Source organism: Oryza sativa, chromosome 3, assembly GCF_034140825.1.
Source record: "Oryza sativa Japonica Group chromosome 3, ASM3414082v1".
Taxonomy (NCBI): domain Eukaryota; kingdom Viridiplantae; phylum Streptophyta; class Magnoliopsida; order Poales; family Poaceae; genus Oryza; species Oryza sativa.
Genome location: NC_089037.1, coordinates 22,736,743 through 22,808,831, shown reverse-complemented (window position 1 = coordinate 22,808,831; position 72,089 = coordinate 22,736,743). Strand labels below are relative to the sequence as shown.

The following is a 72,089-nucleotide window of genomic DNA, read 5'->3' as shown; positions in this document are numbered from 1 at the left end:
ATCTATATCCTCCGACGGAAAAGACTATCTATAACTACCATAAGTTGTGGTGCAGCCAAACCATTTCACTTTCTCCTGATCGATGTACAGTTACGTGTCTGGAATGTAAGGCCTATAGATGGCCATCTGGGCCGCCCGGCACGGCCCGGCCCAGGACCGGCCGTGCCTGGGCCGAGGCTTGTCGGGGCCCGGCCGATGCACCGGGCCGTGCCGTGCCAGCCCACGGGCCGCACACATGGCCCAGGCACGGCTCAACACGACTTGGGCTGTGTCGGGCCGGCCCGAAGGCACGACGGCCCATCGTGCTTTTCCTCAGAATAAGTCTTATTTTCCTCTCTCTTGGGCTGTGTCATATATAGGTAAAAAAAGTCTATTTTACCTCCCTCTACTTGGGGCCCCTAAGGGGCGATCAGTCGCGCCCCTGGCGTGGCGCGCGGTCAGTTTCTGACCCTTTAGTCTCTCCTCTCTACTACATGTATATACGTATGTACTAGTAGCATGCCCGTGCTAACGCTACGGTAACATGTCGTAAAACATATTAAATAGTCAAAATAAGATGTGGTAACAACTAACTATAGAATGAGATAGGTTGGCATAGGAAATATCATTTTTGTTAAAGTAAGGACTTGTGGTAGCAAACCAATTTCACCCAAAAGGAAGCTCAGTCAGTTCTGGTACAACTTTTTTACAGACTTTCTTACACCTTTTATAAAAAAGAACTGATTCATTCAGCACCAAACACAGCCCTTGGATCTGCCATTAGGGAATATCCACACACACACACACACACACATATATATATATATATATATATATATATATATATATATATATATATATATATATATAACCTGAAGAATTATCTTCAGCCGTGGTTAGTGCTGGTTCGTGCCACTATGTGTAGGTAGAAAATAGTACTAACTGGTGGCGCCAATTAAATTTAGGAAGAATTAACTGGATACAATTACAAGAATGTTGATTCCATTATGGAGCAGCATATGCTCTCAGGCGGCATAAATAGTGCACCCGCACCCTACCGTCGAGGAAAAAAACATAATTTTGCAATCAATCGGATTAGAATTAAATTAGGGTTCAACTCAATAAATATGTTCCACGGTGCTTGCACCAACTAAGTGATGCTGACCTGTAGTTAGAAATATAACAAAACATAATAACCCATGATAAAACTGAAAGCATCTTGTTATTAAAATCGATAGTTGAGTTAGTTCTTTGACAGTTTTTGTAGAGTAAATACATCTGAAAATAAAGCTCCAGATTTACCAGGGTGATTCACACGATCTAGCAGCTTTGCTCCAACACAAATTGAACCCATATGCAAATGTCTGAAATAAAGTACAGTTAGCTATTTTATCTCATCGAAGGAAATAAAGTGCGAATGCTTTTTCATCCTAATCCTTTGTAAATATAACTCCATCAAAATGCAGTGTATGCAGAGAAATCCTATCATTTTGAACCATTTGAAATCCTATCATTTTCAACCATTTTCTTTAACATCAAAGTCGATTTTCAGCATCACCCTATCATCAAAGTCCATTTTCCACATCGTCCTCTCATCAAAGTCCATTTTCTTAACGTCGAGCTTCATTTTCAGCCTCCCTCCCCTGTGCCTTCCTCTCATCTTATGCAGAGTATGCTCAACTTCATAGATTTACAGTAAAAGATCCAAATCAAATTTGGCAATAAAATCTTTATTAACTTGTTTGAGGATCTAGGAACAGAGGATACATTGCCTTAACCTGCATACTCAGCTGCTCCTTGATCAACAAATTGCAGCACCAAGGCTGCAGAGTCCCCTAACCTGCGAGATGCTCAATTTTTCAGCCTGCTACGCAGAAGCAAAAAAACAATCTGCAGTCCGCTTATCCACTTGGCAATCTGCCATACTTCCCAGTACTTCTACAGCTAAAAATGTTGCCACAATCAAGCAAATGCTATAAAGGGAGGTCAAATTTGCAAGTAAGATATATTGATTGTATTGTTTCAGTCTACCCGCTTCTCTAAATAACCACTATTTGATGTAAACTTAGGATAGAACTTGGTTTTAAATCCAGCGACTATTCTGCATCAGATTAACCGTACTATATATACTGAAGGTCTGAAACATGCAAAATCATGCCTAAATTTGACCAATTTGTCAACGGATATGCTAGACGGAGGAATTCAGGAATCATAACACCATTTAATAATGGGATACATGTGGACACAAATATGCAGGCCAAAATTAAGGCAGCAAGAAGAGAACATTCTTATCTTTTCAAAATACTGTAAGAGTGTGATTCATTCCTTGCAATAAAGATACTACATTACGCCATTCTGCATCTTAAAAAATGGCATTGAAATGGGACCGTTTTCCATATATTCCAACAGATTGTTGCAGTAGAAAAAATGAAACCCATGCCACAAATAACTCAGGGACATCACATTGGTGCAATCAAAGAATCAATGAAACACTTTTAGCATGTTTAAACTCCACAGCACAAGCCTGATACACAAAAACACAAATTTGTTTGGTCAGCGAGCTAGATATTAATTAGTAACCTGATTGCGACAGCATGGATCACATCGATCCCCTGCACCACTGCAGCCACCCCTAATGATTTCTTATTCTTACAAAGATGGCAAAACAGGAGCTGAAGAAAGCAAATTAAAGAGAAAAATAAGAGATCGGGTAGCTTACTTGGTGCAGCGTAGGCTTGATGTCTTGCCTGGATGCCGGCGACGCCGCCAGATCGGAGCTTCGGAGCTGGTGCTGATGCAGTGAGCTAGTACATGTGGGATTTTGTCCGTGGGTATCTAAACCATACATCAGGGGCAAATGACGGCACCTGGCGAGAGGACGGCCAGCTTCAAGACGGCGGCGGAGGTGGTTTTGGCACCGCGCGAGGCTGTTCCAGGGATCAGGCACGCTGGGCGGAGATGGCCGTCGACGACGGTGCTCGGATTTTCGTTGAGGCTGTTCCCCGAAGACTCCAGGCGACGGCGATCTGGCGGCACGGAGGCGGGCATACAAAGATCGGTGGCGTCGCGAACGAGAGTAAGGGTAGAGCGGCGGGCATCGGTGTCACGGCGGCGGAGAGGCGAGGAGCCGGCGGCGACGAGTTGTGAGCGACGGCGGCGAATCGTGGGCAGCGCTCGCAGAGGAGACCGGCGTGGTGGAGAGGCGAGGGGCGGCGGCGCGGTGTGGGGACGGCGACGGATTGGGGGTTGGCGTGACGCGGGGAGAGAGAGGGAGCGGCGATGGCGGTGCGGTAGATTGGAGAGGGCGGCGGTGATCGCGGGTCTGGTGATGAGGCGACGCGGCGGCGGGGCAAGGAGGCGACGCAGGGAGGAGGGCGAAGGACGCGGCGTGGGGAGGGAGAGGAGATCGATCCGAGAGAAGGGGAGAGGAGCGATGCGCGGTGGGGAGGAGATCGAGGCAGTTGGATATGGCAATCGGATGGTTGAGATTACGTGTGTCTGTCAAATGCGTCTGCTGTGTTAGGAATCAAGACCACCACTACCGATTTTTTAAGTAGTAGAGATATACTTTATATACATACGTATAAACTTTATACATGTATATACATATATACTTATAAAGTTTATACGTATATATATAAAGTATATACATACATATATTTCTAATATGTATTATGTATAAAAATTATATACGCGTATACAGAGTTTGTATACGTCGTATATAAAGTTTGTTTATGTATGTATACAAAATATACCAACTTTATGTACGTATATATACAAAGTTTGTACATCTATATATAAAAAGGTACTCATATACAAAATTTATATACGTGTATACAAAGTTTGTATACGTATGTATTAAAAAACCAAAAAAAGAAAAAGATACGGAAAGAAAAAAAACACGTCATGTATATACATATATACTTTATATACATAAAGTATATACATACGTATATTTCTAATATGTATATATGTATAAAAATTATATACGCATATACAAAGTTTGTATACGTCGTATATACAATTTGTATATGTATGTATACAAAATATACCAACTTTATGTATGTATATATACAAAGTTTGTACATCTATATATAAAAAGGTACTCACATACAAAATTTATATACGTGTATACAAAGTTTGTATACATATGTATTAAAAAACCAAAAAAAGAAAAAGATACGGAAAGAAAAAAAACACGTCGCCTGCGGCCCCATCTCCGCGCGCGGGGGAGTGTAACAGCCCTCTCTCCAGAACCGTGTAGCCCAGACCAATCGACAAGCGGGCCCACTTACACATACCACCCCATTTACACTTTCGTCCTCGTTTCGTGTAAAAGGGTTAACCCGGGAGTGATATGGTTGGAGGGAAGATGCCTTATAAGTCGGTTCCACTCGTGCTAAACTTGCAAGGTGGTACTAAACATGTGCACACAGCTCACATGGGCCACACAGGCCTAATCCTTATTGGGCCGGGATGTCACGGGGAGGGGGCGCGCGACTAATCGTGTATTAGGGATTTCGCCTCTTTTTTGGGTTGTGATATATAAATAGCTAAAATAAGTCTATTTTACGTCCCTATTCTTTGGACCGTGATATTAATATGTCTATTTTTAGTCCCTATACTTTGTGTGTCGGGCCTAGCCTGCCGGCCCATCGTGCCGGGCTGGCCCGATCGTGCCGGGCCATCCCAGTGTGCCGGTGGGGAGGCCCAGGCACAGTCCGGCAGTCGGGCCGGGCTACTTGGGCCAAGACAAAATGACGTACTGTGGGCCAGGCCTTCGGGCCTCGGGCCTTATGGCCATCTACAGTAAGACCTCGTCCTTAAATTTTGTTGATATGAAAATGAGATGTATAGTTATACTACACTGTATTTCATTTTTCAAACTGAGGAGTGAGGACTGATTGACTCCTGCATTGATGAAAATTTTATGGGACAGGCTACAAGGCGAACTAATTTTCAGTAAAATTTTCAGGAATTTTTGGCGTGTCATTTGCAGTGAACATTTATTTAAGTGGCTCATTTTATATTATATACACCCTCCGTTTTAGTCAAACTACTTTAAGTTTTAAGTTTGATCAAGTTTATAGAAAAAGTAGTAATATTTTCAACCCAAGACAAATTTATTATGAAAATATATTCAATTATTGATTTGATGAAGCTAAGTTAGTATTATAAATATTATTATATTTGTCTATAACTTAGTTAAACTTGACTTTGACCAAAGTCAAAACGAGTGTATGGGAACATTTATTGGAAGGGGGGAGGCGGAGGAGAAGAGGGAAAGGCGCAATACAACACATGTGACCTTCTATGACAATTTTCTCGTGACATCGGAGTTGTTCGTCATTATACCATTTCATTTATGACGTTTGGTGGAGGGCGGTGTGGCCTAATGACGAAAATAAGATGTTCGTCACAAAATTAAGGACAAATCATCATTAACTAATCCCACGGCTTATCATGACAATTGTTGTTTTGTCATAAGAGATCAACCCACAAACATCGTAAGTTCATGACAATGTTGGTTCATCATAAGTGTCTTTTTTATTTTTCTTTCAAATCAAGTGTTTCAATTGTATTGAGTTTGTAAGAATTTAAAAATTACTTAGCTTGTTTTAGAATTTAAAATAATGTGCAAATTAATTAAAGTAATGAAGTAAACAAGGGAATAAATATTTCTTAATAAATCATGGTCCAAGTTAGTTTCTTAAATTCTTCATTAACTAACATACTCTATGAAATTTTCGTGGTAACCTTTAAAGCGAAATCGTTAATTTTCTCAGAATTACTCATGTACATACCATCAAGCTCCCTCTTGAGGGTTTGTACTCGAGCCTTCTTGACACGCTCTTCACCCATGTTCATCTGTTTGAGGGCATCCCACACCTCCTTCGCCTTCTCCTTCTCGGATATGGCACAGCTTGGACAATGGTGACGAGAGCCATTTGGTCCATCTTCTCATCGGCCGCGTCGCCTTCCACGGCAGCCCACACATCGCCCTCCACGGCAGCCCACACACCTTGTGCACGCATGAAAATTTTCATTTTCACCGCCCAAACACCATAGTTGTTCCCTCCGAGCATGGGGTAACATAGTGTCACCCCCGCATCCTTCACTTGCTGCACCACTAGCTTGCTGTTGTCGTCGTCACCGGCAATAGCCTTGCTGCCGTCGCCGATCTTCGGCATCTCTCGAACCTAGCTCTGATACCACTGTTGGCACTAGCTCACAAGATCACACACTCACGTAGTTGTTTATACGCTGAAGAAATGGCTAACAGATGAACACAAGAACTTTTACACACAAGCACTGGATGCACACACAAGTAAATTTCTGTGTGGCTGCACACCAGCGGCTAATGCACACACACACCATGACTCTCACTTCACTTGACTTGGCCGCTCCTCCAAGGCAATGTGCACTGTGTAATCACTTGCATGCAGGTCATAGCTATCACCGATCCAACTAACTCACACATACACCTCTCACTTACACACATGACTGAGTACAGCTCTACTACACGCACTCACATGATAGGAACACTTAATCAACAAGATTAAACCTATTAATGGTGGGCGAGGCGGTCACACAGTCTTCATCGTCGCACCTCGCAGCAAGGCCCGTGCCTGTCCTAGCGGAGCCATGGCTCGGCGTCGGGGTAGCGGTGGACGCGCTGGTGCCATGCATGAGGGGGGTCGACGTCGAGGCGGCAGAGCAAGTGGTTGCAGGTGGTGGTCGGCGAGGATGGGTGAGTAGGATAGAGAGCTCGAGCTCACCGACTCCCCTCCCCTCTCCTCGCCTCTATCCTCTCCTTATTCAATCCTTTCAACTCTCGTAGCCTTGGGGGCCTTCTTACCGTCGGTCCTCTCCGATCGCTGCCCAACCCCCTCTAGCTGCCAACCGTGCCATCCCCTCGCCTCACCTCGGCAGCGCGCTCGGCCAGTGGAGAGAGGTGGTGCAATGGAGATGGCCCAGGCGCGCCGCCGCTCCACCCCCGCCTGCTCCGTCTGCCGCCGCTCTCCGCTCAACCCTGCTCTCATAGAAGAGAGAGGGGATAGGATACATATAGAAGAGAGGGGATGAGGTGAGGAAGTGGGGCCCACTAACATGTGGGTATGTTAATGAACAAATTTGGTAATCCAAGGATCGAAGATGGAGAAGAAATCGAGATGGAAATCGTCCCGGAAACAGAGTGAGAATCGGCTGGAGTCCGAATTGGCTATGGCTAAGATCGGCAGAGTTCGAGTCAGACGGGGTTAGCCGATTGAGCCGAATCCGACAATATGACACAGCATACGTTGTCGGTTTAGGTTGATGTGCTTCATGATGATTGCCACGCATGGATAGAGTTCTGAGGAGGCAATTGTATCTATTAATTAGGATATTTTATGTAATTTCCTTAGAGATATGTTTGGGCAAAAGTCTGCCGCAAAGACTTATGGTATCTTAGAGTTTGTTAGAGATAAGAGTCGTGTCCGATATGGACATATCTTGTAATTCTTGAGTATAAATAGACCCGAGCCCCATGTAATCAAACAACACACGTTCAATACAATCTCGGCGCATCGCCACCCTTTTTGCTTTCGTTTTGTTTCGACGAGTTCTTGCTTTCGGGTTGAGCTGCATCGTTTTCGATCTTCAGCAAGAGGTAAAACTTGTTATGGCGGCTTGCGTTCTTGGGATTAGTGCTTCCATCCTTATGATACTCTAATCTTGTTTATGTAATTCGTTGAGTTATCATATATCTTACATAATCTCTGGCAATATCGCTATCTAACCTATAATCGGCTAACATCTGTCAGTGGAGGGCAGCCGATTAGGTTAAATAATGACGTTGGCTTAGATTATATAGGATATCCACCACTCTATGAAACTTCCAATGGCTTGATTGTCTAGATATTGTCCTTCTTTCATACTTATAGCTGTATCAGTTGAGTTTGATCTTATGAGTCATGATTAGAATATCAATCTCTAGCCTGTTTCTTGGTTGCCGATTAGGGTAGTATCGGGGTTTCAGCCGATCTTACCTGATTTAACTATGTTTACCTTATATGCTTCATTGATATGTTAAATCTGCCCTTTATGTTAAGATCTTGTCGCATTTAAGTATATTAGGCTTTTGTTTGATATATTTTACTTGCTTTGATATCTTAGTATAGAGTGGTATCGGAGTATTAGCCGATACATGCTAGATCTATCTGATCGGCTATGCTATGAATATATATAGTCTCATTATTAATATATATTTCGATCTAAGTGATTTATACTGGCTCGGCATGGCGACCGATCTATCCCAATCACTTGATTTAAGTATATATCGATATAAGGATTATATACCGTTAATATCTACAGCCGATCGAGTAGATTTAGTTCTGTCTTATTTATTAATGACTGCCGATCGATGCATATATGACATTGGCTCAAAGGTAAATGATATGTCATCGGCACCTAGCCGATCGGCTATCGTTTATGGATTTAACCGCGGTTTCTTTGTCTTTGTTTCTTGTTGATTGCAGGATCAAATCAACTAGCATGCTAGCTTACCCGAATGCGAGTTTTGGAACTGCACTGGAGTTAAGCAGATCTCCCAGGCCTCGTGTTTTCACATAAACACGTTTTTGGCACGCCCAGTGGGACCGATTAGAAGTCAGAATCACAACAGCATCGCCGTCTTCGACTGGTAAAGATGGCTCTGTTAAAGCTAAGATCCAGAAGCTTGCATAATTCTGGGTCTCATTCTACTAATGATTGCAAGGTCTTCAGGCAACAGATCCAGGCAGCTATTGAGGGAGGCAAAATCAAATTTGATGATTCTAAGAGGCCGATGAAGGTTGATGGCAATCCTTTTCCTGTCAATATGGTGCATACAGCTGGCCGAACAGTCGATGGAGGTCGTGCAAGAGGTTTTCAGGTGAATTCGGCTAAAATTATCAATAAGTATCAGAAGAAGTATGACAAACAGCTGGAGAGGTATTATGAAGAAGATGATGGCGGTTTTGATCCTCATTGGGGCTGTGAGTTCTTTAGATTTTGCTGGAATGAAGGTATGAGGCTGCCATCTATTCAAGACTATCCTGGGTGCAGTAATGTTGCAGAAAATTCAAGTCGATCGTTCAATAGAAGCAATCGGCTATGGCAAGCAAGAGTTCCTGCTCATCAAAGATTGGGCCCGGTGAACCAATATTGTAACCAAGAGGACAATGAAGGCAGGAAGACTCAATGGTGTCCTTCTGGTATTTTTACGAAAAATTAGAAGAGGAGGGTTCAAAGGTTGAGGAACAGGGAGCGCTTTCAAGAAGTTGAGCAAGAAATCAATCATCGGTTAAAGAAGACGAAGCCGAAGCAGGAGTGGCGTGTTAAGAATCAAGCTCCTATAGCCGATGAAGCCACAGTCGATGAAGCAAAGAGATTGGCTAAAGGGAAAAGTGTTGTGACTGCGTCGGTTAACATGGTTTTCACGTTGCCTGCTGAGTTTGGGGTCAAGCAAGCCGATGTCGATGAAGTTGAAGAAGAATCGGCTAAGTTGGTTTTATCACCAGAACAAGCAGTCTTTGAGAAGCCTGAAGGGACAGAGAATCGGCATCTTAAACCATTGTATATAAATGGCTATGTCAATGGGAAGCCGATGTCCAAGATGATGGTCGATGGTGGGGCTGCAGTGAATTTGATGCCTTATGCTACATTTAGGAAGTTGGGCAGAAATGCTGAGGATCTCATCAATACAAACATGGTGCTCAAAGATTTTGGTGGCAATCCATCGGAAACCAAAGGAGTTTTAAATGTGGAGCTGACAGTTGGCAGCAAAACTATCCCTACAACATTCTTTGTCATCGATGGGAAGGGTTCCTACAACTTGTTGCTTGGAAGCGATTGGATTCATGCTAATTGTTGCATTCCTTCAACCATGCATCAATGCTTGATTCAGTGGCAAGGCAGAAGATTGAAATTGTTCCAACTGACAGGTTAGTTAATGTTGCTAGTGCCGATTTAGCTCTTTGGGAGATGGATGGTCTCGATTGCTTATCTGGAAAAGTTTGGGATGGAGATTTTCTAAAAGTGTCCGATTCTGATATACAGCCAATTGAAGACGGAGAGCCCAAGCTATTATTTTGAGGGTGTCGTGGAGGGTTCAAACGTTTACACCAAGGACACAGTAGATGATCTCGATGACAAGCAAGGACAGGGTTTCATGTCGGCCGACGATTTGGAAGAAATTGACATAGGTCCAGGTGATCGACCAAGGCCGACATTTATTAGTAAGAATTTATCTTCAGAATTTAGAACCAAGTTGATAGAGCTGTTAAAGGAATTCATAGATTGCTTTGCTTGGGAGTATTATGAGATGCCAGGACTCAGCCGATCAATTGTTGAACATCGGCTACCTATCAAACCAGGGCTTAGACCACACCAACAACCTCCGAAAAGATGCAAAGTTCATATGCTTGAACCTGTCAAAGCTGAGATTCAACGTCTATATGATGCTGGTTTTATTCGTCCTTGCCGATATGCTGAGTGAGTTTCTAGTATAGTTCCTGTTATCAAGAAGAACGACAAGGTCAGGGTGTGCATTGATTTCAGGGATTTAAACAAAGCTACCCCAAAGGATGAGTATCCAATGCCAGTAGCCGATCAGCTGGTTGATGCTGCTTCAGGGCACAAGATATTGAGTTTTATGGATGGAAATGCGGGATACAATCAGATCTTCATGGCCGAAGAAGATATCCATAAGACAGCTTTTAGGTGTCCTGGTGCAATCGGCTTGTTTGAGTGGGTTGTAATGACTTTCGGCTTGAAAAGCGCCGGAGCTACATATCAGAGAGCTATGAATTATATATATCATGATCTGATCGGTTGGTTAGTTGAGGTCTACATTGATGATGTGGTTGTTAAGTCTAAAGAGATAGAGGACCACATAGTCGATCTGAGGAAGGTTTTTGAGAGAACTAGGAAGTATGGCCTGAAGATGAACCCGACAAAGTGTGCTTTTGGCGTATCGGCTGGCCAGTTCTTAGGATTTCTTGTTCGTGAGAGGGGGATTGAGTTAACTCAAAGGAGTATTAATGCAATCAAGAAAATTCAGCCTCCAGAGAATATGACAGAATTGCAAGAGAGATCGGCAAGATAAATTTTGTTCGAAGGTTTATTTCTAACTTGTCTGGAAGGTTAGAGCCTTTTACACCATTATTAAGATTGAAAGCCGATCAAAAGTTTACTTGGGGGGCAGAGCAACAGAAGGCTTTGGATAGTATTAAGGAATATCTTAGCTCTCCTCCAATTTTGATTCCTCCATCGAAAGGGGTAACTTTTAGATTATATCTGTCAGCCAGTGGGAAGTCAATCGGCTCGGTCCTGATTCAGGAGCTGGAAGGAAAGGAAAGGGTTGTATTTTATCTAAGTCGTCAGCTCTTAGATGCAGAAACTATATATTCCCCTGTGGAGAAGTTGTGCTTGTGTTTATATTTTTCATGTACAAGGTTTAGGCATTATCTATTGTCCAACGAATGCACTGTCATATGCAAAGCCAATGTCGTCAAGTACATGTTATCGGCTCCAATTTTGAAAGGAAGGGTTGGAAAGTGGATATTTTCCTTAACAGAGTTTGATCTTCGGTATGAGTCCCCGAAGGCAGTCAAGGGGCAAGCTATAGTCAATTTCATTGTTGATCATCGTGATAATTCAATCGGCTCGGTTGAGATTGTGCCATGGACTTTATTCTTTGATGGATCAGTATGTACTCATGGTTGTGGTATCGGCTTAGTTAGAATTTCCCCTTGGGGAGCATGTTTTGAGTTTGCTTATACCATTAAACCTTATGCAACCAACAATCAAGCTGAGTATGAGGCAGTTCTCAAAGGATTGCAGTTACTCAAGGAAGTTGAAGCCGATGCTATTGAAATTATGGGGGATTCTTTGCTAGTGATCAGTCAATTGGCAGGGGAGTATGAGTGCAAAAATGATACATTACTGGTTTATAATGAGAAGTGCCAAGAACTGATGGAGTTTCGGCTGGTGACTTTGAAACATGTGTCTCGAGAACAAAATATTGAAGCTAATGATTTGGCCCAAGGGGCACCAGGGTATAAGCCGATGATCAAATACATTAGGGTTGAAGTTGCTGCATTAACAGCCGATCATTGGAGATATGATGTACATCAATATTTACAGAATCCATCTCAATCGGCTTCTCGGAAATTGCGTTACAATACGTTAAAGTATACTTTGTTGGATGATGAGCTTTATTATCGAACGATTGATGGGGTGTTGCTTAAGTGTTTGAGTGCCAATCAAGCTAAGGTTGCAATCGGTGAGGTTCACGAAGGAATTTGTGGTACTCATCAATCGGCTCATAAGATGAAGTGGTTGCTTGGTCGTGCAGGGTATTTTTGGCCGACAATGCTGGAAGATTGTTTCAAGTATTACAAGGGATGTCAAGATTGTCAGAAATTTGGAGCAATACAGAGAGCACCGGCATCGGCTTTGAATCCTATCATTAAACCATGGTCATTTAGAGGATGGGGAATTGATATGATCGATATGATTAATCCACCATCAAGTAAAGGGCATATAATCTATCGATTTGGTATTCCTCAAAACATTACGACCGATCAAGGTTCAACCTTCGTGTCCGATGAGTTTGTTTAGTTTGCCGATAGCATGGGTATCAAATTGTTGAATTCTTCACCATATTATGCGCAAGCTAATGGGCAGGCCGAGGCATCTAACAAGAGTTTGATCAAATTGATTAAGAGGAAGATTTCTGATCATCCTTGGCAGTGGCATACTCGATTGGCCGAAGCATTGTGGTCTTATCGGATGGCTTGTCATGGATCGATCCAAGTCCCTCCTTATAAGCTTGTTTATGGACATGAAGCTGTTTTACCATGGGAGGTTAGAATCGGCTCAAGGAGAACGGAGTTGCAAAATGATTTGACAGCCGATGAGTATTATAATCTCATGGCCGATGAAAGGGAAGACTTGGTTCAGTCTAGATTAAGGGCCCTTGCAAAGGTTACCAATGATAAGGAATGGGTTGCTCGACATTACAACAAGAAAGTGGTGCCCAAGACTTTTTCAGAAGGTGAACTTGTATGGAAGTTGATTTTGCCGATTGGGACTCGGGATACCAAATTCGGCAAGTGGTCACCGAATTGGGAAGGACCGTTTCAGATCTACAAAGTTGTGTCTAAGGGAGCTTACATGTTGCAAGGACTCGATGGAGAAGTCTATGGACGAGCGCTAAATGGCAAGTATTTAAAGAAATATTACCCAAGTGTCTGGGTTAATGCATGATCGGCTAGTGTTGCCGGTACATGATGGCCGATATTGTTATATCGCCCTTAGTTGTTTTAATTGTGATCGGTTGTGATTTGCCGATGTACAATGGCCGATATTGTTATATCGCCCTTAGTTGTTTTAATTGTAATCGGTTGTGGTTTGCCGATGTACAATGGCCGATATTGTTATATCGCCCTTAGTTCAAGTTATAATTTTATCAATGCTTTTGACATTGTAAATTTAGGGGGGCACATATATGAAAAATTTGCAATTTTTTTAGCAAAATATGGAGTTATACTAATCGGCACATCAAGATGGAGTAAACAAAGAGCCAAAGTTTGCAGCTGATTATAAAAATTAGCCAAAGTTTCTTAGCCGATTACAAAAATTCTTAGGGTCTATTACACAAAATGTCATTGAGACAGATAGCGTTGGATAGCCGACACGGCCCGTTGTCTAATTTGATCTACTTCCTCGATAGCTTGGATGTCTTGGGCGTCGGTTCCAGGGATGACCTTGAGAGACTTAGTCATGTCAGCCACGTTCTTGATAGCTGATCTCAATCTGGACTACTGTTCTTCAACGGCACTTTGTTAACGACCAAATTTGGTAATAGTTGCATCAGAAACAAGATTGGATTGAAGCAGAATCAAAGATGAGGATTATCGCAGAAACAGAGTAAGAATCGGCTGAGGTTCGGATCAGCTACGATTAGGATCGGCTAAGTCCGAGTCAGACTGGGTTAAGTGATACAGCCGATTCCGATAATACGACTTGTATCCGATATCGGGTTTGAGTCGACGTACTTCAAGATGATTGCCATATACGGATAGAGTCCTGGGAAGGCAATTGTATCTATTAATTAAGATATTTTATGTAAATTCCTTAGAGATAAATATGGGCAAAAGTCTGCCGCAAAGACTTATGGTATTTTAGAGTTTGTTAGAGATAATAGTCGTGTCCGGTAGGGACATATCTTGTAATTCTCGGGTATAAATAGACCCCGAGCCATATGTAATTTCTAACACACGTTCAATACAATTTCGGCGCATCGCCACCTTTTTGCTTTAGTTTTATTTCGACGAGTTCTTGCTTTCAGGTTGAGCTGCATCGGTTTTGATCTTCAACAAGAGGTAAAACTTGTTATGACGGCTTGTGTTCTCGGGATTAGTGCTTCCATCTTTATGATACTCTAATCTTGTTTATGTAATTCGTCGAGTTATCATATATCTTACATAATCTCTAGCAATATCGCCATCTAACCTGCAATCGGCTAACATCCGTTGATAGAAGGTAGCCAATTAGGTTAAATATCGACATTGGTTTAGATTATATAAGATATCTACCACTCTATGAAACTTCCAGCGGCTTGATTGTCTAGATATTGTTCTTCTTTTCATACTTAATGCTGCACTAGTTGGATTTGATCTATTAAGTCGTGCTTAGAATGTCAATCTCTAGCTTGCCTTTTGGTTGCTGATCAGGGTAGCATCGAAGTTTCAGCCGATCTTATCTGATTTAACTATATTCGCTCTATATGCTTCATTGAGATGTTAAATCCGTCTTTTATGCCAAGATATTGTTGCATCTAAGTATATTAAGCTTTTGTTTGATATATCATACCTGTTTTAATATCCTGATATAGAGTAGTATCGGAGTATTAGCCGATATATGCTAGATCTATCTGATCGGCTATGCTATAAACATATATAGTCCTATTATTAATATATATTTCGATCTAAGTGATTTATACTGTCTCAGCATGGCGACCGATCTATCCCAATCACTTGATTTAAATATATATCGATATAAGAACTATATATTGGTAATATCTACAGCCGATCGAGTAGGTTTAGTTCTTTATTATTTATTTATACCCGCCGATCGATTCACGTATGACATCGGCTCAAAGATAAATGATATGTCATCGGCACATAGCCGATTGGCTATCATTTATAGATTTAACCGCGGTCTCTCTGTCTCTATTTTCTTGTTGATTGCAGGATCAAATCAACTGGCACGCTAACACACCCGAAGGCGAGCTTTCGACCTGCACTGGAGTTAAGCAGATCTCCCAGGCCTCGTGTTTTTCATCAACACACTTGGAAGATTGGCTAGCTTTTGTTTTTCAAAATCCAACTCGGCGTTGCACTCTTCGAGTTGAGCTAGTAAATCAATTTTGCGAGCTTCAAGCCGATCTATATTCGACTGAATCGGTCCAACAGAGAGTTGATCTAATTTAGCCTTCTCTTCATGCACAAGCTGTCGATTGGCTTGGATAGTGGTTTCAATGTCCTTCCGCTCTCGCCGATCGGCTATCCGTTGCTTGGCCTTCTCCAGCTTGAATTGATGTTGCTCAAGGGACACGGATGGAGTAATGGTGTTTGCCAGATCGTCCGGAATTGAGGCTTGGATTTCAGCGAATCGTGCCCGGATCAAACCACAATCAACCACCAGATTATCTAATCAAGACTCTAGCCGAAGGGATATGTCTTCAAGTGTTTTCTTGACAGTGTCATCCAGGGGGCTAGAGCCTTGCTCGTAGTTTCTTCTTCTGTCTCATCAAAGTAATCTTTGATATCAAAAGAAAATAGATCGGCTAAGGCCTACAAATGAGAAATTTGAAGACAGTTAGATGTCAAACAAATATAGCCGATCTAAGACTTGGTGTGTCACGCCCGGAATTTCTATCCAAAACTCCAAACGCCTACATGTGTGTAAACCCTCATCCAGGAATCAGCCGAGACACACAATAACAAATTGATAATAGAGTGCAATTATTACTCTAATTAATAGGCGAATATAAAGTCATTACAGAGGTAGATAGTTCCTCTCAATCAATAAAGATCTAAGCAGCGGAAAATAAAATAAAGAGCGCAGGTGACTCCATCCCATAAGCAGCTTGACCAGGGCTACGCCTAATCCTCCACACCTTCAGCATCACTGTAGAACTCCTCCTCTGATGAATGATTGCAAGGTGAGTATATGACATACTCAACAAGCCATCAGCAAATATGCAAGTGCAGGGGATAACAAAGGATGGCATAATAGTCTCATTTGCATAAATGGCATTCAATAAATACTTCAGAATTTAGAAAAACAGTAAAGTATTTAATTAAACAATATTAATCCAACGCTATACAGCATACCCGTTGCATAGGCCCAACCTTTCTGAACAACCATTCCCGGCTGCACAGTTCTATCTCCAAACCAGGAATATACCATTCCAAACCAGGAGATAAACAAGTTATTATCAATTACAGCATCATTTATTATGGTGAGAGGTGCGAGACTAATCACGAAAGACATTGTTAGACCCGCCCATAACCACGGGCACGGCTATTCGAATAGTTTTACTCTGGCCAGAGGTGTACCACTTTACCCACAAGACACAACCTCAACATCATGTCAACCATGCGTCGCGATACTTAACAAGTACCCGAATAGAGATTGTGACAATACCCTCCGCATAACACAATTCAAAGCAGTGCACCATTTCTGGATCATAATCACCCCCTTATAAAACAAGGCATGGATTCCCCAGCGACCCCCGTGGGCTTATCTCCGCCACTTCTCAGTCTGGTGCCCCACAATGAACCACACTATACAAAAGGTAAAGCCGTTGCCCACGTTGGCTTGTGGTTGGCACGGTTAATGTTTCACAACCAAAAATCGTGAACCGGCCCTTAATTGTCATGAGCACGACCATCAAAACCATGTGCTCACAACCCACCTTTACCATGTTTTAGTTGGCCTCTTAATTAATCATCCTATCATGATTGACCATCGTGAGCTACCATTAATCCATCATTAAGTAATAGTGAATCATTAGCTAATCCAATTATTAACCAGGTGACAAAGTATAGGTAATCAATAACAAAGGGCTATAACAAAGGAAATAGGTCGTTCCCACCCGGTGACATTCAAAAATAAATACAATAGTTGAATAGAAACAATAGCTTTAAACTTGATCAACATGCTCAAAGGGTTGTTTGGGATCTGTGTGACTTGCCTTGCTGGCCTTGGAATTCTTCAGTCTTCTCCTGCAAAACCGGACTCTCCGGGAACGTCGGAATCTAAGCATAAAAGAGCAAAATCACCAAACAGTACATAAACAATCATAAACAGCACATGTGGATATTTTTAACATGTAGATCCCAATTTTAGAAAAATTGAGAGACTTGAACCAACTAAATCTGAGCTAAGATGAATTAGTTATTAATTTTTAAAGATTAAATCGGATTAAATCATTTATATAGATTTTAATTCGATTATGACGCAATAAAGAATTATTTTTGAAAAGGAAAAAGGATTTATTGCGTCAGCGGGGCTCGGGTTCACGGTGGACCGGGTGCACAGAAGCGGTCTACGGAACGAACGGCTGAGATCTAATCTAAACAAAACGAACGGCCAAGATCTAACCGATCTACCACGGGTCTACGGCTGACGTGGTGCTGACGTCGATGATGACGTCATTGCCGACGGCGGCTCGGCACCTCATGCTCGCCGGCGAACGACGGCGCGGCGGCGCAAACGGACAACACCTACGGGTAGAGGGCGACGCGGCGAACTCACCGAGGGCTCTGACGATGACGGACGACAACCGACAGCGACGGCGGCGAGGTCGAGGCGGCGAAGACGTTCGGGTCGACGGCGACGGCGGTGCTCCGGTGACCTTTGGCGGAAACGGAGGACGGGACGAGGACGGCTACGACTTGGCGAACCCGATGGCGACCTTCCCGAGCGACGATGATGACAAGAGCGGCGGTGCCGCACGACTGCACTTGCGGCGACGACGGCGGCGCACGGGCTGACGCGGAAGCGGCGCTACAAACGACGGCGGGCTAGGGCGAAGGTGGCGGCGAACAGAGGACGTCCTGGGGATCCTTTTATAGTGGCTAAGAGGCGGCGGCTAGGCCCACAGCGACCAACAGCAGCAATGGAAGGTTTAGGGTTGGAGGGAAGAAATCAAATCCGAATCGAGCTCGAATCCGACGATTTCGAAACGAAATTAGCTAAAGTTTCTATAGGGGAAAAGATAGAGGAGATCAAAGGGATCATTTCCCCTCTATCAATTTGATCGAATCGGAAAAGATGCGACCGAATCTGGAAGGGGCGGCGGCTTGCGCGCAGCTAGGGCGCGGCTGGCGGCGGGAGGTGGAAGACGACCCTAACAGGTGGGCCCCACCTGTCAGCGGGAGAGAGAGGAGGGAGAGAGGGGCGAACTGGGCCGGCTTGAGCCGGGCGCGCATAGGCCGGTGAGAGAGAGAGAGAGACTTGGGCTGACTTTCGGCCCAAAACCAAAAGAAGGATTTTTAAACCTTTTTCCTTATAAATTATTCATGAAATGCAATTCTATTTATTAAAAATACTTTCTTGGCTCAAATAAATCCCCGAAAAATCTAGGAACTGTAGAATCAAGGGAAGTATTTAATAAAAATTTACCCACTTTTATATTGGAATTTATTACTTAAAATTAGATCTTTTCTTCTAGGCTTTTAAAATCATTTCTAACAATTCCATTTAAACAACAATTTATAAATTTGGGATTTTTAGTGTGTGACAAACCTACCCCCTTAAACAGAATCTCGTCCTTGAGATTCGGAAGAGCTGGCGAAGAGATGCGGATGAGCTGACTTTAATTCATCTTCTCGTTCCCAGGTAGCTTCTTCTTCCGAGTGATTGCTCCATTGGACCTTGCAGAAACGGATAACTCGATTCCTGGTTCTTCTCTCATCTGTCTCCAAGATACGGATTGGTTTCTCAACATAAGTCAGATCCTCCTGGATTTCTATCTGCTCAGGATTAGCTTCTTCAGTGGGTACCCTCAAACACTATTTTAGCTGTGACACATGGAACACATTATGAACACCTGCCAAGGATTGAGGTAACTCCAACTGATAGGCGACCTCACCTCTTCTACTGACAATCTTATATGGTCCCACAAAACGCGGTGCCAATTTCCCTTTGGTGTGAAAACGATAAACTCCCCGAAGAGGCGTGACACGAAGGTACACATGATCTCCTTTCTCAAAACTTAGATCCCTGCGGCGATTGTCAGCATATCTCTTATGACGACACTGGGCTATACGTAATCTTTCTTGAATGATCTTTACCTTCTCTTCTGCTTCCCTCAGAATATCAGTCCCGTAAACCTGACGTTCTCCCGTTTGATCCCACAAAAGTGGAGTGCGGCACTTCCGACCATACAGTGCTTCATAAGGAGCCATTTGAAGACTAGCTTGGTAACTGTTGTTGTACGAGAATTCTGCGTAAGGCAAATTCTTATAACAACTTCCATCGAAGTCTAAAACACAAGCTCTCAACATGTCTTCCAAAATCTGATTTACCCTTTCAGTTTGTCCGTCTGTTTGCGGATGATATGAGGTACTGAAATTCAGCTTAGAAGCCATCTCTTCAAGAAGCTTCTTCCAGAACTTTGAAGTAAACTGGCTCGCTTGATCGGATACTATTTTCTTAGGAACACCATGCAAACACACAATCCTTGCCATATACAATTCTGCCAAACGATTTCCGGAATATGTTGTCCTCACAGGGATGCAATGAGCAACTTTTGTAAGCCTGTCGACTATCACCCAAATAGAATCATGGCCAGATGACATTCTGGGCAGACCAGTGATGAAATCCATCCCAATTTCCTCCCACTTCCATTCTGGTATCTTTAAAGGCTGCAGCAAACCTGCGGGTTTCTGATGTTCTGCCTTGACTCGCTGACATACATCACACACAGCTACATACTCCGCTATCTCACGCTTCCTACTCGCCCACCAAAATTTCTCCATGAGATCTTGGTACATCTTGGTACTACCAGGGTGAATGGAGTATAAAGTGTCATGAGCTTCCTTCAGGACTGTACCCTTCAACTCCTTGTTGTCTGGGACACAAATTCTCTCACCCAACCATACAGTTGTCACGCCTAGAAATTTACTAATAATTTCTGAACTAATTTGTGCATAGAATCCTCGTCCAGGAATCAGCCGAGGTACATAAACTGACAATTTAATATACAAATCCATCATAATAATAACGTTACATACTTACAAACCAAAAGAAAAACAGCAGCGGAATAACGGTCTAGCGATGGCTTCAGCTCCACTCCCACAGGCAGCTCAACTGGGGTATAAGCCAAATGTCTTCTCCTTCGGATCCTTTTTCTTCAACTGAGGTTGATTGATTATTGCAAGGTGAGCATATGACATACTCAACAAGCCACACAGCAAATATGCAAGTGCACAAGGGTACCAAAGGATGGCATAACATAGGCTCATTTGCAAAAGCAGCATTTAGCAAACATTTAAGAGTAGTAAAACAGTAGAGTAATTAATCATCAATTTTAACCAACACTGCACAGCACCCCAATGCTGCACAGGCCCAACTATCCTGAACAACCATACCCGGCTATACAGATCTAACTCCAAACCAGGAGTTAAGCAAATTATTACCAATTATAGCATCAATAATTATTGTGAGAGGTATGAGACTAATCACGAAAAACATTGCTTAACCCGCCCATAACCGCGGGCACGGCTATTCGAATAGTTTTACTCTGGCCAGAGGTGTTCCACTGTACCCACAAGACACAGCTCCACGACATGTTACCATGCGCCTCAATGCCACCACGGTATCTCGGAAAGGAACTGTGACAGTACCCCTCGCACAACACAACTCACCACAGTGCACCATTCCTGGATCATAATCACCCCCTCAAAAAAAACAGAGGCATGGACACCCCAGCGAACCCCACGGACTTCTCGCCACTTCTCAGTCTGGTGCCCTGCAATGAACCATGCTATACAAAAGGTAAAGTCGTTGCCCACGCTGGATTGTGGTTGGCACGGTTAATGTCTCACAACAGTAGCTCATGAACCGGTTCTTAATTGTCAAGAGCATGACCTTCAAAACCATGTGCTCACAACCCACCATTAATCAGGTTTTAATTATCAATTAATTATCATAACACAATTAACCATCGTGAGCTACCATTAAATATAATCATAAATAATAATGTAGTGTGATTCATCCCATTTATGAGCTAATGTTTCTAAGCATGGCTAAGCAATTATATATATATATATAGCATTTAGCTGAACCAAACCAATATATAAGGTTCTAGCTAATCAAAGTATAACCCATAGGAAAATAAAGTCATCTTCGGCCATTAATTAATTGGGAAAGGCTCACCACCCGATGCCATTCGAAAATAATGCATAAGTTGACATAAAACATTAGCTTTAAACGGGTTCAACATGCTTAAAGGGTTGTTTGGGATCTGTGTGACTTGCCTTGCAATAATCGGTCTTCAATTAGTCTTCTTGAACACTTCCGACGCACTCACGAACCTTCGCAACAACGGAAACGACAAGCTAACACACAAAACAAAGAAAAAGACTAATAAAAACCAAATAAACCGTACATAAAAAGAAAACAAACATGTATATCATAATTTTAGATGAATTTAGAGACTTGAACCACTTAATTCCGACTTCATATGGATTAGTTATGAATTTTACAAGATTAATTCCAATTAAAGCCTATTAAAGAAAATACTATTCCAAATTAATTAAACAATTTACAAATAATTTATATCTGAGATAAAAGACTAAAGCATCCTCCGGAAATTATTGGAATGAATTTAGTAGACGACATATAGTAAAAAGAACTAATATGCCATTGCAAAGGGATAACAGGATTTATATTGATTTTGATGGCCAAGATGGCGCTGATGTCAGCGATGACATGGCTGCCACGCGGGATCGACGCCGGTGAGCACGGGAACGGCGGTTACCAGCGAACCACGGTACGATGATGCAAATGGAGGGCACCGGGAGAGAGAGGAGATCAAGGCGACCCTTACCACCACTTACGCGACGACAGACGGCGAGGGAGATGGCCGGCGACGAGCTCCGAAGGGCGGCGACCTTGGGTTGACGATGGCGACGGCTTTCCGGCGACGAGTGGCGGCAACGGACGGGTGGACGGGCTTCAGCTTGGCGCTGCGATGCCGACGACGTCCTTGGGGTGAACGGGTGACGACCGCAATAGCGAGGAGGCTCGGCCGGAGATCAAACAGGGGTGGCGAACTCAGCCTTCACGGTGACAGCGGCTTCCGGCGGGATTAGGCGGAGGGGAACCAGTGGACGGGGTAGAGCTCGACCTTGCGGAGCCGAGGGAGGTGGCGGTGCAGGAGGGCGACGGCCGAGGAGACGGCAAACGGCGGCTGGAGCGACTGCCGGCGACGGAGAGAGAAGACGAGCGTGGGGAGGCGGCTAGGGCTAGGGAAAACTTCGGGAAACAGAGGGAAACCGAAGAGGAGGCCGAGGGGATGCTATTTATAGCAGGAAGAGGGAGAGACCGCCTCGGGAACAGATGGATTTGGTGAAGGAAATTAGGATTTATCTCGAGTTCACCCGAATAAAAACGACCAAAATTCGTGAGATAGTTAACGAATTTGATGGAGGTTTCTTGTGGATAAGATAGAGGAGATAGAGAGGAATCCGTTTTTGCAATCAATTTTGGAAGGGAAGCAACGAAGCGACCGGGTTCGGCGGAGATTGGCGCCGGTATCGGGATGAACACGACCTCTGTCCAGCCGGCTGGAGGTAGGAGAAGCACTGTAGCGAGAGGGAGAAGGATTAGACTTTACGCTGGGCTGAGGAACAGAGAGAAGGGAGGAAGGAATGGGCCGAAAAGGGCCCAAGCTGAGGAGGAGGATTTTTATTACTTTTCCAAATAAATCAATCACCAAAATGATCTTTGAATTGTTAAAAATACTTCCAATGCTCAAATAATTTCAGGAAAAATCCTGAAACTAATTGGACACTCAAAGTACTTAACAAGATTATAATCAGACCATTTAAGGATTAATTTATTATTTAAATAATTGCTGAACTGCTCTTTGTATAATTAAAATTAGGAATTGAGCTCCGAAAAATCCGAGAAAATTCCAGAGAGTATAATTAACCATGGAGAATTAAATAAAAATTAAATCCATCCATGATTTATATTTAGGAAATTTTATTTCCCACATTTAACTTCACTTGTAAATTAGTGAACATTTAATATAAATTCTAATAATAATTTATTAAATAATTTATAAATCCTAAGACGAAAATCAGGATGTGACATAGTTCCTTGCTCATCTTCCAAATAACCGATAGCCTTTCCTCTTCTCATATTCTTCTTGATTTCTTGGATATCAGGATCATTGGTTTGAGCTTCTCTAACCTAATCACTAATCAATGAGTGTGGACTTCGCTTCTAAAGCTGCAACAAAACCTCTACTGACAATTCCCAAATTCAGTCTTTCAAATTCCTTGCATAACTCCCATGGCAACTGTCGTCCTTCCGTAGCATTGCAATTGCCTTTCCTGCTGAGAGCATCTGCTACAACATTAGCCTTTCCCGGGTGATAATGAATTCCCATGTCATAATCCTTAATTAATTCCAACCATATTCGCTGTCTCATATTCAAATCTGGCTGGGTGAAGATATACTTCAAACTCTTGTGATCCGTGTACACCTCCGTATGAGTACCAAAGAGATAGTGACGCCAAATCTTCAAGGCATGAACCACTGCAGCTAACTCAAGATCATGGGTAGGGTAATTCTTCTCATGGGGACATAACTGACGAGATGCGTAGGCAACCACCTTCCCATCTTACATCAGAACACAACCTAACCCAAGCTTAGATGCATCGCAATACACTTGGAAACCCATCTTTGGATCCGGCAAAATCAAAATGGGTGCTGATATTAAGCGATTTTTCAACTCTTGAAAGCTCTGCTCACATTCTTTTGACCACTTGTACTTCACGTCTTTCTGAAGCAGGCGTGTCATGTGCTTAGCAATCTTGGAAAAATTCTCTATGAACCTCCGGTAATAGCCTGCAAGACCCAGGAAACTACGAATCTCTGAAACTGTATTCGGTTGTTTCCAATTAGTTACGGATTCCACATTACTAGGGTCGACGGCAACTCCTCTGGCTGAGATGACGTGCCCAAGAAACTTTACTTCAGACAACCAAAATTCATATTTGCTAAACTTGGCAAAAAGCTGATGTTCTCGTAGCTTCTCTAGTGCAAGACGAAGATGTTCTTCATGCTCTTCTTTGGTTCGGGAGTAGATAAGAATGTCATCAATAAAGACCACCACGAACTTATCCAGGTATTCCATAAACACCTTATTCATCAAGTTCATGAAGAAAGCAGGGGCATTGGTAAGTCTGAAAGACATGACAATACATTCAAATAACCCATACTGAGTGGTAAAAGCCGTCTTAGGTATATCTTCCTCTTTAATCCTCAACTGGTGATATCCTGATCGAAGATCGATCTTGGAGAAAACGGTGGCACCTTTAAGCTGATCAAACAAATCATCAATTCTAGGCATTGGGTACTTATTCTTGATGGTCACATTATTCAGTGCACGATAATCCACACACATCCTCTGGGTATGATCTTTCTTCTCCACAAAAATAACTGGAGCTCCCCATGGAGATGAACTTGGTCTAATGTATCCTTTCTGAAGCAAATCATCTACTTGTCTCTTGACCTCTGCTAATTCATTGGCTGCCATTCTATAAGGTCTCTTATGGATCGGGGTTGTCCCTGGTACCAGATCTATTCTGAATTATATATCTCTCTTAGGCGGCATACCAGGTAAATCATCCGGGAACACATCTGGGTAGTCCCGTACTATGGGAATCTCTTCCAATGTTATTTGGTTCAAACTTGACCTTAAAGGTTCAGTAGGCAATGCATGAACAGTTACAACTTGACCATCATTGCTGGTGAGAGTTACTTTACTATTGTCACAGTCTATCACACCTTTGTATCTAGCTAACCAGTCCATCCCTAGGATGACATCAAGGTCTTTGGATTCTAACAAAATAAAGTTGGCCAGAAATGGAACACCTTGAATCTCTATTCTGACAGAAGGGCTACGTTGTGATGAGAGTCCTTGGTTACTAGGGTACTAACCATCAAAGGACGTCTAAGATCTTCCATCTCCATCCCATGATTTCCCGCAAAACTCATAGACAAAAAAGAATGTGTAGCACCAGAATCGAAAAGCACTGTTGCAGGAACTGAGTTAACAGGAAACATACCCAAAATCACATCTGGAGCACCTTGGGCTTCTGCAGCAGCAACATGATTGACACGAGCCTTTGACGTTGGTGCATTGGAGTTATTCTGCACAGGAACAATCTTCACACGTCGAGGCTTCGGACACTTGTCAGAATAATGACCTGCTTCACCACAGTTGAAGCACACCCCTGGCTTGTTTCCTTGCTCCCTCTTGACAGGCTGGTGCTGGACTGGAGTTGCAACAGGGCGTGGAGCTTGGTTGCGGTTGTTATTGCCAGCATTGTTGTTGAAGAACTGACGCTGTGGACGAACAACAGACGAAGATCCTCCCTGTGACACTGCCTGAGGTCCCATAGTGAGACGCGACCTCTGACTATTCCTCTGCTGAGCTTTGAAGTGAGCAATCCTGCGTTTCTTCTGTTCCATTCGGTTGTACTTATCCTCCTGGCGAATGGCCTTATCCACCAACTTCTGGAAATCAGAATAATCCCTAGTCATCAGAGGGTAAGAAAGCTCATCATTCAGTCCTTCCAAGAACTTCTCTTGACGCTCTTCATCTGTGCACACATCCTCCGGAGCATAACGGGCCAGACGATTGAATTCATGCATGTACTTGGTGACAGAACGGGATCCCTGAGTGAGCGCCCTGAACTCCTTCTTCTTGAGAGACACCACTCTCGATGGTACGTGAGTCTTCCTGAAAGCGGCAGTGAACTCAAGCCAAGTGATTGGTTCAGCAGTAGCCCTGTTGAGACGGAAGTGATCCCACCACTTAGAGGCAGGGCCATGAAGCTGATGTGAAGCAAAGGAGACTTTTTCTTGGTTAGTGCCCTGAAGCAGGTCCAGCTTCTTTTCTATGACGTGCAGCCAATCACCAGCCTCAACCGGATTGGTAGTGCTGGAAAAAGTGGGCGGCCTCACACGAAGAAATTCTGCTAACTTGTTCTGGGGAGGAGCGTGATTGTTCCCCTAGTTCTGTTGGTTCTGGAGTTGTTGCATCATCATGTTCATGAGTTGGGCCTGTTGAGCTAGGACTTGGGCAAGCGTGGGAATCTCTCATTTGTTGTTGTTGTTGTTGTTGTTGGGCCCATTTCCATTGCTGCAAGTGTTCACCATCTGGCATAGGCAAGAGAACAAGAAGGGGGAAAACTACTTACGACAGGGAATTAATTTCTACTAACTTGACTTTTATTAATCTGAACTTAGTTTCATTATTACATAAAACTGAAGACTCCCACACCACTTAACTCAAACTTCCTAACACTTGAAAGCAAACAAATTCATGCATTTACATCCCACCAATGATGTAAACCACATGCAAGACCCACACACACAACCAAACTTAAACAAGCAAACTAACACAACGCGCTAAGGCAACGACTCAACAAGACGTCTAGGTCTTCCTGGCATCGGAGTTGATTGAAAGCTCGTTCGGCTCGTCCTCATCATCTTAAGTAACACCCCACTCAACCTTTGAATGGGTGCGCTCTGAATCTTCTTTCTCATCATCACTTAAATTAACGACCCGAGGATCCACTGGGATTGGGACAGCTTCTCTTGCCACCACACGAATCTTGGGCACCAACTGGTAGCGGGGAATAAAAAGAGCTCTCTTCCTTGCGGTAAGACGAACCCTGGCCTTCTGTGGTGGCGCTTCTCCCTTCAATTCGGTCAGTTCCTTCTCCAGACGATCAACCTTGTCCTCCAGCTTGTAGATCTTACCATGGTTCCGGTCTTCACGAGCTTGAGTAGCTGACACGACTTCAGCGTGGGACTCATCCATGGCCCACAGCATCTCGACCAAATGTCTTGTGCTAGCATCATTCTCAATTCCTTCAGGGTCAACATAGCTGGCACGGTCCCTTCCCTGGGGCTGATGAGGATGGTAGCGATACTCAGTGTCGGCCAACAGATCATTGTAACGGTCCAGAGCTCTCCTATGGCGATCCTTGCCACCTCCTGACAAGCATGAGGATAGCTTCCCCCTCCAGCCTCGAAGATCACCGATGGGAGGTCTTCACGATCACTATTCAAGGTGACCTTGACACAGCACTTCTCTTTATCACGATCATGAGGAATCTGGGCATACAAAGGGGCAGTCCCGAATCCTATGGTAAAGGACATCGTACGCAGCTCCTGGACAAATCCCTCAACACCGAACAAGTACTCAGGCTTGAAGCGCGGCATCTAAGGACAAGAGAAAGGAGGGAGTTAAGACATTTATCCAATTAATAGCACAAGTTTTTGAATTAAATTGAATAAAGTTAGAAAATCAAAGTGAAAGGTAAATAAAGTAAACTAATCTTGCAAGATAAGTTGAAACAGTTGAAAACAGGATCACAAATTTTTGCACTTTTGAATAACAGGTTTCAAAAGAAATAAAATAAAAGAGAGTTATAAAATCAACATGCTAAGTTCATTATATTGCAACATGATTAAATAAAAGTAACATTGTAAAACTTTTGCTGGTAAATGGCCCATTAGTACAGTAATAGATGTACAGTACTAACAACACAGGAATAATAAGTAAATTTTGAATGAGAACAATTAAAGAGACTATAATCTGCATGTGCCATTAGCTTGGTTTAATTAAAAGAGAAAGAGAGGAGAACCGTTCTACTTTTTCAATATTTTTAGAGGGCTTCTATAGGTAACCATTTGGCATAACCTAGGGTCAAGGAGGCTCTGATACCAACTTGTCACGCCCGGAATTTCTATCCAAAACTCCAAACGCTTACATGTGTGTAAATCCTCGTCCAGAAATCAGCTGAGGCACACAATAACAAATTGATAATAGAGTGCAATTATTACTCTAATTAATAGGCGAATATAAAGTCATTACAGAGGTAGATAGTTCCTCTCAAACAATAAAGATCTAAGCAGCGGAAAATAAAATAAAGAGCACAGGCGACTCCATCCCACAAGCAGCTTGACCAGGGCTACGCCTAATCCTCCACACCTTCAGCATCACTGTAGAACTCCTCCTCTAATGAATGATTGCAAGGTGAGTATCTGACATACTCAACAAGCCATGCAGCAAATATGCAAGTGCAGGGATAACAAAGGATGGCATAATAGTCTCATTTGCATAAATGGCATTCAATAAATACTTTTGAATTTAAAAAAACAGTAAAGTATTTAATTAAACAATATTAATCCAACGCTATAGAGCATACCCGTTGCATAGGCCCAAACTTTCTGAACAACCATTCCTGGCTACACAGTTCTATCTCCAAACCAGGAATATACCATTCCAAACCAGGAGCTAAACAAGTTATAATCAATTACAACATCATATATTATGGTGAGAGGTGTGAGACTAATCATGAAAGACATTGTTAGACCCACCCATAACCGCGGGCACGGCTATTCGAATAGTTTTACTCTGGCTAGAGGTGTACCACTGTACCCACAAGACACAACCTCAACATCATGTCAACCATGCGTCGCGATACTTAACAAGTACCCGAATAGAGATTGTGACAATACCCTCCGCATAACACAATTCAAAGCAGTGCACCATTCCTGGATCATAATCACCCTCTTATAAAACAAGGCATGGACTCCCCAGCGACCCCCGTGGGCTTATCTCTGCCACTTCTCAGTCTGGTGCCCACAATGAACCACACTATACAAAATGTAAAGCCGTTGCCCACGCTGGCTTGTGGTTGGCACGGTTAATGTTTCACAACTGAAAATCGTGAACCGGTCCTTAATTGTCATGAGCACGACCATCAAAACCATGTGCTCACAACCCACCTTTACCATGTTTTAGTTGGCATCTTAATTAATCATCCTATCATGATTGACCTTCATGAGCTACCATTAATCCATCATTAAGTAGTAGTGAATCATTAGTTATCCCATTCATATGAGCTAGTGTCTCTAAGCATGGCTAAGCATCCTAATTACTTTAGCTAAAACCATATAATGTTCTAGCTAATCCAATTATTAACCAGGTGACAAAGTATAGGTAATCAATAACAAAGGGCTATAACAAAGGAAATAGGTCGTTCCCACCCGGTGACATTCAAAAATAAATGCAATAGTTGAATAGAAACAATAGCTTTAAATAGGATCAATGTCACATCCTCATTTTCGTTTCAGGATTTATAAATTATCTAATAAATTATTAATAGAATTTATATTAAATATTCTTTAATTTACAAGTGAAGTCAAATGTGGGAAATAAAATTTCCTAAATTTAAAGCATGGATGGATTTAATTTTCATTAAATTCTCCATGATTAATTATACTCTCTGAAATTTTCTCGGATTTTTCGGAGCTCAATTCCTAAATGATACAAAGAACAGTTCAGTAATTATTTAATCATTAATGATCTAATTATAATTATATTAAGTGCTTTTCTGGTTTAAAAATCCTTAATTTATAAATTGTTGTCTAAAAGGGAATTATTAGAAATGATCTTAAAAGCCTAGAAGAGAAGATCTAATTTTAATTAATAAATCCCAATATAAAATGGGGCCAGATAAAATTTCATTAAATACTTTGCTTGATTCTATAGTTCCTAGATTTTTCTGGGATTTATTTGAGCCAAGGAAGTATTTTTAATAAATGAAATTGCATTTCATGAATAATTTAAATTGAAAAAGGTTTTTAAAAGTCTCTTTTGGCTTTGGGCCGAAAGTCGGCCCAAATCCTCTCTCTTTTTCTCTCTCTCCTCGGCCCAAGCCGGCCCGCAACCGAGCCGCCGCTCTCCTCTCTCTCTCTCCCGCTGACAGGTGGGCCCCACTTGTCAGGGTCGTCGTCAACCTCGCGCCGCCGCAGCCGTGCCCTAGCCACGCGCAAGCCGCCGCCGCCCTTCCAAATTCCGTCGCTCCTTTCCATCTCCGGCCGAATCGATAGAGGGGAAATGATCCCCGCGATCCACTCTATCTTTTCTCTTATGGAATCTCGGCTAATTTCGTTTGGAAATCCGTGGATTCGAGTTCGATTCGGATCGATCTCTCTCCTCCGAACCCTAATCTTTCCTTCTCGTCGCCGGTCGTCGTGGGCCTTTGCCGCCGCCTCCTTGCCCCTTTAAAACGACCCCCGAGCTTCCCTCTACCCGTCGCCACCCTTGCCTTCGTCTCTCGTCATCCGTAGCGCCCTAGCCCCGTGAGACCTCGCGCCGCCGTCGTCGCCGCCGCTCCAGCTATGCGCCACCGTCGCTCCAGTCGTCGCCGTCGCTCGGAGAGGTCGCCATCGTGGTCGCCGTCGCGTCGCCGTCCTCGTCCGCCCCTCCGCCGTTGCTGTCGACCGCCGGAACACCGCCGTCGTCGTCAAGCCGAAGGTCGCCGCCGCTTCTTCCTCGACGCCGTCGCCGTCCGTTGATCTTTCGCCGTTGCTTTGGTCACCGGTGAGTTCGCCGTGCCGTCCGCTACCCGTGGGTGCTCTCCGTTCGCGTCATCGCGCCGTCGTTCGCTGGCGAGTTTGCAAGCCTGAGCCGCCGCCGGTGGTGACGTCACCGCTGACGTCATCGTCGTCGTCTCTCGTGGTCCGGCCGTGGACCAGTCGATCTCGGCTGTCCGTTTTGGATGGAGAGATCTCGGCCGTTCGTTTCTGTGAGCCGCCGCCGTGCACTCGGTCCACCGCAAACCCTAGCCGCTGACGCAATAAACCCATTTTTCCTTTTCAAAAATAATTCATTATTGCGTCATAATTCAATTAAAACCCATATAATTGATTTAATCCGATTTAATCTTTAAAAATTCATAACTAATTCATCTTAGCTCGGATTTAGTTGGTTCAAGTCTCTAAATTTTTCTAAAATTGATATCTACATGTTAAAAATATCCACATGTACTGTTCGTACTTGTTTATGTGCTGTTTTGGTGTTTTTGCTCTTTTCTATTTAGATTCCGACGTTTCCGGAGAGTCCGTTTTCGCAGGAGAAGAATTTGAGGAGTTCCAAGGCCAGCAAGGCAAGTCACACAGATCCCAAACAATTCCTTTGAGCATGTTGATCCTATATTTAAATTCTCTATTTATTTCAACTGTGCATTTATTTTTGAATGTCACCGGGTGGTGTGACCCTATTCCTTTGTTATGGCCAGTTTGCATTGATTACCCTATGTCTTGATTACCTCGGGTTATAATTTGACTAGTTGGATTTATATATTGGTTCAACTAGATGTATTAGATATAATTGCTTAGCCATGCTTAGAAACATTAGCACACTATTGGGATAATTAATGTTTCTCTATTATTTAATGATGGCATAATGATAGCTCACGATGGCCAATCGTGATTGGTTAATTAATTACTTGCCAACTAAAACTTGATAATGGTGGGTTGTGAGCACATGGTTTTGAGAGTCGTGCTCATGACAATTAAGGACCGGTTCACGATTTTCGGTTGTGAAACATTAACCGTGCCAACCACAAGCCAGCGTAGGCAACGGCTTTACCTTTTGTATAGCATGGTTCATTGCGGAGCACCAGACTGAGAAGTGGCGGAGATAAGCCCACGGGGGTCGCTGGGGAGTCCATGCCTTGTTTATAAGGGGGTGACTATGATCCGGGAACAGTGCACTGTGGTGGATTGTGTTGTGCGAGGGGTAATGTCACAGCTCTTTTCCGAGGTACCGTGGTGGTATTGAGGCGCATGGTGACATGTTGTGGGGCTGTGTCTTGTGGGTACAGTGGTACACCTCTGGCCAGAGTAAAACTATTCGAATAGCCGTGCCCGCGGTCATGGGCGGGTCTAACAATGTCTTTCGTGATTAGTCTCACACTTCTCACCATAATAAAAGATGTTATAATTGGTAATAATTTGTTTAGCTCCTGGTTTGGAGATAGATCTGTGCAGCCGGATATGGTTGTTCAGGATGGTTGGGCCTGTGCAGCATGGGTGTGCTGTTCAGTGTTGATTAATATTGATGATTAATTACTCTATTGTTTTATAATTCTCAAATGTTTGCTAAATGCTGCTTTTGCAAATGAGCCCTATATTATGCCATCCTTTGGTATCCTTGTGCACTTGCATATTTGCTGTGTGGCTTGTTGAGTATGTCATATGCTCATTCTTGCAATAATCAATCAAACCTGAGTTGAAGACAAGTTGCGAAGGAGAAGACGTTTGGCTTATACCCTAGTTGAGCTGCCTGTGGGAGTGGAGCCGGAGCTTCGCTAGACCGTAATTCCACTGCTGTTTTCTTTTCTTTTGTAAGTATGTAACGTTATTATTATGATGGATTTGTATATTAAATTGTCAGTTTGTGTACCTCGGCTGATTCCTGGACGAGGATTTTATGCACAAATAAGTTCGGAAATTACTAGTGAATTTCCGGGCGTGACAATCAACATGCACAAAGGGTTGTTTGGGATCTGTGTGACTTGCCTTGCTGGCCTTGGAATTGTTCAAAGTCTTCTCCTGCAAAATCGGACTCTCTGGAAACGTCGGAATCTAAGCATAAAAGAGAAAAATCACCAAAACAGTACATAAACAATCATAAACAGCACATGTGGATATTTTTAACATGTAGATCTCAATTTTAGAGAAATTGAGAGACTTGAACCAGCTAAATCTGAGCTAAGATGAATTAGTTATTAATTTTTAAAGATTAAATCGGATTAAATCATTTATATAGATTTTCATTGGATTATGACGCAATAAAGAATTATTTTTGAAAAGGAAAAAGGATTTATTGCGTCAGCGGGGCTCGGGTTCACGGTGGACCGAGTGCACAGAAGCAGTCTCGGAACGAACGGCTGAGATCTAATCTAAACAAAACGAAAGGCCGAGATCTAACCGATCTACCACGGGTCTACGGCTGATGTGGCGCTGACGTCGACGATGACGTCATTGCCGATGGCGGCTCGGCACCTCGTGCTCGCCGGCGAATGACGGCGCGGCGGTGCAAACGGACAGCACCTACGGGTAGAGGGCGACGCGGCGAACTCACCGAGGGCTCTGACGACGATGGACGACAACCGACAGTGACGTCGGCGAGGTCGAGGCGGCGGAGACGTTCGGGTCGACGGCGACAGCGGTGCTCCGGCGATCTTCGGCGGAAACGGAGGACGGGACGAGGACGGCAACAACTTGGCGAACCCGACTGCGACCATCCCGAGCGACGACGACGACCAGAGCGGCGGTGGCGCACGGCTGGAGTTGCGGCGGCGACGGCGGCGCACGGGCTGACGCGGAGGCGGTGCTACAAGCGACGGCGGGCTAGGGCGAAGGTGGCGGCGAATAGAGGACGTCCTGGGGATCCTTTTGTAGGGGCTAGGAGGCGGCGGCTAGGCCCACGGCGACTAACGGCGGCGATGCAAGGTTTAGGGTTGCAGGGAAGAAATCAAATCCGAATCGAACTCGAATCCGATGATTTCCAAACGAAATTAGCTAAAGTTTCTATAGGGGAAAAGATAGAGGAGATCGAAGGGATCATTTCCCCTCTATCAATTTGATCGGATCGGGAAAGATGCGACCGAATTTGGAAGGGGCGGCGGCGGCTTGCGCGCGGCTAGGGGTGGCTGGCGGCGGGAGGTGGAAGACGACCGTGACAGGTGGGCCCCACCTGTCAGCGGGAGAGGAGGGAAAGAGGGGCGGACTGGGCCGGCTTGAGCCGGGCGTGCACAGGCCGGGGGAGAGAGAGAGAGACTTGGGCTGACTTTCGCCCAAAACCAAAAAAAGGATTTTTAAACCTTTTTCCTTTTAAATTATTCATGAAATGCAATTCCATTTATTAAAAATACTTTCTTGGCTCAAATAAATCCCAGAAAAATCTAGGAACTATAGAATCAAGAGAAGTATTTAATAAAATTTTATCTAGCCCTCTTTTATATTGGAATTTATTACTTAAAATTAGATCTTTTCTTCTAGGCTTTTAAAATTATTTCTAATAATTCCATTTAAACAACAATTTATCAATTTGGGATCTAATAATTCCATTTTTAGGATTTTTAATTTACATTTAATTTGTTAGATATATTTTTTAAAACAAACTAAGTTTTCCTTCTTCTTATGGGGATTAATCAAATTACAAGCAATGATGACAAAAAAAATTACAGGCAATGATGACAAAAAAAATGCACATAGAAATTGTTTTCGAAGCGTGACGGTGTTCTACTGTTAATATTCCATCCTTATAACTATATAAGTATCTCAAACACATCTTAAGATACATGCCCGCGTGAATCCGTGGGCTACCTTCCTAGTTATTGTATACTAAAAGTCCATGAAACATCCTATAAACGCTACTAAGCCGCCATATGACACTCTATAAACACTCTTAGACCGTCACGTGGCAAGAAACATCTAAACCCTCTATTTTTATTTAAATCGGTGGACCTGTTATGTTATTTTAGACCATTAGATTAGATCTTTTAAAAATCCACCACTCCTAATCTTCTTCCGTGTACGTAATAGGGTGTATACAACCGAAAAAAAAACCCTCCCTTCTAATCTACTGCACGTGCAGGTATGACACAATTATGTGTGTGTGAACTTCTCTTTTTGAACATTTTTTATGCACGAGAAGTTTTGTACGAGTTGGTCTCGGCAAGATGAACAAGCCTAGCTACCTTCTGAATATCTGATACATATAAGTAACAATTTAGCACGACGCACAATCCATACATTAATTTGTACACCAATTGAGAAGCATCCATCCATAATCACCGTACAAAATTAAATTGTAGTGTTGTGCCCGTTGTCAATGTCATTAGCAGATCGAAGTCCATACGTGTATGTACGACGACAAGAAAAATACGTGCAAACTATTCGCTAGATAAATGCCAAAAAAATGCATACATACGTAGGACACACCATTCTCCCAAAAAGACATACATAATACCTACGTATGTAAGACCAGGAAAAAAAAAATCAATTCTCCCCTCTCAATTCTCAGATTAAATGTTGTTATGTTCGTATGCTTATGATCTGTCCGACTAAAAAGCTATTCGCTGAAAAAAAAATGCATGCCACCTAGGGATGTAATATTGCACGGGAAAAAATAATAAAACAAAAGTTCAGATGTAATACAAGAAAGAAAAATCGGAACCCACTAACCCCTGTGTTAGTGAGAGATTGTTACTCGAGCTAATATTTTTTTCACATGGTTCTCAGTACGTAGTATTAGCCGGCTTCACATGTTAGGGAGACATTCATATTTAATTTTAATTGTACTACCCTGTTAATTGGTAGGAATGGTTTAAGATATCTATACATAGATTTGGACATAAGACAGAGAATTATGTGTAAAGTGTTCGTGATTATTTTACTGTATTACTGATGTGTTAGGCTCTTTTTATGGTACTAATACAATTCCATTTATCAAGGGACCCAACTTTCAAGACAATAATAATCTATAGTGGTGATAGGTGAGTTTATATCTAAGCAGGACTAAGTGATTTTTGTTTAAAATTTGAGAGACATTCTTATAATTTAGTATATCAAAGTCTATGATCTATTTCACGGTATAAGTATTTTTTTCTTCCATTTTAGTTATCATTATAAGATAATTTACCATCTCTTACGGTGAATTTCTAAGATGTATATGTTGAGATAATTCTTTTAGTGTTCTCTTTATCATTAAAAATAAATAAATGCCCGCCCATTAGTGCAGGCTTTCTTCCTTGTTATAGTAGTATACAGTAGTAGTAAGAAAAAAAAGTTAGTAGGAGTACTATAGTAGGACAAGAAGTTGTCTGTGTTTTCAGGCAAATCACATTTGCTCGAAACCTGTCAAAACAGAGTTTGACACATATAGAAGGGAAACTATTCTAATCCCTTGAGGGGATGTTCCCTCGTTTGCTCAAAAACCATCTAAACGGTTATGAAAAATTCTAGAAAAATTTGACAACATTCATACAACACATATATACAACTTCACAAAATCTTAAGTCCAAACTCAACTCACACGTCGAGATATAAAAAAGACAAATTCAACGTATGAATAGTAGCATACTGTTTATATCTAAATTTGTCTTTTTTGTTTCTCGATGTGTAGATCGAATTTGAACATGAATTTTGGTGGACTAGTAGGTATCATTATACTCTACATTGTTAATTTTTTTCAGATTTTTTCACAACTATTTGCATCGAATTTGAAAGAAAAAGGTATACGAGGGGATATCCCCTCGAGGGATTAGAATCCACTCCTCATATAGAACGACATCATCATTGGAGCAGTATTTTGAAACCCCCATCAGGGCAGACAGAAGAACGACATCATCATTCGATCTCATTAAACAATAGTCGCGTTAACATCTTCGAGAAGAAGCTTCTCTTTGAATTCTCATGCCAGATTTAGGCAACACGGATAAGATAACACGAGCCAACTCGATCTACTATAGTGCAGAGCCCAACATAGCACGAGGATAGCAAAAAAAACACGGTGTATATCATCAGCATGCATGATAGTTACAACACGAGGCACCATTGAAAGGAACAAGAAATAAAAGCAGCAAGTTCTGAAAAAAGAAAAGAAGTAGAAAAGAAAAAGAAAGCAACACAATCCATGCACGCACGCAGCTAGAGCCATCGAGAACGAAATAAAGCAAGAAAAGCGTGCGGCGACGGAGCTCTGTTTCCCGAATCCTTCTTCTCCACCGATCGATCCTCGGGACGATCGAGAGGTTGGCAGGCAGGACGATCATGGCAGTCTCGGCTTTTGGGCTTTTTCGAACAAGAGTTCCAGTCAGTCTCGTCTTATCTGCCAAAGGGTGAAAGTAGGAAGATTTTTGACTGTGGATGTTGTGGCGCGCGCTAGCTGCTTGAGCCACGCACGCCGAGCTTCTTGACCTCCACCTTGAGCGACTTGAGGTAGCGGACGGCCTCGTCGAGGACGGCGGGGGTGTCCATCCTGTCGCCGCCGGGGATGATCCCCTTGAGAGTCCGCATCATCTTCTTCATCCGCTCCTTCTTCCTCTCGCCGCCGCCGGCCTCGGGCTTCCGCCCGCCGCCGCAGTCGGACCTGGACGCGCCGGACGAGCACGTGGAGTCCGGCGAGCCCCCGGCCCGGCACCCAGGCGTGCGGCCCGTGCTCAGGACGTCGTCCTCCTCCTCGCCGTCCTCCGTGCTCATCAGCGCGTCGATCTCGTCGGTGTCCTCCTTCTGCCGGATCGAGCACCCGCCGCCGCCGTCGTCCTCGACGCCATAGTAGGCGCTCTTGCTGGCGTAGTCCTGCTCGAAGCCGCCGTAGCCGCAGTGGTGGTGGTGGTCGTAGCCGCCGCCGGAGTTGCCCAGGTTGTTGGCCAGCGAAGGGTGGAACATGACCCGGCTCCGGTCGTAGGTCTGGTCGAAGATGACGTAGTTCTTGGGGCAGGTGTCCGACGGCTGGAACTCGACACCGGTGAGCGGCGCCGGGAAGTCGTGCTGCCTCCGACCAGCGACGGCGAGCGGGTCTTCATAAGCAGCAGGAGCGGCATTGTACGGATCGCTCGTGTAGTACCCTCCACCGCCGCCGCCGTAGCCGGCCATGTCGTAGCCGGCGCCGCCGTAGCCATAGCCGTAGCCGTAGCCGTAGCCACCGTACCCGTACCCTGGGTCGCCCTGCATCGGGTGCTGCTCAAATTCGTGCTGGTTTTGTGTGGCTGTGTTTGTCTGGGAAAGCAGGAAATGTTTTGCTTTTGATTGAAACGAAACTAAACAAGTATGAATTCAAAGGTGTTTTGCTAACTGGAGCTTGGCTTTTTTTTTTTGGTCCAATTCAAAATTGATTTGGTTAGTTTGTTTGGGGGTTTCAGGCTGTTTGGATGGAATGTGTGCGTGAGCTAATCTACGTCACGGGCTTGAGCAGCTGGCGGAAGTATTCGGCCTGCAGAAAACAACCATTATGAAGATGAATTACTACTCTGATTGACAAGGCAATACTTCACATTGAGAGAATCAAACAGTAGGTAAAAAGTCGTCATGTAAAAGTTTTTCATGTGTCAACCTGATGGAGAAAGTACTAATAAGCTGCGATTTGCCAATGTAATTCGTCAAAGATGTTTGCCGGCGAGAACAGAGCATATGAGAAAAGGTCTAAAGCAATCTAGGCAAGTTGTATATGGGAAGATAGTGCTTGCTCTTTTCAGACTGAAACAGAAATAAAGGCGAGAACAGGAGCAAAGACTGTTATCCATCAATTTGTCGAATAGAAGTTGACAAAAAAAATGTTGAATTTGTAATCCAAGATGTTGATGTATGCTGTACAGAGCGGTGACAATCCAGAGAAAAAATCCTACAGATCTTCATATTTGGTTCTCAGTTTCAAAAATGAATTGCATTCATGGTTAAATTGCAACGTACTATTCGGTCAATTTGTATGTTGTACTGCTGTAGTACGAACACGCCAATTAAAAAGAGTATGGTTTTGTATATCTATAGTTTACACTTTATTGGACGAAAGCAAAACAGAGTATGCACACAGGAAGGGATACAACAACTATGATAGAATAATTGGATTGAATAGTGAATCGAGTGCTCGTCTGATTAGCTTGACTGATCTAGTAGATAAAATGTTGATTTAAAAAAATCAGCACCTTATATCTAAATTAGGTAAAAAAACACAAGGAACTGAGGAGCAATTGATTCTGGTTATGCCAAATTACGATAAACTTACGTGATAAACTGGCAAATAGAACAACTTCACGTAGCTTAGCACTTCATTCAAGATGGTCTTTGCACGCGGCATAGAACTAATTACTGTAAAACCGAGGATATAGGAGCATCGATTCACTAATTAATGGATGTTAATTAAGATCGTTTAGTACCAGAAGGAAACAAACACATGAACATGCTCCCCAGGCTGCGGCAAGATGCAATTGCAAGACACAATATGTACTAGGCTCCTCAAAGTTCACACCTATACTTTGACCGCAGAAAACTTTGTCAAGTCTTTTAATAAAAGAAAAAAAACTTTTGTCAACTAGCTTAGACCTAGCCCCCCATGGTTGACATCAAGGTAGGTCCCGCATGCAGTGGGCCCCACCTATCCGCATGCGATGCGACACCATCTTGTGACTTCCTTTTTTCTATCTACATACGCTAACGGACAGCACCAATTAGCAAGTTGCTTATCCACGAAATGTTATGATGATTATGATTCCCACCACCAGCACATTGATCGACGATCTCTCAAATAAAGAAGAAAGAAAAAAAGACACGCTTTTGCAAGTAACCGAAATGCCTGCAAATTTGAACAAAAATGCAACACAAAGAGATGGAGGAGGAGAGAATGAGGTGTGGTCTCTCACCTGGCACACTTGCATCAATCTGTAGTAATATGCGACGGCGCCACTTGTCATAACGACGGTGTCAAGGCTCCTCCCGTTGAACCCAACGCACATGTCCTCCGCCGCGGCACGGCTCGGATCCCCTCACCGCCGGTGACCGATCGCCTTGCCCGTGACCAGATCGATCACAGGATGACGCGGAAGAACACCGCCAGCCGAACGGACGTCGTCCCTGCCCAGGGCATCCTGTCCTTGCCTCTTCCCTGCCAAACAGACACAGCACCAGCCTCTTATCAGAGCTTGGAAGGCCATCAACGACAGTGAAGTATGAATGATCGAATGGGATGCAAATGCAGTAGTACTACTTGGCGTACCAAAATTATCAGGGAACTGCAGGTGATAACTTGGTACTCCAATTAAGAGCAGACAGAAGTAGAAGAAGCAGATCGGGCGATGGAACGGAACAGGGGAGGAAGTGAGACGGATAGATGGATGGATGGATGGAGCCAGCAAAGGGGGTCGGTTTTATATACAGCGGACGAGGAAGCGTTGGATGCTCGGATTGGTGTTCCTCTCCTTTTTCTCGTCGCTGCACTCCTTTTGAGCAGATGATGATACAGAGAAGCAAGCGGGGAAGGCAGGAGATGAGAGGAGGAGAGGAGAGGAGAGGATATGGAGTGCAGCCGCAGTGCAGTCCAGTGCAGAGGAATGGAGGGAATGAATGGATGGATGGTGGCGCGAGGAGCGAACGAATTAATGAGGTGGCGTGCGCACTCGATGCTGCTGTGCGCTGTGTGTGGGTGCGCGTGCCGCTTCCAACGTGCCAACCCCAACCCCCCAAAAAAAAACCCACCCCCCAAACCAACATCCCCGATGACTCGCGGGGCCCACGCCGCTGCCTGCCTACCCCTCCCTCACACGCATCAGCGTTGCATTGGCCCGTGCGCGGAGGCGGGGCCAGAGTCAATGGGGGGAAGACGGAAGAGGAGCGAATGAGCAGCAGTCCCTGCGTTACGACGAAAACGAAGCACAAGCACAAGCACACGCGAAGCAATAGTAGTATGAGGGCCCGGGTGGCTGCTGCGAGCGCGCGCGTGCCGCGTCGGGGCCATCGATGCGGTTATGCGCCATTGTTGCGCGCCCTAGGGGGGGAGGAGGTCTCTCGGCCATGATGGCCGCGAGTGGAGTGTGTCTCAGGCAGCAGGGCGGCGCGCGCGGGAGGGGAGGGGGGGACAGGCATGATGGCGTGGGGAGTACTGCCGCTTGCATTGCCTTGCCTCCCCCGCGGTGGTGGGACGCTGGACCACCGGACATGCGAGATTGCTCGTCGAGATTGTACTTCACGGGCTGTCTGCTAGCGACCACTCTCGTTCGTTTCCAGATTATGTGTGTCTAGGTCTCAGGAATTCTTGTCCCATATAGTAGAAATTATTTGTTCTTGCCTTACGTGATCTCGTGGCATTCCATTCCATGGCTTGGTTTATATGGTGAGATTTCTTCTATCGCTAACAATGTCATTTGAGTAGCTAGTAGCAGAGCCAGAAATTTTCTAAACCGTGGGCAGTGGGTAAGCCTAAATAAAACGACTAAAATCAAGTATATATGTCTAAATTATCACTAAAGTTGCACATCAAAATATATAATGTTTTTATATAAACAGTCCAAACGTGCATATAAATGTTTATACGTTGAAAAAATGTGAATAACTTAAAGCGGCACTGCTGATTGTTCAGAATTTGCTATTTAAATCTAAGCATTGATCATGAGCACAGAGCACGCGGTACAGGAAAGAAATTCATTTAGCCGGACGTTGCATACAGCATAGTACGTAATATGCATTTCATTCCTTGAGCTACATGTTGGTTGAGTGGACTATGAGCTTAACGTAATTATATGAACTAGGAAGGTAGCCCACGCGATGCGCGGGCATATGTATTAGTTTGTTAAAAATCGGTCTAACAATTTAATTTCAAATTAAAAGTAAGATATTTTTTCAATCGACTTTTTCTTTCAGCGAGCCGAGTCAAATGGATGTGGTATTTTTTTTATCAATTTGAGTCAGAATCGTGTGCGCTCTCTCTCTCGTGAACGGAACATATACGCGGAGTATGTGCGGCTGACTCATGGATAGCATCATCAAGCAATGGAGGATGGAATCATCTTGAAATTTTTAAATAGGTTAAGATTAAGATTAGATCTAATGATTAAAAATATTGAAAAATCAATGGTTCGATTTTTTTAATATAATTTCTATGAATTTTTATAATTTATTTTGAGGGTCACATGTCGGCTTAGGGGCATTATTTAGGGGCGTTATAGGATCAAAATATAATATTTATTTAATATGATGCTTAAAATTTTGATCTCAAACATTTATATTAGAAGTTCGAGTTATGTATATGGATCTCAAATTATGTATTTAATTATAAATAACACAATAATTCAAAAAAATTGAGAAAATATGTAACTTGAGTTTTTATGATCATTTAGAAATCCGATTATTAATTTTTGATAGATTGAGTGTCAGCTAAAAAATAGCAGTTAGCTTAAGAAATACTCCCTCCGTTTCTACATATTTGAAGTCGTTGACTTTTTTAAATATGTTTGACCGTTCATATTATTCAAAAAATTTAAGTAATTAATAATTATTTTCCTATCATTTAAATATACTTACATATATACATATAGTTTTACACATTTCACAAAAGTTTTTGAATAAAACGAACGGTCAAACATGTGCTAAAAAGTTAACGGTGTCAAATATTTAGAAACGGAGGGAGTAGGAGAGAAGGGGAGAGTTAGGAGGGTGGAGGGAGAACGTAACTACATAAGTCATAAGTGTGCACGTATGGAGGTGACAGTGAGAGTGCAGGTATCCGATTTTCTTTTTAGATGAAGATCGAACGGTTAAAATTAATGGCTCCATCAATTTTAAAAAAATAATGGCTAAACATTTATTAGAATCTTTATGATTTTTATTAATCTGTTAGCGGGAAAATTAAAAGAAGGAAGGAAAGAGGGAGGGATGTTTGTACCGTGAGGAGAGGAGGCCCAGGAGGAAGGAGGCGGTGGAGATGGGTTTTGATTTTTTTTTCTAAAGATAGATCTAATGGTGTATAATATCGGGTCAACCTTATTAAGTGAAAATCGAGGGTTAGTTGTTTTGTTTTTTCTCATAATTTCTTTGATTTCTAATTTATTAGAGCGTCATGTGACAAGTTATAAGTGTTTGTAGTAAATTTAATGGACTTTAGCTAAATAATAGGAAGGGCAAGAGGAGAGGAGAGCCCTAAACTTTTCGGAGAGGGAAGGTCTATCGATTTAAATAAAACCGATGGTCATATGTATTTTTTCTCAAAAATAGGTTTTTTTAAAAAAAATAATTTATTAGATGTGAAATGTGAAGACATAGAGGTGTTGTAATGGACATCTAATAAATAAATGATGATACGATATATGTTATCAATTTTTATATAACGTTGCATTGATGTTTAGTTGTCACGGAAAGGATATGGATTTATGTCTGAAAATATATTTATCATATATCAAGAAAAGCCTACATGGATCAAACTAAAAACTGAATATATTTAAAAATATAATCATTTAGCTATCTATTGTTTATATATAATCATTTAGACTATGTGAAGATCGGCCACCGTAACAGAGGAACTCATATCCCGTAAGGCCGTAACTATATCTCAAACGGCTTATCTTTTTTTACCCATTAGATATGATATTATTGCAGATGATCCATCGGATGTCTATGTCTATATCGAAAACATAGAAAATAGAGTGAATATAGGACTTAGCTCATTGATTAATTTAATTAAAACATACAATCATTGAAGCGTATCATAAAATCAATGTATAAATCGTCCATAAAAAAAATTAGTACTTGCACGTTGCACAGCCAACTCGATGCTCCATGCCATGCAAGGAAAGATATAACCATTTACAATATTAAGTTATGGTGCATATCTCGTAGTAATAACTAACTTAATTAGCAAAAAAAAAAGAAAGAGAAAATGAGGGGAGGATAGGCGTACGTACATACGTAAGAGGGATTTTATTTTGATATGATGTTTTAAATGATTGGGTCCACTATTTTAAATGAAAATCGACTGTTAGATATTTTCGTTTTTCTCATAATTTCTATAATTTATTAGAGCGTCACATAGCGGCTCTATAGCTTTTGTAGGAGTGCCACATAGCGGATTAGGAATGTTTGTAGGAAGTTTAATAGTGTCGACGTTTGATATCGCGGCTATGGTATTTTGATGGTATGGAGATCGTTGGTATCAGGGTATATGCGAGATTGAGGTAAAAGAGATGGAGACAGAGATTTTTATACAGGTTCGGGCCCCTGAATTGTCAGGTAATAACCCTACTCCTGTTGGCCGAAGCCGGTCGTTGCTCTTATTCACCATAATCACACCAGTACAATATTTGGGGTAGCCTATCTAACTGTTGTCGATTTGGCGGTCTGAAGTGCTGACTCGTAGTCGACAACAGGGTAGCCTTCCTCCTTGAATCCGCATCTGGCGAGATCAAAGACAGCGCTATGTCTCTCCTGACAGTATCCGTAGACACCGTAGGGGACTAGCCATGCTTATATCTGAAGTCGATATCCGGCGTCTTGTCTTGACTCATGTTGGCTTGTATGTTGATCTTGTGTCTTGATCTATTGTTCTGTGTCCCCTCTCCTCCTAGGGGGCCTTGTATTTATACCCATAGGTGTCCACTTGTCCAAGTAGAACTAGGGAAACCAATATAAATACAATCCGAGTAGTCCTTATCATTTCCATATAGAACTCTAGTTGTTTTTCCTTATCCGGAACTTCTCCTATATCCAAAGGTTGTTTCCGTATAAGACATGGTATGTGGTGGGTCCTGCCGAGATTTAGTCAACTACTATTAGGTATGTGGTATCCATAACACTGACAAATAAATATATTTAGTATATAATAGATTGAAGGTATCGGTTTGTTAATTAATCAACACTTATAGTCTATTAAAGGTGCCGTACCGGTTTTCTTGTGTTTTCATCCTGTAGAGGTGGGAAATGGTCTATAGGTGCTGGTTTTATCACTTTCCGCACCCATAACACCAATATCTATGTGCCTTTTTTAACTACTGTGATCAAAACATATATGTATTATTTAGTTACTTTTATGATTTAAATACTATAGTTGCCTAAATGTTTTTACATAAATTTTGCTTTCTATTGAAAGAAGGAAAATAGGAGAGAAAAAGATAACAGAATGAAAAGAGAATAATGGGAATAGGAGCATACGGAGTACGTACGTGTACTTACATCCGTAGGAATAGAGTGGGCACAGGTGGATTAGGATGTGTGGATTATTTTTTTTTACATCTAATTTAATGGTTGAAAAGAATAGGTTCACCAATTTAAATGAAAATCAAGGGTTAGATATTTCTTTGCCATGTGGCAGCTTAGGAGGGTTTATAGGGTACCACGTGGTGATGTAGGAGCTTACATCCGCAGGAATAGAGTGGACCTAGGTGGATTAGGATGGGTGGATTATTATTTTTTACATCTAATCTAATGGTTGAAAAGAATAGGTCCACCAATTTAAATGAAAATCAAGGGTTAGATGTTTCTTTGCTACGTGGCAACTTAGGAGGGTTTATAGAGTGCCACATGGTGATCTAAGAGCGTTTGTAGGAAGTTTAATGGATTTTTAGTATATAATAGATTGATAGATAGGTGTGATTAAGCAAGGTAATTAGGTCAGCCATAAGCATGCATGCTTTTGAGCTGCTGCCTGCAAGGACAACCTGACAGCTGCACGCCTGCACGAGCTTGCGTTGCTGCCTTGCACCCACGATCCGCCCGGGAATTGCTGAATCGGCGGTGTTAATCGCTAATGCTAAGCGGCTCGGCGACATGAAGGCGGTGAAGCCAGAGCAGTCGTCCGGCCTGCCCTGGAGGTAAATCCGTCACTGGGAGTAGCTTTCACCTGATTTTTAATTTGTCTTTTCCTAATCAAAACTAGTTGTAATATGTCCGTGCTTACGCTACGGCGCAATTTTGTAATTCCAATAATTTTCCTGGTGATTCATTGGTGCACGATTCATAAGATTATATTTTCTCGCTGGAATTGTTTAGAAGTGTTTTAACTGAAATAATATATCAAATTATCCGAATGCAAACAATTCAAAAAATGGATCTGAAATAATATGTTATTTTCAGGTGATGGAAATCATCCAATAGGAACACTCTAAAATCCTTTTGCCTGGTTAGGCTGCGTTCGAATTGATGGATGGGTCTAGCTTATCAGCTACTCCCTCCATCCCAAAAATATAAATTCCCCTTCCCTGCTCTTACCAAACAGGCCGTAAGGGATTTTGGATGGATGTGACACATCCTAGTACTACGAATCTTGAATCTTGTTAAGAAAACTGTCCAGATTTGTGGTATTAGATATGTCACATCCACCTAAAATCTCTTATATTACGAATGGAAAGAGTACATGTAAAACAAGACAAATGATTAATGTATAATTGATTATGTATTAACTATCATAAACAAGACAAATTTATTTGATTTTCAATAGAAATTTCGATATAGGAAGTTTTCTAAACAATAGTTTGAAAAGTATAGTTAAGCTCCGTTCGAATGGATGGATGGGTCAAGCTTATGAGCTACACGTAAAACATGATTAGTGATTAATGCATATAATTAAGTATTAACTATCATAAACTTTGATTTTTAAGAGAAACTTCGATATAGGAAGTTTTCTAAATAAACATACTGTTTAATACTAGTTTGAAAAGTATGCTCACCATAAATAAGGAAAAACAAGGAAGTAGCTCTCACTATCAAGAGGATCAAGCCCGCCTTTAATCTGTCACTAAGAACATCATCGTTTCTCTTCTCTTATATTTGCTTACATTCTTTATTGGTGTACATCAAATCTGAATCATCAAATTCTGTTGGGGTCATAAGCAACAGAAGCAAAATTACAGACACATAGTAGAGTGTCAATGCAAGGGGGCCATCCATACAGATTAGTGGCATCTTCAACTGTTGCCTGATACCAAAAGAAAAGGTTTATGAAACTCAAATTAACATAATTTTACAGTCTGTACATGTTAACAGCATAGTAATTCTTGTGCTGGAGACCTGCAAACGACGGCAGTCACAGTGCTGCAGAGTGCAGAGTGCAGACAACGGCGGTTGAACGATATCGACAGTGGGATTAGCACAGATAAAACTTGAATATTAGTTGTACCTATGAAACTTGAATACTTCAGGCAATCAGTCATCCACAATGGAATTTAAGACCATCAACAGTTTTATGTGATTACTACAGTATATATCTTGTAAGAAAAATAATCTAGGCACTTGACAGCTCCTCTTCCCTGATCCTAAGTGAGGTCTATTAATGAAATTTGGTTTCCAAGAAGCTCATTTTCCACACCTTCACATACTACAGCAATGTACGAAGCAACCTGGGGGTAAAACAGCATACAGTACCAATTGCACTTGGTAGTACAAAAACAAGGATTAATAAATCAAGATATGGCAATAAAATGAATAGTAGGCTGTCTTGTATTGAACAATGCGGTGGTGATTACAAAAATACCAGAAGTCACAAAAAGCTTATATCTTAAAATTTGTTATTAAAGATATAATAGATAAGACCAATCCATTCCATATATGACAAAAACATTAGGCTTATGCACCAACCAAGAGTGCTTGCGAGAAACTATCTTATATTGTATAAAGCTTTACATTAAAAATAAAATATAGAAAATGGAGAAAGCAACAGGTGACTAAGCCGGCCATCAAAGATTCATCTTAAAACCTATTGATCAATATCAAGTAAAAGGACTTCCATTTTAATCACGCAATTGTGATCTGATAGGATAGTTCAACTCCAAGAATTTTACTTGGCTCAAAAAACCACATTTTGCCTTCCAAATTTTGACAACTAATTTGTCAGCATTAATTTTCTTCCTTAATATATAGACAGACTTTAACAAGCTCATTAACTGTAATAAAAGGGAAATTTGAGCCTTCTTTATTGTACTTGCTAATTCAATGTAAACACATATAAGCTGTAACAGATGGTTTCAAATTTGATCCTTTTTTGCTGTACAAGCTCATTACCTGCAACAAATGCTCATTGTTGGAAAATAAGAGAGGAGATCAATCCAGAAGTCAGCTCCTCTAGTTGCCAAGCTGCAAACGCATGTGAATGGAAAAAACAACAAAGCGAGTAAGTTAGGAGAAGGTGACCTTTTCTCTTTTTCTGAAGTAAAGGTTGGAGCTCTGCCCATTATATTAAGAAGTTGGTTTCGGAATACAATTCGAGGATATTACATGGAACAAAAAGCAACTGAACTTTCCCCCATAAACTCCATTGCATAGCGAACATAGTAAGATGCACGGCCAGTTTATTTTTGTTAAATTTTCTGCAGATAGACCCTTGTGGTGTACAAAAACCCATCCAAAGAACCTCTGCCTGGGTTCATCTGGTGCCCAACATAGTTATTTTGAAATTGTTACAGGTCATTGAATGATGGAACGAGCACTGGTTGTAGCTATCGATATCTCAAAAAATCCTAAGCTATTATTAGAGGGGCATCAAACATACAGAAGTTATCTTGAAAGGAGGGGCTAAGTGGCTATGGAGAAGAGGAATTCCACAGACTGCTGCTTCATCATCAATCTCCAGCCACCGCTGGCCTTCGTCAGCCATTTTGCCTCTTCGCCCACAGTTGTCCAGCAGGAACTCAACCTCTGGCCGCTTCCAGTCGCCCACGCAACAATCTCAGATGGAAGCGGTGGGCTGCACCGCGCCTCCTCAGCGGTTGGCAACCAGGAGGATGGAGGTGGCCACGACATGAGCCCCAGTCAAGAAATCAAAGATGAATGTTTTTTTTTTTTTTTTTGAAATGCCATTGCAACTTTAACACTGCACTTCATTTGTCCCCTGTTAGGATCTGGCATGAGCACAGATCACTTTTCAGTTTGCCCCATACGTTAAGAACTTGGAAATTAAGATAGTTGTAACACCATAATGTCCATCAGAAACCTTTTGAGACAGCAATAGAATGTAATCTGCTCAATCTCTGTAGCTGAAACTAAGCTACCTATGCCTATGTACACAGTCAAAAACTCACAATGTAACTGCTTATATAACCAGGAACGGGAAATTAGTAAAGAAAGACATGAATTTTATTCAGATAGTTGATCATGCATGTGCACTTAAAAAAAAAATATAGAACTTTCAGATTTTGGTCATACAAACAAAGTAAAATCTAAGCTGTGCATATTCTTGGAAAGGTTAGGGTATGTGTATATTAATCTGATTTCATTTAAAAGTATTGAAAATCAACCCAGACTTAATAGAGGAACCATCATAAATTATTAATCATTTGAATTGTAGAATAGCATGCGAAACCAGTTGGTTATGAATCTGGGTTAAGTTTGCATATGTATCTAGTTCTTTACTACGAAACACAGAAAAGAGACAATAGAAGTACATCTAAGTATGCATATAGTGATAAATAGTCGTAGTTCTACTAAATTTCAATAACTTAACAGAACATATAAGTTTTTTTTTTCTACCAAATCATTTGTGTAGCAGAACGAATGTTTAAAATCATACTCTCAGAATAAAACCACAGTAAATAGTTAGTTAATCAATAGTTTATTTTTTTCCCTGCATCAACAACTCTAATCTAGTAAATTATAGTCATGACATACAGTCAGTAGCAGTAAATCATCCAAAGAAATCAGTTACCATCTATCTGTATTCAAGGTGTTCCATTCTCTATAGTACATATCTTGGCATGATTTTCAAAGTATAGTACCATGTAAATTACTGCATCATTCAATAAGATTTATTCTAGAATATGATCCTGCTGTTGTGCCAAATTCAGTTATTTCATCATGCAAGCATATACAAGGACTTAATTATGTTAGTGTGATTTTCATTAGCTTTTCTAATTCCAGTACTGCACTTGCATCAGCATTCATTCATTCACTCATGGCATACAGAAATTTATTCGTCCAACCCTAGCAAGCCAATTTATCTAGAACCCTAGAAACAGTAAGTACAATCCTGATTATAGCATCATCAAGTTGGTCGCTAGGATTAGTTCACAAGCATCACAATTCAGAGCATGCTATCACACAAGAGAGTACCAATCAAATCACATCACAGAAGTAGGGAGAAAAGGGGATGATCAGAAAGGAGGAACTCGGGGGAGACAAGCCATGCTTGGCTCAAGGGGTGCTGAAGCTGGGGAAAATCCCAATCTGGAACTCTAGGCGGGTGTCTTCGTCGTTGGGCAGCAGCATCGATTGGAGAGGGTTAGCTTGGGGGCAGGCTCATGAGGAGCCATGAAACCGATTCAGGCCGGCAGCGGCTGCGGGGCGGCCGCCGGAGGCAGGGAGCAGCGGCCGGCGTGTGAGGTGGAGCGGCGGCGATGGCAGTGAGACCTGAGGATGCGGCGGGCGGCGGCACGGGGGAGAGCGAGAGGAAAAGAAAGAGAGCGAGAGAAAGAGAGAGGATAGGAAGAAGGTGGGCTAGGTGGGTCGTTGTGGCTGATGGGCTTTAGAGAGTGGGCTTTATATGGGGAATAAGTTCACTTTAGGTCCCTCTATTTGTCGTCCAGTCTGATTTTTGTCCCTGAAGCGCAAAACCGGATATGACCCATCCCCCAACTTGCGAAAACCGGACAAACAAGGTCCCTTGGCGGTTTTGGCTGGCGTGGCGCCCACGTGGCTATTTTGGCTCGGTCTTCATCTGACGTGGCGCTTATGTGGCAATCCGATCTAGAAAAATAATAAAACCTATGGGACCCACATGTCAGTTTCACACTAAAACTAATAATAATAAGGTGGGACCCACGTGGGCCCCACATGTCAGTCTCACACAGAAAACAATAAAAAATGATGGCTCCCACGTGGGCCCCACATGTCAGTCCAACTCACCCCTCCTCTTCTTCCTCCTCACCCCATCTCCCCTCTCTTCATCTCTCTCTCCTCTCCTCTCCCTCCCACCCACGGGCCGCCGCGCGCCGCTCCCCCCGCTGGTCCCTGTGCGCCGCCGCTCCTCTCCCGCCCTCCTGCCGGCCGCCTCCGCCCGCGCACCACCGCTTCTCTCCCTCCCTCTCGTCGGCCGGCGCGCGCTGCCTCCTCTCCCGCTGGCCGCCCCGACGAGCTCTATCGTAGGCGACTATCAGAGCTAGCGAGGGCTGAACCCTAGCCGGCGGTGGCCTACGGCAGCGGCGCCCATGCGGACGAGGGCATTGATGGAGACACTACGGAAGACGGTGCTAGGGTTGATCCGAGCCCGGCGGCGAAGAAGCCCGCGGAGGAGGAGCCCACGGCGGAGAAGGCCCCGGCTGCCGAGGCGGTGCTCGGGGCAAGCGCGTGGCGGCTCAGCACGAGGTAAAGGGTGGAGATCCCGGCGAGGAAGCAAGTGTGTTGACGGTGGAGGCAACTGCTCTAGTGAGGAAGCAAGGCAGCGATGGCGTGTGGGGAGAAGAAGGTGTAGAAAAGGCGCGGCTGCTTGCTGTTGATTTTTCCTTGCTGCTTGAGAAGCTTGTTGGTGTGTGGTGTTGCAGCTGGCCGGTGTTGTTGCTTGCTGGTGTGTGGAGGTGCTGCGGCTGGCCGAGGTGAGGATTTTTTTTGCTGGTGCTGCTTGAGTAGGTGAAAATAAGGAATATAGCTGCTATGAGTGTCCCATGGCTGCCGCCTCACCCTGTGGTATTGTTAATGATATGCCCTAGAGGTAATCATAGAGATGATTGTATCACATACTATGTTTACATATTTATCCGACATTGTTCCTTGAAATAGATAACTCCTTATTGGTTAATGAATATGTGATTCTTTCATGAGACTCTTTATGTTGTTTGTTACTATTTCTAAAGGATCCCTGATCAAATATCATATGTGGAACAAATATGTTTATATGATCAACACATGTATTAATTGATGATCATGTCTCTTGGATTATGCTATAGAGATATCAAATTAATAATGTGGACACATGTTAGTGAACATGTTGTTGGATATACCCAACATGAGACACTGCAAGAGCCATATGTGTTGTGTCATCAGTGATCTCATTGAGTGTTGGTGTTGAATCCTTAGACCTGACATTATCATGGTTCTCAACATGTGTAGTAGCTTACTTAGGGACTACTAAACGCTACTCCGTAATTGGGTAGTTATAAAAGTAGTTTTCGGGTATGCTATGAAACATGTATTGGGATATGAATAATCAAGATGGGATTTGCCCCTCCTATGAAGAGATATCTCTGGGCCCCTTGATGTTGTAGTTTATGGTAGTGCATGGCCATGCCAAAGGTGATTGAGGAGTCAATCATAAGTTATATAATCTATCAATAGGTTCAAGTGAATGATTGAGCTATTAGAGAATGGCACATATCTAGCCTTGAGCTTAATCAATATCGTGAGGCAAAGGGGTTCATACAAGTATACACTAGAGGTTCAGCCGATATGATTTTTATGTATGCCCGGTGAGTCAATACGTTCTGCTAGGGGCCGCTGTTGACGCGTCGACCGAAAAGGAGTTTTCGGGTTATAGCCGAGTATATATGAACCTACAGGGTCGCACGCTTAATGGGCCGGAATAAGGGGATTGGATATAAATGCAATATGAGCTTAATTCGGATAGGGATCCGAATAGGAGTCCTACGGGCCTTGGAGGCCCGAGTGATGGATCCTATATATTCGTGAGGGGTGTGACTGGCGGAGGCATTGTATCACGTGAGAAACCCTAGCCGTCACTTCCCTCCCCGAGCAAAACCCTAGCCGCGCGCGGGTGCTAGCACATCTGCGCGTGGCGTTCCATCCCTGTACGTGTGGATACCGGTAGAGGTGCCGCTGGTTTGCAGTGCTGATCGGCGTGGGAGTACGGCGAGCAGAACGCACGAGGAGGAGAAGGTCGAGCCGGTGCGATCGACTATTTCCTCTACATCGACGCGCGCTACTTCGCGAGAGTTCCTTCGACTTCTCAGCGTCTTCTTCCGCTTGACAGCGCGTCGAGTGATAACGATCTATGATCTAATACTTGCATGGTTCCTGGTTTACGAGGTAGAAAATTTTGATTTATGCTATCGTAGCCTACGCGTATTCCAACAGTGGTATCAGAGCCGCCTTGTATAGTTGATGATCTAGATCATTGCATATAATTGATATGCGGATGTAGTAGATGAGATCTATTATGTTGTATATGAGTTCTTAGGTGATCGGAACATGAGATGAACCGATAGCCGCATGGGTTGATGAGATCAATCGGTATGTGTGTTGGTGACTTTACTGGAATGTCTAGTACTCACCAAGGACGAGCGCGATTGTGTTCATCGGATAGTCCGATGTCCACTGGAACCGCACGCCAATGAGAAAAACGAGCCAATGAGATTGACTCGGTTTCGGCATAATTTGTTTACGCCGTTAAGGTTTTCACATGGCGAATCGTAGATGAGATCTATGTACCCCGTGACCTTTTCAGGGCGCCGTGTGCGTTGCCCCTTAGATTTCGCTTGGGGTTTTTATATCTATCTTACTTTATTGTTGTTATATATTTGATATGACATGGTAGGATATATTCCCTCAAAAAAAATTAAGTATAATTTATGCTCTTCTAATAATTGCACTTATTACGGTTGTGATCATAAGTGATGGGTTTGCCATAGCAAAGTGTCACTTTTTATCATGATAAAATAGGATAGATGTCGGACATCTATATGCGGAGATTATTGGTTTACTTGACAAGGTTATCAAAACAGTTTTGAACCTTGGGGCATAGGTTGGGTTGGATATGGAGATGTCACCCCAACAGCACAAGAGTCACATATGATGTGATTAGCAAGGTGTTGCTTACCTATTTTGATAGTTGTCTAGCTGTGATGCCAAAGCTCAATAGACACTAATAAAATGAGGATCTTGACTCACTATGTTACTAGAGGGAATTTTGTTTCACAATACATAGTGGGAGTATCTTTTGTTAAATTGTTTAATGAAAGGTTAAATGTAAACATGGTGCTGATTTTGCATACATATATTTCTATTGTACATCATAGCAGTTCCTGCACCATCCAATTTTAACTTGCGGTATATTCTTGAGAAAGAGAAGTTGACTAGAACAAACATCATGGATTGGTATCGCAACCTGAGAATTGTTCTCAGGCAAGAGCACAAAGAGTTTGTGCTTACACAGCCTTTTCCAGCTGACTTGCCCAACAATGCTCCTGCTGCTCAACGTAGGGAGCATGAAAGGCGATGCAAGGAATACCTTGATATAAGCTGTCTCATGCTTGCTACTATGTCCCCTGAGCTTCAAAGGCAATATGAGGCATTGGATGCTCATACAATAATCACGGGACTACGTAACATGTTTGAGGACCAAGCAAGAGCTGAGAGGTTTAATACCTCAAAGTCCTTGTTTGCGTGCAGGCTTGCAGAAGGTAATCCAGTGAGCCCACATGTGATCAAAATGATTGGTTACACCGAGAGTCTAGATAAGCTTGGCTTTCCCCTTAGCCGAGAGTTGGCTACTGATTTGATTCTCCAGTCGCTCCCTCCCAGCTTTGAGCCGTTCATAATGAATTTCAACATGAACAACCTGAACAGGACCCTGGCAGAATTGCATGGGATGCTAAAGACTGCCGAGGAAAGCATTAAGAAAAACTCCAACCATGTGATGGTTATGCATAAGCGCAAGCCCAACAACAAGAAGAGTGGTCAAAAGAGAAAGCTAAACTCTGATGAGATCACGAGTACTAGCAACTCTAAGACCAAGGTTCAAAAGACAGGGCCCGCTAAGGATGCAGAGTGCTTCTTTTACAAGGAGACAGGTCATTGGAAGAGAAACTGTAAGAAATATCTAGAGCAGCTCAAGCAGAAGCAGCAGGATGGAAAGAGTTCCACCTCAGGTATTAATGTTATAGAAATTAATCTTGCTACTTCCTCTACTGATTCTTGGGTATTTGATACCGGGTCAGTTGCTCACATATGCAAATCGTTGCAGGGGCTGAAAAGAAGTAGGAGCTTAGCAAGAGGCAGAGTGGACATTCGCGTGGGCAATGGAGAAAGAGTCGCTGTTGTTGCGGTCGGCACTATGACATTATCTTTACCGTCAGGATTAGTTTTGGAGTTAAATAATTGTTATTGCATTCCAGCTTTGTGTAAGAACGTTATCTCTGCTTCTTGTTTGCAAGCAGAAGGTTATGGTTTTAGATCTATGGACAATGGTTGTTCAGTCTATTATAATGACCTTTTCTATTTCCATGCACCCATGATGAATGGCTTATACATTGTGAATCTTGATGGATGTTCAGTCTATAACATTAATGCAAAAAGGCAACATCCTAATGATTTGAATCCCACTTTTATTTGGCATTGTCGCTTGGGTCATATAAATGAGAAACGCATGGAGAAGCTTCATAGAGATGGACTTCTACATTCGTTTGATTTTGAATCATTTGAGACATGTGAATCTTGTTTACTTGGCAAAATGACAAAGGCACCTTTCACGGGTCAAAGTAAAAGGGCAAGTGAACTATTGGGACTAGTACATACTGATGTATGTGGACCAATGAGCTCAACTGCCAGAGGTGGTTTTGGGTACTTTATTACCTTTACCGATGACTTTAGTAGATGTGGCTATGTCTACTTAATGAGGCATAAGTCTGAGTCAGTTGAAAAGTTCAAGAAATTTCAGAATGAGGAACAAAATTATTTGGGCAAGACAATCAAGTATCTTCGATCTGATCGTGGTGGAGAGTACTTGAGCCTTGAATTTGGCAATCATCTAAAGGAATGTGGAATTGTTCCACAACTCACTCCACCAGGAACGCCTCAGTGGAATGGGGTGTCTGAACGGAGGAATCGTACATTGTTGGACATGGTGTGATCAATGATGAGCCAAACTAATCTGCCGCTAAGCTTTTGGGGTTACGCTATAGAGACAGCTGCGTTCACACTAAACAGGGTTCCATCAAAATCAGTGGATAAGACACCATATGAGATATGGACAGGGAAGCGTCCCAGTTTGTCTTTCCTAAAGATTTGGGCTGCGAGGTCTATGTAAAATGTTTGCAATCGGACAAACTCACACCTAAATCAGATAAATGCTTCTTTGTGGGGTATCCTAAGGAAACGAAAGGATATTATTTTTATAATCGAGAAGAGGGCAAAGTGTTTGTCGCCCGACACGGTGTTTTCTTGGAAAAAGAGTTTATTTCAAGAAAGGATAGTGGGAGCATGGTGCGACTTGAAGAAATTAAGGAAACACCGGAAAACGCTTCAACGTCCACACAACCACAAGCTGAGCAAGATGTTGTTCAATAGGTTGAACAAGTTGTTGTTGAACCAGTTGTGGAAGCACCGGCTTCACGAAGGTCCGAAAGAATACGATGTACACCTGCGAGGTATGCGTTGTTAAACTACAGGACAACGTGATATATTATTGTTAGACAATGATAAACCTACTACCTATGAGGAAGCAATGGTGGGACTAGACTCTGAGAAATGTCTTGGAGCCATGAAATCCGAAATAGAATCCATGCATGTCAATCAAGTTTGGAACTTGGTTGATCCACCTGATGGTGTAAAAGCCATTGAGTGCAAATGGGTCTTTAAGAAAAAGACAGATGTAGATGGAAATGTTCACATCTACAAGGCACGATTGGTGGCGAAAGGTTTCAGACAAATTCAAGGTGTTGATTATGATGAAACTTTCTCGCCAGTCGCCATGCTAAAATCTATTCGGATTGTTTTAGCGATTGCTGCCTATTTCGATTATGAGATATGGCAAATGGAAGTCAAAACAGCTTTCCTCAATGGAAATCACGATGAGGATGTGTACATGACACAACCCAAGGGATTTGTTGACCTACAATCAGCTAAAATGATATGCAAATTGCAGAAATCCATTTATGGGTTGAAGCAAGCATCTCGGAGTTGGAATATTCGTTTTGACGAACTAGTCAAGGCGTTGGGCTTTCTCAAAAACGAAGAAGAGCCTTGTGTATACAAGAAGATTAGTGGGAGCGCACTGGTGTTTCTAATCCTATATGTAGATGACATATTATTGATTGGGAATGATATTCCTATGCTTGAATCTGTTAAGACATCGTTGAAAAATAGTTTTTCAATGAAGGACTTAGGGGAAGCAGCATATATTTTGGGCATAAGGATCTATAGAGATAGATCAAAGAGGCTAATTGGATTAAGCCAAAGTACATACATTGACAAGATGTTGAAGAGGTTCAACATGCAAGATTCTAAGAAAGGTTTCTTACCGATGTCACATGGCATTAATCTTGGCAAGAATCAGTGTCCTCAAACGACTGATGAGCGAAACAAGATGAGTGTGATTCCATATGCCTCGGCAATCGGATCCATTATGTATGCTATGCTATGTACACGTCCAGATGTTTCATATGCACTTAGTGCAACAAGCCGATACCAATCAGATCCAGGCGAGTCACTAGATAGCTGTAAAGAATATCCTGAAGTACTTGAGAAGAACTAAGGATATGTTCCTAGTCTATGGAGGACAGGAAGAGCTCGCTGTAAATGGTTACACTGACGCAAGCTTCCAAACCGACAAAGATGATTTTAGATCGCAGTCTGGATTTGTGTTCTGCCTGAATGGAGGCGCTGTAAGTTGGAAGAGTTCCAAGCAAGATACAATGGCTGATTCTACAACAGAAGCCAAATACATTGCTGCTTCTGAAGCAGCAAATGAGGCTGTTTGGATAAAGAAATTCGTTTCTCAACTAGGTGTGATGACTAGTGCTTCTAGCCCTACGGACCTCTATTGCGATAATAGTGGTGCCATTGCGCAAGCCAAGGAACCTAGATTGCATCAAAAGTCCAAACACATTTTACGGCGGTATCACCTCATTCGCGAGATAGTGGGTAGAGGAGATGTGAAGATATGCAAAATACATACGGATTTGAATGTTGCATATCCGTTGACAAAGCCACTCCCTTAGCCTAAGCATGAGGCACACACTAGGGCAATGGGTGTAAGATACATTCATGATTGACTCTAGTGTAAGTGGGAGACTGTTAGTGATATGCCCTAGAGGCAATCATAGATATGATTGTATCACATACTATGTTTACATATTTATCCGACATTGTTCCTTGAAATTGATAACTCCTTATTGGTTAATGAATATGTGATTCTTTCATGAGACTCTTTATGTTGTTTGTTACTATTTCTAAAGGATCCCTGATCAAATATCATATGTGGAACAAATATGTTTATATGATCAGCACATGTATTAATTGATGATCATGTCTCATGGATCATGGTATAGAGATACCAAATTAATAATGTGGACACATGTTGGTGAACATGTTGTTGGATAGACCCAACATGAGACACTGCAAGAGCCATATGTGTTGTGTCATCAGTGATCTCATTGAGTGTTGGTGTTGAATCCTTAGACCTGAGATTATCATGGTTCTCAACATGTGTAGTAGCTTACTAAGGGACTGCTAAACGCTACTCCATAATTGGGTAGTTATAAAAGTAGTTTTTGGGTATGCTATGAAACATGTAGTGGGATATGAATAATCAAGATGAAATTTGCCCCTCCTATGGAGAGATATCTCTGGGCCCCTCGATGTTGTAGATTATGGAAGTGCATGGCAATGCCAAAGGTGATTGAGAAGTCAATCACAAGTTATATAATCTATCAACAGGTTCGAGTGAATGATTGAGCTATTAGAGGATGGTACATATCTAGCCTTGAGCTTAATCGATATCGTGAGGCAAAGGGGTTCGTACAAGTATACACTAGAGGTTCAGCCGATATGATTTTTATGTATGTCCGGTGGGTCAATACGTTCTGTTAGGGGCCGCTGTTGACGCGTGGACCGAAAAGGAGTTTTCGGGTTACAGCCGAGTATATATGAACCTACAGGGTCGCACGCTTAATGGGCCGGAATAAGGGGATTGGATAGAAATGCAATATGAGCTTAATTCGGATAGGGATCCGAATAGGAGTCCTACAGGCCTTGGAGTACGGCGTGGGAGTACGGCGAGGAGAACGCACGAGGAGGAGAAAGTCGAGCCGGTGTGATCGACTATTTCCTCTACATCGACGCGCGCTACTTCGCGAGAGTTCCTTCGACTTCTCAACGTCTTCTTCCGCTGCACAGCGCGTCGAGTGGTAACGATCTATGATCTAATACTTGCATGGTTCCTAGTGAGGATGACATGTGGGACCCACGTGGGTCCCACTATTTTTTATTATTGTATGTGAAGGGAGAAGAGGGAAGCAGTGAGGATGACATGTGGGACCCATGTGGGTCCCACTATTTTTTATTATTGTATGTGAAGGGAGAAGAGGGGAGCAGTGATGATGACATGTGGGGCCCACGTGGGTTCCACCTTTTTATTATTTTTTTGTGAAACTGACAAGTGGGTCCCATAGGTTTTATTATTTTTCTGGATTGAATTGCCACGTAAGCGCCACGTCAGTGCCACATCAGATGAAGACTGAGTCAAAATGGCCACGTAGGCGCCACGTCAGCCAAAATTGCCCTTAAAACCGCCAAGGGACCTCGTTTATCCGGTTTTCGTAAGTTGGGGGACGGGTTGTACCCGGTTTTGTGGTTCAGGGACGAAAATCAGACTGGGCGACAAATAGAGGGACCTAAAGTGAACTTATTCCTTTATATGGTCCAGGAGTCCAAGAAACTAGAGGTAGAATTATTAGTAGTATATATAGTAGTATAAGAAAATTTGCATATGGCATTTTTTTTTATAATTACACAGTACAACGCAGATACTCACAAGTCACAACACACGCATACTCACCCCTATGAACGCACGCACGCAAACCATCTTGGAGATTGACGAAGTCACCACAGGCGTCTCGCTGTCGACGGGTATGTCGCCTACCCCTAGGCTACAGGCCCTTTTGCCATATGGCATATAAATTGCAAATTGGTTCAAACTCTTCAAAGATCTTGCAAATTCTGATTAGTATTGCAGTCACTTATTTAATTCATTCTATCATATTCGTAATTTAATTTGGAATGTAAGTTTTTGAAGTAAATACAAATACAACTTAACTTCATATATTACGGTACAAATAAAAGAATTCCTTTCAAATATACTCTATGAACTAATATTTTGTAAAGAAAACAAGGTACGGCATATTTTCTATATAAAACAACATATAATTGGGTTATTGAATAAATTTTCTCAATTGAAGAAAAATTTCTTTCAAAGTAAAATAATTATTCTTTCTTAAAATAGAAGTATAAGACTTGTTCAAAATCAAATCTTTTTGTTCACAACTAAAGTCTGTTATACAAATCACAAATATTTACAAAGTCAAACCGAACAAATATATGTAACTATATTTAACTTGAAGATACATATAAGCCATCTAGTTGGGCCATGGAGTGAGAGTCGATAATCTGTACTATCATAGACCAAGCATCTTAGGATTATGCATCTCACGTCCATCACAGTCATAATACTATTCTCGTATTTACTTGTGTTTTATTGTTTTCTTTCAATTAGCTATTTATCTCAAATTTCTTATTGGTTTATTCATTCTTCAATTTCGGGTATCTCGGGCAAGTCCAAAACCTTTGGCCAACTTTTTATTATATTTTCGTAATTACAATCTATATGTATCACCTTGCATTAAATTATACTTTCCGCAAATAAAATGAATATGCAGATGGATTTAATTGACTGGTGGAGAAGCCGATCATATTATGGGTGCTTTCTGAACTTGTCATTGTTGTGGGGGTTCAGTTGCATATATTTATCTGACTGATAAATATATGCAAAATAAAGAACTAGAGCTAATCCTCTCCTTGGTGTTTGGGGGCGCAGGCGAGGTGACGCTGCGTGAGCCTGGTGTTTAAACGCCGGGAATGTCGCGACCGAGAAAATTGCATTTTCCCGAACGCTAGTGTATTAATCCCCGTCCCAGGAAAAGCCGGGGTACACCATACAAACATGATATAAAAGACACATCTTTATTATATCAATAATATTTACATTATTACAAAGGCACTTCAGTCCTGACAATCAAAAATAAACAGCAGTGGACTAGCGGGCCTACGGCTCCATCTTCACAGGCGCTCAACTGGGGTATAAGCCAGGACTCCACCTAAGACATCTTCTCCAAAGCTTCTCTTACTGAAGGGGAAGAAAGATAGAGCAAGAATGAGTACAACCACAGTACTCAGCGAGTCACACCGGCAGATGCATGATTAATGCAAGGGGGTACAAGGGGATAATAATAGGGGTTAAGTTTTGCAGTAAACAGCATTTAAGAGTCACTTAGTTGCCCAAAGCTATTTTGTAAAGACGATCCTAGAGCTACACAGTATTATTAATCAAGGCCGTGAACCCACACGAACCTGCCTTAACCCAAGGCCTACGATGATTCAGACCGAACTGGCAACCCGACCCTGGGTCCCAGCTCGTCCCAAGCCAACCCAGGCCAACCATTCCACATTTTAGTTGTTAAGCAAATTTTAAGAATTAAAACACTGACTTGGGTACATTGCTCGGCTTGCCCATAACCGAGGGCGCGGCTATTCGAATAGATTATACTCTGATCAGAGGTGTACATCTTTACCCACAAGACACATCTTCCTCACGTGTAACCACGTGCCACATACCACCACGGTATACGGACGGAAGACGTGACATAGTTCCCAACCCATCCTAGCCATAAACAAGAGTACCGACCCAATCCCACCTACGGCCGGAACCTCCGGGACAGGTAGGCAGGAATGAGCCCCCAGCAGCAGGACACCAGCCCTGTGCCATGACATCTCGACTACCGGGCCGCAGCTCGTGTAGCCTTCATTTGTCCTAGAGATGTCCATCGACCCCCGACTTCGTCCATCTCCATCCGTGTACTTTTGTTTATAACCAGACTGAGCCACAAACTAAGCCTTACCCACTAGACATGTGGAAGTACGGTAGTGCTTTGCAACAGAGGCCCGAGCTTAATCCTTATAGTGGCCGGGGTGCTACTTCCCACAACTGGCATGCACCCAAACCCCACCGGAAAACAGGTTTTAGGGGTTTTGAAAGAGGAAGAGAGGTGTATGTCCAATTCCACCATAAGCCAACCATTCCATAGTGTCCAAATGATATGAGAATTCCCAAAGTCTAAAGTTATAAAAACCACCTAATGTTGTCCTATTTAATCAGCGAAGCATCTACCTAAATTCATACTAGTGGAACCATGAATAGAGTACCCACTAGTTGGGGTTTTGTTTATTCTAGGGTGAACAAGGTAATAGTAACAATAGCAATAATAATGTCTTAACAACGATAAATAGGCATGGCTAAATAAAACAGTGATAACGCGGGAATTTAAATAAAGCGGTAATGCATTAATTTAAATCAAAATAATTTTATAAACTGGGATTCAATATGCTCAAGGATGATGTGACTTGCCTTGCTCGCTTTCCCAAACGCCGGCTTCAACTTCCACGAAGAGCGGATCTTCCGAAGCTGCAGCGTCTACACGACCAACGGAAAAGAAAAGGCTTTTACTCTACTAAACTCCACATAACAAGCAGAAACAAAGCACAAAAATGGGTTCTTGACTTCTTAAGGAAAAATTAGAGACTTGAACGGTCCAATTCCGAGTTCAAATGGCCAAGTTATGGCCATTTGAAGTTTATATGCTCTTTAAATGGATATTTACGAATTTCTTCATTTAAATTTTAATTTAAAAACGGATTTATTGCGTCAGTCGAGGGGAGGGACGCACGGACCGGGTCCACGGGAGTGGGGCCCACGCGGCAACCTCACGGTCCACGGTGGACCGGGTGCACGCGGCTTACGCCGGCCGGCGCCGTGGGTCCCACGCGTCAGCCGCACCCGAGGGCGCGGGCGGCTGACGGCCGGGCCCCACATGGCAGCCGCGGGGCGCGCCCGAAGGCGGCCTCGCCGGCACGGCCGACGGGGAGGCGGCGCGCCCGCACCCCGATGGTCGCCGGCGGCGGCCACCGGCGCGGCGGAGCGGCGCCCGAGAGAGGGGAGGGAAGGGGGAAACGAAACGGCGGTCCACGGCTCACCCCGGGTCGACGACGACGACGGGAACGGCGACCGAAGCGGAGAGAGGCGGCGGCGCGGCTCGGGTCGACGAGGATGGCGGCGTTCCGGCGGTCGGCGGGCGAAACGGAGGAGTGGACGAGGTCGACGAGGACGCGGCGAAGCCGAAGGAGGCAACGCCGAAGCGGGAGGAGGTCCGAGGCGACGACGGCGGCGGACCGGAGCTCGGCGGCGACGGCGGAGAGAGGGAACGACGGCGCGAGCTCGATTCCGACGGGGAGAGAGAGCGGCGAGTGGCGGAAACGGTGGAGGGAGGCACGGGGAATGTTTAAATAGGGTTGGGAGTGAGAGAGGGCGGCCGGAGGGGAAGGAAACCGGCGCGGCGATCTCGGGCTCCATCAATGGCGCCGGCGAGGTTTGCGGGAGGGTTTCCAAACGAATCCGAGGGAGAGAGAGAGAAAAGTGGGGGGGGGGAAAGAGGGAGGGAATCACGGGGAATATTTCCCCCCACTTTATTGCGCGCGTGGACGGCGGGAGGCGGCGGGATTCGCGGCGGCGGCGGCGCTAGGGCACGGGCGAGGCGGCGGGAGCGGCGGGAGGACAGGGATGACAGGTGGGCCCCACCCGTCAGCGAGGGTGGCGGGCGGGCCCGCCCGTCAGCGGCGCGCGCGCGGGGAGAGGCCGAGTGGGCCGCGGGGAGGAGGAGAGAGAGGGAAGGAGATGGGCCGAGCCGGCCCAAGAGGGGGAAGGGGGAAAAAGACTTTTTAGGGTTTTTCTTTTTATAAAATCATTTTAACTTTGTTTATTTCTTAATAATTATTATTTGTGCTCTGAAAATTCCACTAAAATTTGAAGGCTCTTTTTAGACCAAGGAGAATTTAACAAAAATTCTCCGGGCCACATTTGAATTTTTCTTGTACGTATTTTAGTGTTTGCCAATTTCTTTTCGAATTTTAATTAATTCTATTATTCCTTTTAGAGAATGATTTTTAATTCGGGATGAATTTATCAGGACGTGACAGGGAAGGGGGAAGGGAGACCCTGCAGGTGGGGCCCACCGCCTGGTCCACGCAATGTGTTTCCTCGGTTCCACCGCCCGCCTCATGGGAACAGCACAGAGCCCACACTTGCCTGGTAGGTAGGGGTGGGCATATTTAGACCGAACCGAAGAACCGAACCGAAAAGACCGAGACCGAGACCGAAAAGACTGAGACCGAGAAATTCGGTTATCTATTCGGTCCCAGCCCTCAAAAGACTGAATTTATTTCGGTCATTTCGGTTATTGGGCTCGGTTAACCGAATTAACCGAAATGACCGAAATTTTGGCCCAATAGACCTAGGAAGCCCAATAAACCCACTAAAACAAACCCTAGAAGTGATACTAACCCTACTACCAGTGCAACCTCCTCCTCTAGCCCCCACCATGCCACCGTCTCCTCCTCCAGCCTCCACCGCGCCGCCGCCGCTGGCTCTGCCCTCCACCGCGCCGCCGCCCGCCTCCGCCCTCCACCGCGCCGCCGCCGCCGCCGTCCTCCACCGCGCCACGGCCGACGCCGCCGTCCTCCACCACGCGGCGGCTGGCACCGTCCTCCACCGCGCCGCGGCCGCCGCTGCCGCCCTCCACCGAGCGTTCCAAATTTTTTCGTTCCAAACTCTCCTCAAAAATTTCGGTCAGACCGAGACCAAGACCGAATTTGCCGGTTCTGAGTTTTTTTGGATGAAATTCGGTCCTGAGTTTGCGAAGACCGAACTGACCGAAAAACCGAAGACCGAGACCGAGTTTTTCGGTCTGACCGAACGCCCACCCCTACTGGCAGGAACCAGTTGTAGGTGGGCCCACCTGTCAGTGGGCATCGGGCGCTGACCGGGCGGGGCCACGGCGCGGTACGGAGGAGAAAAAATCGCGCCGGCGGAGAGGAATATGCCACGGGACGGAGGAGACGGAGAGGAACGTGGGGAGTTGGAAGTTGGCGAGGGAGGCTAGCTGTGGGTGGACGGAGGCAGCGATGGATCGGCGTCATCAATGGCGGCCACCCAGCCCAGCCCAGCAGGCGACAACGATGTGTTTTGCCATGAGAGCTGCGTGCCTCACGTGTACCTTGTCGCCCATGTGTGATGTATCTATCTCATTCTCATCGCCTGAACTACTACTAGTGTACTACTAGCAGCAGCCAGCAGCAGTAGATGTTTTTGGCTGCCAAGTCGTGCAGACTGAAATGGCCTCTGCTTCACGCTGCCGGCCACTATAATTTGGATCGTAGTTTGGCGACATGATTAACAAGGAGAAAGCCGAGCTTCTCAGGCCCATGCAAACATGCTGAAACCTGGCAATATCTGTAATGGCGGCGGTCCAAAATTCAACAAACCGCACCTCCACCAACGACGCGCACAAGTCAGAATGCAGTATTACCACATGCGGGAGAAGGAATACATATGGCGTCGCACCGTCTTGCAGTGCTGGCAGAAACAACTGGAAATGCTAGGTCAGACCCAAATGCCAACATGACTGACAACACAAGTGAAGTAGTAGTAGTAAAAAACCGAGGGTGATGTTATATAAGACAATCAACTTGTTTCAGACTCGTTATTCTGATGTATACTACTAGGTCAAAAACCTTGTCCTCCCGCGATTACAAGAGAATAACCCACAAAACCAAAGGTGTGATCTCTCCTAGGGGGTTGGGTACTTGTGTGGGGAAAAGGAAAAGGACAGGGCAACGGCACTTGTTCATGTTACAGATTTTCAGTGTTCCCATTCAACAAATATGCTTCATTTCAGCTCTATCGAGTATCGACTGGAAAGAGAAGATGCTCACCACCACAAATATAACACTCGTGTTTCAAGAAGTGACTCCGCAAGGAAGAAGTGCAGCCGCAACTGGCCTTCCCTCTTCATTCAGAATGTTATATGTTGAAGCCGCATTCCTCTGCCATACAACGGAAGGATTAAACATGTGCAAAGACTAAACATTGCAGGTAGTGAATAAACTACAAATATCTGCTACATTGAAGTTTACAACAGAAGTGATGATGTTGATAAGGAGCATTTGGTCTTTTACCGAATCAACTGCTTCCAGTTTCATTCCAGTTGACTGAATGAATTTGTGGAGCTCAGGACTGATCGGTTGGATGTGTCTACCACAACCAAGAATCAGAATCTCTGGAGAAGCATGGCACACGAGATGATGTCAACCCACAAACAGTGTTTTTGATTTAGAAATACAAAAAACTATTCAACCATGAGGGTGCGATATCCTGGAACACATCTTGAGCCCCAGTAGGAGAAAGATGCTTGGACAATTAAACTATTCAGTTAATTCCATGATAGGTTTGCATTGACTGTATTCTACTCTGAAATTCTCAAAAATAGTTGTGCACCAATACAATGCACAGCTTTGTAGATTGATAAACAGCCAACTCCTGTTTTAGCTTCCTAATGAAGCTTTGTAGATTGATCATTAAAAGATAAAATGCCTAAAAATGTTGACCAATAGCAGAATTACCTGGGATAGGATTGATAAACTGTATTATTGAATAAAGATGCATTGTTAGTCAAATAGAAAATAAATGGGAAGCAATGCAAATTCAACACTTCCAGAAACCTGATTCAAGCATGAATCCTACCTTTCAGCTGTTATCTCTGCAAATGTTTTGGGTGCCCATGTCATTATCTTGTTTTTGACTATCAACAAGCTTCATTCATACTTTACTTTGTTAATATTGAATCCAGTGTCATCATATCTGCAGATAGAAGAACAGACTTGAGCCACCTGATAAATATATAAGTTCAACTAGAGGGGATGGATCAAAGTTGGAGAGCGTATTGAAATTTTCTGAAGAAAAAAAATGGCATTGACAATGTCACATCATAACTTTAACTGTAAGCCTCCAAGACATGCCAAAACCTATGCATGTCAAAAGTTACTAGTTGTGTCATGCGGGTTACAATTGCAGAGTGCAGACTAAATATCAATCAGATTGAAGAGACAATAACACAAGGGTAAGGAAATTCACTGGAGAACACTAGAATTCAGTACATTTTGTCCTATCCAAAGCTCATGGCAGTAGTCCGAATTGATTGTCTTCAGAAAAACAGTTTAAGCCCTCTTGGTTTCTTATTCCGGTCAAATATTTGACATTTAGGACAAGATTTGGACAAACTTTTAGAACTTTGACCATCAATTCTATGTTAGAATAAGTTTATAAACCTAATAAGTTTATGATATTATTATAATACTTTTCAAGACAAACTTAAGCATATCATTTTTTTGTGTTTTTAAACTAAGAATCTGAGAAGTAATTGATGGTCAAGGCTTCAAAAGTTTGACCAAATCTTGCCCTAAACGTCAAATATTTATGACTGGAGGGAGTATACAATGTTTAGCTCAGATACACAGATTAAAAAGGAAACAGACCAAACTGAAGCAAACACAGGCAATGCGAGCTGAATTTATTTGGAGATCTCTTAGGTTTGTGGTGCCTAAAGTCCTAAACATTGACGACAACAAAACTAGCAAGATCACTGGAGTACTGGACAACATGAGAATTCAGTACATTTTGTCCTATCCATTGCTGATGGCAGTGGTGCAAATTGATTGCCTTTGGACAAACGGTCTAAGTCCTCTTGGTTTATTATTAAAATTAAGGAACAGTTCATTACATGGTTTAGCTCAGATACACAGATGGACCAAATATTGAAACATCAGCATGACAACCTTCACTCATCTGCACGTAACAGTACGCACTACACAGACAATGCAAACTGGGTTTGTTTGCAGATTTAGAGTCTGTGGTGCATAAACGTTGACAGCCATATTGTTTCATCAACTGTATAATCTCCCACAAATCCATATCACATCCGATATTGTTTTCCTCACAACTGAATCTCCAAGATTTATCTCATTCTCCAAACACCCATTCATGTACTTCTAAACAGATAAAGGACCACCCAAAATAAGAAGATTGTTTTTAGAGAGGGTCAAGGTACCAACCTAATTAACAAGGGTTTACAATCTACCCTACTGCAGTAGTTCCACTTCTAACCTAAACTTCTCGATCCAACATATATCACAGAAAAGATAGGTTCACTTTAAAATAGTCATTCTCCAGGATGTAGCTGTGAAAGCACTAGTTTGACTCCATTTCTATGAACAGCTAGAATTTACTCCCTGAGCAGTCATATCTTACTTTTGACAAAAACTGATCAGTTTGGGGGTGGGTAATCTACAAGTGACCAGTTGGAAGCCGAGTGGTCTTAGCTGATCTGCTCTTCGGGAACCCTCATGCGAATTCTGCAAAAAGGATGGAAGAGGCTAGTAAACCTCTATACTTGTGACCAAGCTTTGCATCTTGCCCTTAGATAATGGAAACTATTTTGAGTCAACAAATCAAGCCTAAGCGTCTAACTTTTCTACGGAGTACCATCCATCCATCCATCCATAAAAACAAGAGCCTAATCTGCACCAATATCATCCGCATTTCACACATTCATGTCCGACAGCTAGAACAACGATGTGAATTAACGAAGAAGGCTATCCATGCAAGGTGTGAAGCAAAAAAAAAAAAAAGGATGGACGAAGGAGGGCATTACGATTGGAAGCGGAGCTGGTCTTCGGGGACGCTGTCGATGAGGTTGATCTGATCGTAGAGAGAGAAGGTCCTCCTGCACAGATTTCATCAGAAACCCAATCAACGGAAACATTCACATCAACTAAACTAGCCCTCCTCCGGTTGCGCAGGAGGCCGATGCGCCCGCGGGTTACCTGAGGGACGGGAGGTGCCGGAGCCTCGGGGCGTTGGAGACGGGCTCGCTGCGCAGCGATTTCACCAGATGCGGCAGCGCCGCCACCGCCTTCTGCCCCCGCGCCGCCATCTTCTCTCGGCTCTCGCCGTCGCCGCCTCCAAGCGAAATGGGGAGCGAGAGCGATTAGAGACAGAAAACCCCTCCTCGAATCCTCGAAATTGCAGATGAGTCCCTAACCCAGCCCACCCGAGCAAAAACGGATAGGAATGTGGGCCGAAATGCATGTTAGCCCACAGACAAATCGAAGCCCAAGGTGGAATGTTGCGTGGGCCAGCCCATCTAGGGCGGCGGCTAGCTAGTCCGACTCCGATTGTGTAAAGAACAGAGCTACTCCGAGTCGGATACGCATGCAGTGCTGGGGCCTATAAATCGAATGAAGCCGCATGATCCACACCCGCCTACTCAGATCGATCCACAAGCTGCGTGCGTCGATCATGGCGGACGACATGCCGGTGGCCGTCGACGATGACCTCCAGGAGCTCATCGACGAGCTGATGAATGCCGGCCCGGAGGACGAGGCCGACGACCGAGAGGTTGAGGAAATCTCGGCGACAGCGCTGTCTGAAGCCACCGAGTACCTTGAGGACCCCGACCCTCCCTCGCCGGAGCAGGTGGGATGGGCGGAAGGTGCAGTGATCTCCGCCCAGTCGGCGGCGGATAACATGGCGTCCTATGCGCTGGATCTCAGGAGGGCTCTGGCCGTGTTCGCCGGGACAGGGAGGCCTGAGGAGGCGGTGCTCAGGAAGAACGTCGCGTGGGCCGACGCGCGCCGTGCGGAGGCCGTGGAGATCGCCTCCGCCGCGCGGCGCTTGCTGGAGAAGGAGCTCAGGTGCATGGCGGCGAGAGACCACCCCGTCATTCCGGAGCTTGCGGCGCTGATCACCGCCATGCGCGACTCCACCAAATCGCTGGTCCTGCAGGACTCCGGCGGTGATGCTGTCCGTAGCCGTAAGGTCGGGTTGTTGGACAGCGCGATCAAGTTCGAGGACGCCGTGGTGGGGAAGATGACCGCGTTGAAGGAGAAGCTCACGCGTGGCGCCGCCGCCTTCGCGGGGGAGGAGGAGATCGTGCAGGCGCTGAACAAGCACGCCGCGACGGCCGAGGCGGAGATTGCGGAATCACAAGCGTTCTCTGCGGTCTTGTTAGCCGATGCCAACCGAGCAGCAATTCCCGTCGTTGTCGTGCAAAAGAGGCCGGCGCCGGAGACGGAGACGGAGACGGAGGAGGAGCCGCCACGACAGAGGCGACGCACAGGAGACGCCGGAGACAGTGCCGCACAAGACTAGCTATAGCTAGATTAGCAAACTCTGTGTTTCCTGTCTCGTGCCGATCGATCAGCTGTTGATCTACATCTTGTAAATCTAATTAGTCCATGATCGATCTGATTTTGTTAATCTACATGTAATATCAGACCAATATACAGGTTGTGTCGTATGCATATACTAGCTAGTCATACTCCGTTTTTCCCTATACTAGTGCAGGGATGTATCGCACTGGTATAGGTAGAATCCTTGAGAAGAGTAACGCGGACGAACGAAGACGATCGATCGAACAGAGCAAAAATTCAGGCACCCCTGTAAAAAGCTACTACCACTAGTCAGATATGAAAAAAATATCGGGGGCACCGATAAACGGGATTATCAGAAATATCAGAATTTTGCCGGTGATAAGAAAAAAATTTCGCACAAAACTTGTTAAAATTTGGCTTAATTTGTGCAGGAAATCGAGTAGATTATATCTAGATCATTTGAAATAAAAAATAATATATATAATATGCAAATGACCAAGATAAGTGCAAAGAATCATGTAGGCAGTCAAAGATTATAGTGTCACGCATGCAAATTCAAAAAAGGCCGAAATTTTTGTCCGATACTGTTTTTCATCGTATCCACCGATCAACCCGATTTTCGGAATTTTTGGTCCATGTTTTGGCAATAATGTGAACCTAGTATCAGCTGCCTGACCATTGTAGAAGGGAGTAGATGGCCATAAGGCCCGAGGCCCGAGGCCCGATGGCCCGACCCACGGCCCGGTCGGGCCGTGCCTGGGCTTCCCCATTGGCACGCTGGGCCGGGCCGGTACACAAAGAATAGGGAATAAAAATAGACATACTAAATGTCACGATCCAAAGAATAGGGACGTAAAATAGACTTATTTTAGTTATATATATGTCACAGTCCAAAGAGGAGGGTGAGAAAATAGACATTTTTATCATATATATGTCACAGCCCAAGATGAAGAGGAAAAATAGACTTATTCTGTGGAAAAGCACGATGGGCCGTCGTGCCTTCGGGCCGGAACGGCACAACCCAAGTCGTGTTGGGCCGTGTGTGCGGCCCGTGGGCTGGCACGGCACGGCCGGGCCTGGGCCGTGCTGCCCATTTGGCCATCTATATACCTACATATATGTCGACATATTTGTAAGGAAAAATTACTTGATATTTCATTTCATAGATGAATGGTAGTAATTCATCTAAGTTGTCTCTCAACAATGAGAATTAGAATCTAAATATTTCTCAAATATTTGACTTAGAATACTACTATTACTTTGTGGATATAGAAACCGGAGAAGGAGAAGAAGCTAGCTCATGTGCTTGGCGGCTAGAGACCACCCCGTCAATCCGGAGGTTGCGGAGCTGATCATGCGCGAGGTCACCGTCAATCCTATCGGATTTGGTGAGAAATTCGTGTCTTCTTGAGTGTTTGAGTGAGATAAAAGTTAGGTTGCTAATAATCTAGTATCAGATCCTTGTTGGAACTTTTTATTCTCTCCATCGCTCTCTTGATCTACGGTAAAACTCATGGAAGAGGTAGGAATTGTTGCTTCGGTGATGGATTCCACAAAAGCTTCGGCTCCCTCGACCGGGTTCACGAGATTCAAAGCACGATTTCAACCACAACATACTAAGCCCCGATACGTGACCAAGCAGAGGGCCAAGATCATGGACCAGGACAGCAAGATGGAGGCGTCCGATAAGAAGCAGGAAGAGAGCGAGAAGTGGAGGGAGCAATCAGAAGAGAAGAGTAGGGCAGAGTTCCTGACTCTCCAGGTGAAAGTAGAATCAAGGATTTGTGAGGTGGAGAAGCATGATGATCTCATGCAGGATTTGGTGGAAGAATTGCAAGAGAAAGTGGGAAGTTGCTAACCGTGGTTCAGAATTCATCTCATGAGACTCTTCCTGCGCATGCACGAGTCCTATACAACAAATTTACTACAATAAAAAAATGCTACTTATACAATTTTAGTAGTTAGAAAATAAATATTATTCTTTTGATTTATATTTAAAACTAAATTTTGTTATAAACAATATCTTGTGTAACAAACTCATAAATATAATAGTCTCATAATTATTATTCAATAATCAATCAGAATTTTCGTTTTAGATTTATTTTGTTGGTCTCGTGTCGATCAACTGTTTGATCTAGATATGGTAGATCGATCAATCGAGGTAATTATTCGATTCGATTATTAATGGGACCACCTATATATTTATCGACGCATTTTGTCAGGGTTATGGATACCACATACCTAATAGTAGTTGACTAAATCTCGGCAGGACCCACCACATACCATGTCCTATACGGAAACAGCCTGCAGATATAGGAGGAGTTCTGGATAAGGAAAGACAACCAGAGTTCTACATGGAAATGACAAGTACTACTCGGATTGTATCCATA

At 43.5% G+C, this 72,089-nt stretch overlaps 1 protein-coding gene, 1 long non-coding RNA gene, 2 other non-coding genes and 1 pseudogene across 7 annotated transcripts; 1 reads left to right on the top strand and 4 right to left on the bottom strand.

The window, feature by feature from the left end:
• Positions 1–1,182: 1,182 nt before the first annotated feature.
• On the bottom strand, positions 1,183–2,991 carry LOC9269032 (uncharacterized). 3 transcript variants are annotated; one of them, XR_001544118.3, is made up of 3 exons: positions 2,699–2,846; positions 1,747–1,819; positions 1,183–1,659 (listed from the first exon to the last, which is right to left on the bottom strand). It is a non-coding gene; the product is annotated as an uncharacterized protein (transcript). The 3 variants fall into 3 exon arrangements; XR_001544119.3 differs by lacking the exon at positions 1,183–1,659 and adding an exon at positions 2,847–2,991 and having other exon boundaries at positions 1,694–1,819; positions 2,699–2,770; XR_001544116.2 differs by lacking the exon at positions 1,183–1,659 and having other exon boundaries at positions 1,694–1,819.
• Positions 2,992–36,690: 33,699 nt separating this feature from the next.
• Positions 36,691–40,257, bottom strand: LOC9266588 (transcription factor bHLH144). The gene is made up of 3 exons (XM_015773792.3): positions 39,905–40,257; positions 39,552–39,793; positions 36,691–38,128 (listed from the first exon to the last, which is right to left on the bottom strand). Exon 3 carries the CDS (start codon positions 37,867–37,869, stop codon positions 37,078–37,080), a length of 792 nt encoding a protein of 263 aa, XP_015629278.1. The 5' UTR covers positions 37,870–38,128; positions 39,552–39,793; positions 39,905–40,257; the 3' UTR covers positions 36,691–37,077.
• Positions 40,258–46,343: 6,086 nt separating this feature from the next.
• Positions 46,344–47,665, bottom strand: LOC112938308 (uncharacterized). Its single transcript, XR_003241440.2, has 2 exons — positions 46,678–47,665; positions 46,344–46,585 (listed from the first exon to the last, which is right to left on the bottom strand). It is a non-coding gene; the product is annotated as an uncharacterized lncRNA (long non-coding RNA).
• A 91-nt stretch (positions 47,666–47,756) lies between these two features.
• On the top strand, positions 47,757–47,908 carry LOC112938399 (small nucleolar RNA J26). Its single transcript, XR_003241598.1, has one exon. It is a non-coding gene; the product is annotated as a small nucleolar RNA J26 (small nucleolar RNA).
• A 17,224-nt stretch (positions 47,909–65,132) lies between these two features.
• LOC9268800 (uncharacterized) lies at positions 65,133–68,557 on the bottom strand (annotated as a pseudogene). The gene is made up of 6 exons (XR_001544202.3): positions 68,371–68,557; positions 68,199–68,270; positions 66,233–66,349; positions 66,112–66,146; positions 65,668–65,768; positions 65,133–65,535 (listed from the first exon to the last, which is right to left on the bottom strand). The product of XR_001544202.3 is annotated as an uncharacterized protein (transcript).
• Positions 68,558–72,089: the final 3,532 nt, after the last annotated feature.

What these genes read in the sequence shown, in the direction of transcription:
- LOC9266588 (XM_015773792.3), bottom strand. Translation starts at nt 37,869, where the DNA reads ATGCAGGGCGACCCAGGGTACGGGTACGGTGGCTACGGCTACGGCTAC.